Genomic DNA, 72,089 nt, shown 5'->3' with positions numbered 1-72,089 from the left:
AACCTGCCTGCTCTGATACCACTTTTTAGTCCCAACTATCACTAGATGGGTGCTGAAGACACCTCTATGTCGATGGTGAGTGAACTTTGCAACACGATCAATTAATCTAGATGTAACCAGTTTAGTTTGATCGTGTACCAGGTTAACTGGAATTAAGTATTAAAGTGACAGAATATTAATACATGCAATAATATAAATGACGAGCATATAAACTGGTGAGACAATATGTAGTTTTCAAGTGTATTTTATTTATTACTTTTTTAAATAAAATACAAGGTTGTTGCGGAACCAAGATAATACAAGAATGTAAATATCCTAACAACCCATGAATTACAATTGATCTAAACTTGGAAATTCTCCTAAACAATCGAAACACTTAGAGTTGTGAAATGTTTCTTTTTTTGCGATTGAGAGAATATTGCACAAGTTCACCAATATTGCAGAATATATGTATTTGCAAAGTTATTGAAACAGCTTGTGCAAGGACCTCTATTTATAGTCGAAGATTGAGCATGGGGATCTCAACTTCGATGTACAAATATGGTTGACAGCACACAAAAGTATTGTTTAAATAATCCTTTGTGTGTGTTAAATAAAGTAAGACAAAAGGTTACTTTATTCAACCACTCTACATCTTTGTATCTTTATCCAAAGACAATATCATTGTTCGGTTAAAAGGATGTAGAGTAAAAAGGTCCTCCTCGTAATCAGTGTAAAGCTTTGTAAGAGCATTTACACTGGAGGATTCTCCAGTTGATTGATCTGGTAGATTGTCAACTGGGTTTCGCTGCCATTGTCAATCTCTATCTTCCATTTGTTGTCTTTGACTTCAACTGGAAGGTCTTCAGATTCTAGTCGTCTGATCTCAACTGGAGGAAGTCATCAGTTGCTAAACCTGTACAATGCAACTGGACTTCTAATATTTCGGACAATTCCTCATGCTCTCCAGATGTCACTGGAGAGCTCCAGTTTAGTTAAAACTGGACCTAACAGTAATTGTTTGATTTGTAGACCCAAAAGTAATTCATTTCCCAATCATGCTCATTTCAAAATGATTGACCATTAGAGATGAAAATTTCGACAAAAAGTTTGACTGGTTGACCCAAAATAATGTCATCAACATATATTTGGACAAGTAAAACATGTTTACCTTGCTTACGAATAAACAGGGTAGGGTCAATAGTACCTTTGGTAAAGCCTCCTTTGAGTAAGAAAGTAGATAAGGAATCATACCATGCTTGAGGTGCCTGCTTCAAACCATAGAGAGCCTTGTCTAACCTGTAGACATGGTTTGGCTTCTTAGGATCAACAAACCTTCAGGTTGCTCCACGTAAACTTCTTCTTTGAGTTCTCCATTCAAGAATGATGTCTTCACATCCATTTGAAACACTGTGAAGTTTCTGAATGCGGCATAAGCTAAGAATATACGAATGGCCTCCATTCTTGCAACAGGAGCGAAAGTTTCGTCGAAATCCACACCAGGTTGTTGGCAGTAACCCTTTGCAACCAATCTAGCTTTGTTCCTTACTACAACTCCATTTTCATCCTTCTTGTTCTTGAAAATCCACTTGGTGCGAATTGGTTCTTCTTGCCTTGGATTTGGAACCAATCTCCATACTTTCAGTCTCTCAAACTGAGCTAATTCATCTTGCATTGCTTTAACCCACTCTGGATCACAAAGAGCTTCAGAGACGGTTTTGGGTTCAATGTTACTCAGTGAAAGTGCAACAGGACACTCATTGACTGTAGTACGGGTAGAAACACCAGCTTGTGGATCTCCGATGATTTGTTTAGTAGGATGATCGTTGCGCATACGTGACCACTTGTTGTCATGAGGAAGAGGATTTTGTTGATGAAGATCAACATTATCATCATTAAATCCAGAGTTCTGTTGAGCAATGGAATCATAGCTTGGAAGAACTCTTTCCTCAAAATTTGGATGATCAAAATCCAGTGGTACATACACATTTGGAGTATTTGATGGATTTGTTGTTTGGGTGATTTGAGAAGGTTGTTCTTGATCATTCTTTTGAGAATAAATATCACTTGAAGATGATTCTTCTTGCTCTGTAGAATTTGAAGATGATTCATTATTGGTGTCTGGAACTGATTCATTTGTTTGAATGGGGGTATTGTTCGGAATTGGTTCATTGATGACTTGAGGTTCCTTTTCTTGAATCGGTTTTGAGTTGTAGAATTCTTCGAAAAGAATATCTAGTTCTTCACTTGTTGGAGTTGTATATTTCTTGAATTTTGAAGCTAAGGTAGACGTCCTTGAGGAAGCACTTGAAGTACTTGGATCACTAATTGTTGGTAGCAAACTTTCTTGTTCAAATATCATGCCAGACATCTCATCAAACCAAACATTCATGGTTTCTTGAATCGTGTTTGTTCGACGATTGAAGATGCGATATGCAATCGATGTCTTTGAGTAACCAACAAAATAACCTTCGTCACCTTTCCTTTCAAACTTTCCAACATTTTCCCGATCATTCAAGGTATAACAGACACACCCAAAAATATGGAAGTAATTGATGTTGGGTTTGCGTTTGTTAATAACCTCATAAGGAGTCTTCTCATGACGCTGATTAATGATGGACCGATTTTGAGTATGACATGCAGTGTCAATAGCTTCAGCCCACATGTTTGATGGTAACTTGGAATAAGCAAGCATTGTTCTTGCTGCTTCCACCAGCGTACGGTTTCTCCTTTCAACAACACCATTTTGTTGCGGGGTACGAACAGCAGAGAATTGGTGAGTAATGCCTTTTGATTTGCAAAATTCATTGAATATGGCATTTTTGAACTCAGTACCATTATCTGAACGGATATAACGGACTGGAAGTTGAAGATTCACTTGAGTGGAAGTGATGAAATCGATCAGAATTTGAGTTGTTTCATCTTTTGAAGCAAGAAACTTGACCCAAGTGTATCTAGAATACTCATCAATGATAACCAGAATATATCTCTTCCCGTTTCTTCTTTGTACTTTCATAGGCCCACAAAGATCCATGTGAAGCAAATGAAGAGGTGCCAAAGTGTGTGGAGTTTTCTTTGGTTTATGAGAAGTTCTTTTGATCTTCCCAACTGCACAAGAAGGACAGACATTCTCACTTTCATATTTGTAGTCAGGCAAACCTTCAACAAGTTGCTTATTGACTAAAGCATTGATGGTTTGATAATTCAAGTGAGAAAGCCTTCTATGCCATAACCAAGAATTTTCGAAGTAGCTTTTGAAACAAGACAGATATTATCAGTTGGTTGGTTATCATCAAGATTGTCTTCACGATCTCCGCATAGGATATCAACTCCATCTAGAGTTTGGACTTTGCACAGAGATTGTCGAAAAGTACTTGAAGATTGTTGTCACAGAACTGTCCAACACTGAACAAGTTATGACTTAGGCCTTCAACATAATGAACTTTCTTGATGACAATTCCGTTTCTTTCAATCTCTCCATAACCTAGAATTGGAGCAAAATTGTTGTTTCCGAAACGAACAGTTCCCATGAATCTTTCAACAAAATTCTTGAGCAATGATTTATTGCCAGTCATGTGTTTTGAACACCCGGAATCGAGTATCCATACACAGATGGTTATTTCCTGCAAACAAAATTTAACCGACTTTAGGTACCCACTTAAAGACGGGTCGTTTGTGGTTAGTTAATACAGGCAGGGGGTATAACTTAGGAGATGCATTCAAACATGCTTTCATGTCAACATACTTGTTAACAAGCACATTATCAACAAGCACATTTGGATTAAACAATCGAATATTAATGCATGAATCAAAGTAACATGTTAACAGCATTCAAACCATGCATATGAAAACAAGAATTAACATTGTTTACAACATCACAAGGCCTAGCCTTGGCACCATTAACATTGTTTAACACAGAGGACTTAAAAGATAAATTGTTTGACTCAACAGAAACATGCTTCTTCTTTCTACCATCTTTTCTTCTTCGCCTTTTCTTCTTTTTATAAACATTAGTGATCTTAGGTACTAATGACTTAGCTACCCATTTAGACTCACTAATCAAGCTCTTTCCACCTGTTGGATTGGCATTAAGAAGATTAGAATGAGAGTTTTGAAGCATTTTTATCTTTTTAGACTCTTTTGGAGGTGCGGAAACTTCTTGTTTCTTAGGGTTTATCATGAGAAAACCAGCCATATCTATCTCTATACCTAGTTGCACCATTTGAAGCATCCATAGTTAGCAAAACTGAGCTAGACTTAGACACTTTAGAATTTAAACTAGAATGAGAGCTAGACAAAGAAACATTTGAATTGATTTCCAGAAGTTTCACTTTGTTGTATTTTATTTTGGGATTGGTCTCATCTTGTTTGGTTTTAACATGCTTTTCTGGGGTAGTACAATTTGTTTTTAACTTATTGAATCTTGGTTTGGTGACAGTCTTTGGTTCAGTCTTGATGGGTTTGGAAGTAACCCGTTATGAAGTTGGAGCTTTGAAAAACGATTTTGGAGATTCCTCTTTTGATTCAAGTTTGATTTTGGTAGATTCAATCTTTTTCTCCCTCCATGAATTTATCAAAATCAGATTTGTTGAATGTTGAAATCGGAGAGAATTTTGAAAAATCAGGAGTTTTGTTTTCCAACTTCACACTATTGGTTGTCTCAGGAATAAAATCAACTTGAACTGATGCTTCCTTGGTTTCACAAGAAAATTGAGTAGAAGTATCAACACCTATACTAGCACAAGGCTTAGGGTGAACAACTAACTCTTCAGGAAACTCACAAGTGAAAAACCTAACGTAGTACCATATCAAAACTAAACTATGCGCAAGGTCGTCATTTGATAAAATCAGATTGCACATAATCATCAGCTATTTCAGTAGCAGTATTTCGACATGAATACTCAAAAGAATCAGTCAAGGTTTGGGTGGAGGAACCAGTAGATGAAACACAAGCAGTCTGAGTTGAATGGTCTACTAAAAGACTGAAATCAGTTTGTGTAGAAACATTCACACAAACTTTTGTTGATATCAACAATAATTGATTCATTCTTTGAATTCGGACTTTGAGACTTTAGATTATTGATAAAGTTTTGTTGAGATTCCACCTTTTGTTGTAAACCTTCTATTTGTTTTTCCAAAATTGTGGATGGAACATACACTTTAGTTGGTTTAGGTGTGGAAACGACAGATTCTTCGTTTTGAAAATTAGATGCAATCTCTTCTAATTCAAAAATTGAAGACTTTTTCATTTCGTAAGAAGTGTTGATGGCATCATAGTTAACCAAAAATTTATTGTTTTGAATTTTCTCAACTTCATCAGTCTCAAATTCGTCATCCAATGGACGTATGAATTGTTGAACCATACCAAGTCTCAAAAACTTTTCATCATACAAGGGTTCGATCTTTTATTTGGCTTTTTGCAATGGAGTGATATTCTCAAATCCCAACCCAAGAAGAAGTTCTGATCTATCAATCTTTGACTTATTGAAATAGGCAGTGAAATCCAAAAGAGGGTTTTGTTCAACTTTGTACAACTTTTCTTGATAGAAAAGTATATTCTTTTTATGTTCCTCAATTTGTTTTCCAAGATTTTCAATCTCAATGCCTTTTAAAAAACAGTTATGATTTAAATTAGAAACTTTTCTTTCAAGTTCAATTGTTTTTGGTGTAGCTTCTTGAAGCTTTTTATTCAGAATATCAACATCCATTTGTCTCGCATTTGCACGAAGCCATTCATTGGTCTTTTGAACCTCAAGATCTTGATTGGCCTTTTCAAGATCAAGAATGGTCTTTTCTAATTATGACACTTTTCCAATAACTTAGAGTCAGGAGACGCATTCATTTCACATTCTTTGACCAACATTTGTTCTTTATAGTTTTGAAATTCTTGTTTCATAGCATCATACTCAAAAAGAAGTTTAGAATTTTCTTCAAGAAGTTTTGTGTATTCCCTTTTTGAAAATACAATGCTATTTTTCAATTTCTTGTTTTTGTTGGCTAAAGAAGTGTAATGATTTGTCAAGTTTGATAAGGCAATTCTACAAGACTCTTTATCCTTAATTGATGAAAAAGTAGAGTCGAGATTTACCTCATCATCGGGATATTCCTCGTCAGTGTTGTCAGCCTCCAGCATCTTATCTTTGCTCAACCTTGCAATGAAACATACATTGGCAGACAGATCTTCATCTTCATCATCAGTAAGCAAGAGCCACTTGTCATCTTCAGCAATCAAGGCTTGACCGGCTTCAACTTGCTTTGCCAGAAGCATCTTCTGCTTGTAGTATGCATAATCCTTTTTGCGAGGCAGTTTGCAATCCACAGCAAAATGACCAGGAAATCCACAGTTGTAACACTTTTTGTCAGATGTCTTCTCTTTCTCCATGATTTGTTTCTCATTTTCTGCTTTCTTGTCTCTTTTCTTAGAGACAGTTGTTTCACCTTGTTCAAAACTCTTGTGATGATATTGTTCCTTCTTTGGAAATGCACTTGTTGATGAAGTTCGAAGATTGTTGTTAGTTGGCCTCGCTTTGAAATATTTCTTCTTAAAATGCTTGGTAACAGCGGCAAGAGCTTGGTAGAATTCATCAGGAACACCATCTCTTGGAGCCAAGTAATCTTCTCCTTCCTCATCAGATGAAGAAACAATAGTCATTTGTCTTTTAAGAGCCTTAGAAACCTTTCGTTCAACAACCAATGCCAAAGGATCAGTAGATACAACTTCTGGCACTTTGTTGAATGAATTTTTGCTTAGAACTTTGCTCTCATTCAACTTGAAAGATTCATAAAGAGTATGAATGGTGAATTTGGTCAGATCTTGATGTTGCTTGATTTGGGTTCCATAATCTTCCCATTCAGGACCAAGTGCTTTGATAAACTTGATGTTCAACTCAATCTCATCTTTCTTGACCTTGTTCTTTCTCAGTTCATTGATCACGTTGCAAAATCTGTAGTAGACGGACTCAAGAGATTTATTTGGAGATTTCTGAAAATTGTCAAATTCGGTTAAGACATTTGTCAGTCGAATTGTTGAAGTTACATCAGATGCTTCCATTTGTCTAGCAACTTCATCCCAAATCTCCTTTGCTGTGTCGTAAGAATCAACTGAGCCATAGATCTCATCAGGAAGTGCTTGGTACAAGCATGACCTAGCTCTGTTGTCAGCAGCAGTACGATCTCTTTGTTCGGTGTTCAAAAGATCAGGAGTCAAAATAGTACGAGTAGTAGGATGACGATGCATAGCCAGTTCATTGATGATTGAGTCCTTAAGCATGTGACCATTTGTCTGACGTTCAATGTAATCCATGAACCTTTTCTTCCAAAGTCCATAATTACCACGATAAAGAACTGGTGGTCTTGTATCAGTACCCAGAGACAATGCTTCACGAGTAGTCATTTGAAATTGATTTGAATTGAGAATTGAATTGATTTTGAAGAAATTAGGAAACAATGAAACGATCTAATTGTGGAATGAAATGAAACGATCTGAATTGAAATGAAAATGAAACGATTTGATTTGGAGTAAGAATGAAAGGATCTGACTTTGAATGAAAATGAAACGATCTAAATTGAATGAAGAATGAATCGCTTTAATTTGGAGTAAGACTGAAACGATCTAATCTGGGATTAAAATGAAACGATCTGTTTTGAATTAAGAATGAAATGATCTAAATTGAATGATTTTCTGAAGAAGGAAAAATTCTAAGTATTCTGAAATGATTTAGGCAGAGTTTTGGTATGAAATGGAATGAAATGAATTGAGCAAAACCAATCACGAAGATCAGTTACCCAAAAGTAGTATGATTTCCAACCACAACTCTTCAGAAATTACTCAAACCAGAAAAAATTCAAGTAAAACTTGAAACGATCTAAAAGAGATCGTTCTGGTTTCTATGAAGACTAAAACGATCTAAAAGAGATCGTTTTGGTTTCTCTTCAGAATTTCTCAATAACTTGTATTTTTCAAGAATTGAATTGACCAAAACCAATCCAAAGGATCAGTTAGCCACAATCAACTCTTATCTTCAACAACCACACTTGTCAAAACGATCAAAATTTGAATCGTTTTACAAGCCACAAACTGAAATGTATGTACCAAGGACAGAAAAACTAAAAACGATCTAAATGAGATCGTTTTGCTTCCCACAGTCGTCTTCAACCTCTGAACATGAACAACTCCATTGACGATATTTAAAACTTCAATATCTTTTGATTTTCTTAGAATTGGATCATGAAACCACTTGCAAATAGTTTGTTTTCACATCAGCAATGATCCGATTAACAAAACTTAGTTTATAACACAACAGAATCAAATCCCAAATTTTAGCGCCAAAAAACTCAAAATTTGAACTTTTGATCCAGATTGAATTAGAACATGAAACTTGAGAGGATTATGTTATTAACTATGAGGAATCGAACGGTGAACAAACATATGTGATTTTATGTGATTTGAGAGGTTAATTTTTGGATTTTCAGTGAGAAAAAAATGACGAACAGAAACAGAAAACAAACAGAATTAAAGGTGATTTTTGATGAAATATGATTGAATTCAGTTATGGATCGAGATTAAAATGATGTTTGCTCTGATACCAAATGTAATCAACACGATTTTATCAACCGAATTCACATCAACAATGGTGTTTGGTTAGTGTGTGTGTTCTTGGTGTTTGTGTGTGTATTGAGAGAGAATTGGAATCAAGAGTGTGATATGCAGGTGTAATGGTATGAAGAATGTGTTGTTAATCTGCCAAAGTTATAATTTCTAAGAAATTGAGGGCTATTTATAGTCTAAACTATCTAACTATGCTAATTAACACTATTAGCCCCTCAACCTTAGAAATTATCAACTCATAACTTAACAACAAGTAAGTCCATAACTTAAAATACAATGTATCACTATTTTTTTTTGGATTTCTAACATCTTGTCAGAAGTATACATCCGAAAAAGCAATACACACTTATGTATGTACCCGAGACATTCTATATAACAACCAAATATAGATAATTACAATGCTAGATCTTTCATAACATTTAAAGACCATACTCTACATACAGAGCAAGCATTCCCAGCCATAAATCTAAATATGTTTCCCATAATAACATTGTATACATTTAAGTTAAGATTATAAGGAAACTTTGGTACTTTGTGCCTATCGATACATCATATAATGGAGTCACTGAAATAAGCAATGTTAAAGTACAGTTAAGTTGGCTTAAAAGCTAAAGTATCATCACGTCTAATCGTCTTTACACAGTGACCTTACTCTTTTTTATTATTTTCTTTTTCTTTTCTGGTTTTTCTCATTTTTATTTTGTTTTTATGACTCTATATGACACACAATACAACACGACACATTTTACAAAGTTCCTGTCGAAAATCGACTAAGTATAATTTGTTCAAAATAGTTGAAGCTCAGTGAAGAAAGCTTGCTCAGGATTCTGAAGTCATTCAGAATATAGCTCACTGAAGCTTCACTTCAGATTCAGAATCAACCAACACTGAAGACGTTCAGACGGAAGTCAAAGACTGAAGACTGAGGAAGAAGATCATCTCAGAAGCAGAGCTCAGAGAAGATCTTATCTGAAGTTGAATCTGAAAAAACTCAGTGAAAAAGTACTTACAACACTTTTTCACTGATTACGAGGAAAGTCTTTTTGCAGCTTTAACTACCTTTACCCGGTTAATTACTATCAACCTGGGATTGGGAAAGTTTTAGCAAAAAGGTTGGGAATAAAGTATGTCAAGTCACATCAAGAAACTTACATACTTTACCTTAAACAAGCAAGTTATGGATCTGTCACACAAATCCATCCAACCACATTTAGTACGGCATATTGCCATGTCATCAGGACATGTTTGCCTATAAATGTAAGACTTCTCACAATTGCAATATTGCTTGGAACTTTGGCAATTGCAACGTGTGATATTACTCTAAGTATTCTTACGAGTAATTCCTCGTTACATAGATCATTTGTATTTCTGGGTTGTTTAGATACTTTCACAAGTGTGATTATCTTTGTTCCGCAACAACTCTTGTATTTTGTTTATAAGCAATAAATAAAATACATTGAAAAATACATCTTGACTCATTGCTATAATACTTGATTATATTTAGTAATTTATATAGTTTCAAGCAATCATACTTTATTACTCTTATCCTTTATCTGGATCGTAATTCTAACTAGTCCTATCTAGTTTCGATTTACTTGCCAGTCGGGTTACTTGATATAACTTGTGATTATCATTGTCTAACCTTATATGTTGTTATATCTTGATCTCGTGTACATCTTGTTAGGTGGACTTACACTTAGTGAACAGATCAGCTAAATTAAAGTCACCTTCTGATAGAATAAAGATTTTAAACACATGACTTTAATTTATCTTTAGCACAAAGTTCTAAATAAATAAAACTTAGGTCAATTGTGCTTAACAGGAGTAGATATGGTGGATAAAGTGTCCTTCTTTATGAGAGTATAAAAGGAATTTCTAACCGTAATTTTCTGAGACTGTGAACAAGCATTTACTTGTTGTAATATATTCCAAGGCCTCTCCTAAGATTGACTTCCACTCATGTCTCTTTCCTTAATAACACCGGTTTCTTCATCCCTGTGATTAAACTACTGCAATTCTGGAACAGACAAACATATCTAATAACACAAAGTTATAACAAGATAAAATATGTACAATAGATCATCATCTAGAAATGATCTTCTATAGTAAATTATCTATGACAAACTTTAGAAAACATAACAAATAATAAGACTAATTAGAACATGTTTTCTTGAAGCAATGATCTTCAGTTTTACGGAGTTTTCTCTTTCGTTCATCTAACCGATCTTCAAAGTCCTTCATAGTTTGTTCATGAGATCTGCATATCTCTTCTTATTCAGGAGTTAACACAAGAGGTACAATTCTAGGATGAGCAGGTGTTTGTGCACCAAATCGCGCTAAGGTTAGAAAAGCGGGTTTGAAGGGTTTTGGACTATTCGTTGGCGATTCCCATATGGTAGAGTGTAAGCCTCTTTACGCCAATCAAAGCCAGAGTGTAATGTGTGTGTTTTTTCCTCCCGTATGCCTTTGTGAAGGTCTTATGTCCCTTTTTATAGTAGAAGAATCGTTGATAGGAAGGAGAGTCCCTAGGAGGATGGAAACTTCCTTGTAGATAGGTTTTCCCATGATTAAAGGAATAGATTTAACTTCCCAAATTAGTTGGAACTGATCGTCCTCATTTTAGGGAAGAAGAGATTTAGGCAATCTCTTCTTTATTTGGGTATTATTTCTAGCTGGGCGCCTTCCCCACGCAGGTTCCTCCATAACGCTGCGGGTTAGCACTTGTCCGTTTGGTACGCCTTTCGTAGCGTAATATGGATACGCCATCAAGCCCCCCAGTCCAAGGGGATGATTTTTACCAAATAAACATTCCCTTGGACTATATTTGAAATATACTTTATCATGAAAGGACATGTTGTAGTTAATGGGAACCAAAAAGTCGCTGCACGTATCCCTAGGTGTATAATCGACGATTGGGACTTTTTCTCTTTTGTGCCAAAATAGTTGGCTGCGCAGAAATACTTATTGCTTCAATTGAACTTCTGCCTTCAGTCTTTTCGCTGTTCCCTCCCCATAGGTCACTGTTTCTACTTTTTTGTTCATAGACCTCCATCTTGTTTTATTTTCTTCAAAAATCTCTGTCTTCGTTTTTCTCTCAAGACTTAAGAGCCATGTCAAAGAGAAAGATTACCGACGTCGATGATAACTCTGTCTTGGATAAAGGGAAGGGTCCTGCTGCTTTTCCTCCCATCTCCTTTTCTGGTGATTCTTCTCGAAAATTCATGGAGGAGGAACTCTTATTTGATAACATGAGTGAACGAAAAGATCTCTTGGTCCGTGGTATGTGTCGAGAATATGAGTATTCTCAGGATATGTTGAGGGAGTCCCAGCTTGTCATCACTAGTTTATTTGACCGGGTTGCCTACTTGTAGAAGCGCTTATCTGAGCAAGATGTGGAGATGAAGGTGTTGCATGCAGGTTTGAAGAGGCGTCATGATGCGCTTTTGGAAATGGATCCGGACAATGTTGAACTTCGCCGGGAGGTAAAAGTTTTTGTGAAAGAAGTAATTCCCCATATTTTTGAAACTCTTGCTTTAGGGCCAGAGGCTATTGCTTTGGTTGATGCCGTTGTGAATGCTTCAAAGAAGAAGGGGATGACTTTTGCTCAGCATTCCGATCAGTCTCCTGAATATCTCCAGGCTAAACAGGTGTTTGACCAAGCTATCTCAAAACTGGCGAATTACCAGAGTAACTATGTTCATGATCTCACCCACCTGCACAATACTGGGGCACACAGTTTCCTAGTCGTGAAACCCCGGTTTGATTAACTATATGTATGTTATGAAATAAATATTTTAAGACTTAATTTTGGTATGTACCTTTTAATCTGTTTTGATTTCAAACAATGGTACTTATATGTATGTTTAACAGATGGTTTAATTTCTTGTTTTGCTTATGGTATGTTTTTATATAACCGTATTCTGTGTTTTTAGAAACATCATTGTATAGCAAATTTTGCTATTTTTGGCTTGAGAACCATTTTTTAGAAGTAGTTAAAACTTGGTTCTCTTACATAATTACGTGTATAAGGTTAGCTTATTCAGGCGTCCCTGTTGGCTTGTTCCCTTTTTACGAGGGTAGCGACCCCCCCAAGGCAAATATCACCTTGACGCTTTCGCCCCAGCCGTACGGGACTTTCTACGGTTTTTCATTTATATATATATATACATGGCCATTTTTTATATATTTTGTTTCCACTTTCCCATAGGATTTTATGCTTAAATGAGGCACTTGGCCCAATGTATGTATGATCAGAATTGTTTACAGACATTTTTATTTCGTACTACATATATTTTGAAAAAGGAAGGAATTTTAACAGTAGAATTTACGCAAATTTGAGCCATTCCATGTTCTGTCAACCGGAGCTCCTTCGGGCGTTTCCAGCTCGTATGCTCCTTTTCCAAATGCTCTCTTACCCTGTATGGACCCTCCCAAGTAGGTCCCATATTGCCAGTGTATTCTTTTTCGCTCGTGCTATTCAACCGCAACACGTAGTCACCGACTTTGAATGTTGTTGGGTTTACCCTTTTGTTGTAATACCCTTCAATCTTCTTTTTAAACGCAACTTCTCTGATGGCGATGATTTCTTGTCGTTTTTCCAGCAAGTCCAGATCTATCCTTAGTTCGTCTTCGTTCCCTTCGGTGTTTACATCCTGTGGGTAGAGACTTGGAATTCCGTTGGGACGACAGCCTCCGTTCCGAATGCTAGACTGAAAGGGGTTTCTCCGTTGCTTCGCTTTGGCGTTGTCCTGTTGGCCCATAGGACTAGTGGTAGTTCGTCTATCCATCCCTTGTGGTTTCGCCCTAAGCGTTTCTCCATTCCCTTGATTATTTCTCTGTTGGTTACCTCCACCTGCCCGTTCCCTTGGGGGTGGTAAACGGATGTGAAGGATTGTTGAATTTGCAATTGCTTGCAGAATTCTGTGAAGACACCTTTGGCAAATTGTGGGCCATTATCCGAGACGATTGTATGAGGTATTCCAAACCTGCATATGATGTGCTCCCATACAAACTTCTTCATTTGGTCTCCGTTTGTCGTGGCCAGCGGCTTTGCCTCCACCCACTTGGTGAAGTAATCGATGGCGACAACCAGGAATTTTTTCTTGTTTTGGGCTTCGGGAAGTGGTCCCACAATGTCGATACCCCATTGTATGAAGGGCCATGCCGACGTTACGGAGGTCATATCATTCTTAGGTTGTCTCGGGACATTGGCACGTATCTGGCATGACTCGCAGTTTTTCAATAATGCTGTAGAGTCCTGATGCATTGTCGGCCAAAAATATCCTAGCCTCATAGCCTTCGTTGCGACGGATCTTGCTCCCGCATGTGCTCCACAGATTCCTTCATGTATCTCTCGGATGATCATTTCTACTTGGTTTGGACCTACGCATCGGAGCCATGGCGTGACGAAGCCTTTCTTGTACAGCTTTTTATCTTGGATTTTATATTGCGGGGCTTTTACTCTTATCTTTCGGGCTTCATCCTTGTCTGCGAGGAGTATCTCGCTTACTAGATACTCGTAAATGGGGGTCATCCAATTTTTGTTCTCTTCCTCCACAAGGTCAGAGACTTGTTTTTCTTCGATCGATCTTTCCTTGAGGACTTCTACCAGTACTTGTTTCCCTAGGTGTCCGAATGTGAGTGAAGCTAGCTTGCTCAGGGCGTCTGCTCTTTTGTTTTGGTTTCTTCGAATGTGCTCTATTTCGAAGTGACTGAAACATTCCATCAGCTCCCGCACCTTTTGTAGGTATAGTTTTGTGGTAATTTGCTTGGCTTTGTAGTCCCCTTTTACTTGATTTGCGACCAATTGGGAATCGACATATACCTGTAGGTTGCGGATCTTCATATCTCTGGCAATCTGAAGCCCTGCTAGCAATGCTTCGTACTCGGCTTCGTTATTTGTTACTTCAAACTCAAATCTCAGAGCATAGGTAAATTCTTTGCCTTCGGGACTGATTAGCATCAGACCGGCTTCACAACCATCGGAGCTTGCGGCTCCGTCGGTGTACAACTTCCATACATCATTTTTGACGTTCCCCAACACCTCGAGTGACACAGAGTGTGTCATCAAGTTTTCGCCTTCGTGGACGTCGCTGATGAAATCAGCCAATACTTGCCCCTTAATTGCATTCCTGACTCTGAACTCAATGTCGTGCTCCCCCAATTCGATGGCCCACTTGGCCACCCATCCCGACTTTTCTGGCTTAAGCAATATCTACCTTATTGGCTTATCAGATAATACAACGATGGGATGCGCTTGAAAGTACCTTCGCAACCTACGTGCCGCTTGGACAAGGGCCAAGGTCAGCTTTTCTAACTCGGGATAGTTGGCTTCTGCGCCTTGCAGGACTCTACTCACGAAGTAAATGGGTATCTGTTGTTTTTCCCTTTCTGCCACAAGCACAGCGCTAACGCATTCAAGTGAGGCGGCCAGATACACGTAGAGTATTTCTTTTGGCTTTGGGGCTGTTAGCGTTGGCAGGTCTGCAATATATTTTCTCATCTGTTCCAAAGCTCTCCCCGCCTCCTCTGTCCATGTGAAATCCTTATTTTGAGACATCCTTTCAATACTTTGAAAAAGGGTAATTGCTTGTCAGCTCCGCGTGAGAGGAAGCGGCTAAGGGCGGCAAGCTTTCCGTTCAGGCTTTGGGCTTCTTTGATTGTCCTTGGTGCTAAAATTTGCTTTAACTTATTTATCTTGGAAGGATTTGCGTGGATGCCTTTGTTACTTACATAGTATCCTAAAAACTTGCCTTCATCCACACCAAACGAACACTTTTTGGGATTGAGTTTCATGTTGATTTTCCTGAGGTTCCCGAAGGTTTCCAGGATATCTTCAATGAGTCCTTTTTCATCCCTGCTTTTGATAACCATGTCGTCGACATATGTTTCTAGATTCCTTCCTATCTGTGTAGCGAAGGCCTTGTCGACTAACCTTTGGTACGTAGCTCCTTCATTCTTGAGGCCGAAGGACATCTTTCAATAACAATAGGTTCCCTTACTGGTGTAGAAGGCTGTCTTGTCTTCATCTTCTTCCGCCATTTGTATCTGGCGGTATCCTTTGTATGCATCCAAAAAACACTTTTGCTTATGCTCTGCTAATGATTCTACTTTCCAGTCGATTTCCGGGAGGGGGTAACAGTCTTTTGGGCATGCCTTATTGATATTTGTAAAGTCAACACACATCCTCCACCCTCCGTCTCCTTTTTTGACCATTACCGGGTTAGCGATCCAAATAGGGTAGACGGACTCCCTTATTATCCCAGCTTTGAGTAGTTCGTCTACCTCCTTCCTAGCAGCCTCATCTCTATCGGCGGAAAGGCTGCGTTTCTTCTGGTGAACAAGCTCTATATGCTTGTGTTCCTTCAGGCGATGCTCCGTGACGAAGGGCTTTCCTTCCAATGTTAGGGTCCTTGGAACCCCCGTCATATCTGAATAGTCCCATGCGAAGCATCTACATTGGCCTGTAACAGTTTTTTAAGTTTGTGCTTGCACCCTTCTGAAAGTTGAACACCTATAGGGATCGTTTGTTCGGAAAAGTTTGGATTAATTACCAACTTTGTTGCGTCCTCTTCTTCTTGCGTTTTTATGGAGGTAGGGGGGACGTCGTCATCCACCCTTTTCACATCATTGATTTGTTTTGTTGGTTCGTAAGAGGAGTGGATCGATCCTATCCCTGTTTCAGATTGGAATTTAATGACCCTATGGATGACAGAGTGGACCATTTTCATCCTTTGCATCGCAGGTCTTCCCAAAATTATATTGTAGGGGGATGGAGATCGTACTATCGAGAGATCCAACGTCTCCGTTCGCTCGTGTATCCCATCTGTGATGGTCACGTCTAGATCGACTTCTCCCAACGGCCATGCGTGCTCTCCGGAAAAACCTACCAATGGTCCCCGGGGATCCGTCCTTCGGGCTCGTATGGACTCTGGCATTTTGAGGAAGCAGTGTTCGAAGATAACGTCACACTCACTTCCACCGTCCAGATATACCCTCCGGACGTCAACGTTGAATACAGTGGCTTGGATGATGAGCGGATCGCTCGAAGGTTCACTTTCTCCCAATAATGGGAAATAAAAACCTTCTGGTGTCGTTTTGGCCACAGTCAAATCGCTGATTCTTGCTTGTTGAATGGCCAGAGCAGACCTCCTTTCTCTCGTCATCCTGTCTTTTTTCTTTACCATTTTTTTACAGATTAAGATGCACAGAACGGTATATTTATGGGTTTTTCTAGTTCAACAGAGTGGTCCCACGGATGGTGCCAATGATTGTGCACCAAATCGCGCTAAGGTTAGAAAAAGGGGTTTGAAGGGTTTTGGACTATTCGTTGGCGATTCCCATATGGTAGAGTGTAAGCCTCTTTACGCCAATCAAAGCCAGAGTGTAATGTGTGTGTTTTCTCCTCCCGTATGCCTATGTGAAGGTCTTATGTCCCTTTTTATAGTAGAAGAATCGTTGATAGGAAGGAGAGTCCATAGGAGGATTGAAACTTCCTTGTAGATAGGTTTTCCCATGATTAAAGGAATAGATTTAACTTCCCAAATTAGTTGGAACTGATCGTCCTCATTTTAGGGAAGAAGAGATTTAGGCAATCTCTTCTTTATTTGGGTATTATTTCCAGCTGGGCGCCTTCCCCACGCAGGTTCCTCCGTAACGCTGCGGGTTAGCACTTGTCCGTTTGGTAGACCTTTCGTAGCGTAATATGGATACGCCATCAGCAGGCTTGCGATCCTCTTTGCTAACCTCAACACTCCATACTTTATCAATCAAAACCCGAGGAAAACAGTCTTTTGAAAATTCTCTCTCGGTAAAAACCTGATCACCACCCTTTAGTGTATAATGTGTAAGATAGACTTTTTCCTTTTCTAAGTCCTTCTCTGACATCCGTACATTTGGTAAAGAGTCTTGATCCTGTTTTTCAACAAAATTAACATTGGCAATTAAAACACTTCCTTTAATAACACGTCAAACCCCGGAAATATTTTCGCCTTTGGAATAAACAAAACAGATATATGATCCTTTGATAGGAGTAAACTCTGTCAGTAGACCGTTGTCTTCCATAATGTGCCTGGAGCTTCCGCTATTGACAAACCATAAACCTTCTGGTCTTCCTTAGCAGCTCCTGCACATTCACAAACATGTTAGTTTCTCAAGGGACCCCTAGCCTTGTTGGCTTTAGGTCTTTCATTTTCCTCATCACAAACCATATCAGCAGGGAACCATGCCTTCACAGCTTTAGGTTTATCATTTTCATTAAGCACGAGGTCAGTCCAGTAGCCTTCTTGGGACATGATTGCTTTGTGTAAGATCCTAGACATCAGTCCTTCCTTAGGTTGACTTGAAGATCTTACATTTAGTCCAGCTAACCAATTCAGTTTCTCAAGAGCTTCCTTTCGGCTATAAATATACTCAAAAGATCTTGCATATTTATTCATATTACAGATCTTTTCCTCGACAAACCGAATCTTATCTATTCTGGACTCAAGTAGAACACCTGTTCCTACTACATCTAGTTCTGAGAAGATACTGTCACTACCGAAAAGAGTGAAATAGATAACTTGAACAGAGTCCTTTTCAAAGTGAGTATTAATATATCTGGAACTGACCGCATCATTTAAACAGACCTTTGTGAAGTCAATTTCCCTTTTAAGCGCTATATTTTTATCTGACAGATCTTTGTTATGCTTACATATGGATATGAGAGGTGCAAGGACAGACTTACCTGCTGCTCTGATGCTTCAAGATTAGCTATAAAATTCACAAGCTTTTCTGTGTTCAGATCATCAGGTATCTCAATCTTCACATCTTCATTTACTTTCTTATCTTCCATAAGAGCATAATCATCAGTTAATGTATCTACTAAACTCACATTGTCAATTTTGATCTTCCCATTGATGACTTTCGCAATTCCATAAATATTGCCACCCTTGGGACCAACAAAACTGACATAAGAACCTCTAACAGGAGTGAATTCAGTCCACAATCTCTTGTCTCCTGTCATATGTCTTGAACATCCACTATCGACAAACCACATCCCTGTAGTTTTCCTTAGTGATTCTGGTTGTCAATGAATTCCAAGTGTGCCATGAACCCTGTCTCAGCAGCACTATTATTTGCTCTTACTGGTTCTGATGTTTCCGGTTCCTCTTCTACCTTCTGATGAAAACTATCATGATCATCCGTGCTGGCATACAATGTATAGTCGAATGAATTATTAACAAGATCGTTCATTCCTCCATCAAAGTCTTGAATTTCTGCCATGAATGCATGATTCTGATCATCGGCACAAGTCGAACCCCAATTATATGTATCATCAGACTGAACCACCAATGTTCTTGAGTTATCAACTTCTCCTGAGCTGCGCTTCCTAGTATTAATATATGGACGCCCAGAATTCTGACCAGCAATAGAACCACTTTGATTGAAGTTCTGACGACCCGTAGCTGAATTGTTGACACGTCTTGGCCTCTGACACTCTCGTGCAAAATGTCCAAAGCCATTACAATTGAAACACTTCACCTTGGTTTTGTCAAACCCTACCTTGCCGTCAATCACCTTCCTTCCAGTTCTATCAGTGAAATGTTGAACTCTCAATGTTAACATAGCCAATTGCTAGTTCATGTCCATTTCTTCGAGATCATCTGGATCAACTTGCTTGTAATCCTCCCTAACCAGTTCGGGATCAGTCAGTTTTCCTCCAATTAGCTTTTCATGAGCCGACACAAAAGAAACGAGCATGCCCACATGTCCCTCTGCAGATCTATGCTCATCGGCATACCTGTTAAACCCGAGCTAGGTGAACTACTATTCTGATTACCATTGTGCAAAACAATCCATGATTCCGGAGAGCTTACATACATCAAGTTGTTGTCAGAATCCATCGTCCTTTTCATTTTCTCATCATCTCCACCGTAGAAGGCTGTAATCCCTCCACTTAAAGATTTTGAGGAAGGAATGCTTGTCTTGCTATGATAGAGTTCAGGACGCTGAACAAAATCACTGCTGCCTGCTTCCTTCGACTTTCTTTTCATATCTTGGCTTCTCAGCTTTCGAATAATCTGTTCTAGAGTCCACTTACTGAAGTCGGGATTTTGTTGGATGGAAGTGATAAATCCTTCCCATTTGATAGGAAGTGCCTCCAACAACTTCCCGATTACGTCTTCTGGATCCAGATTGTACCCAAAGTAGGCAAGCTCAACCAGGAGATGACTGTAACGAACCAGTGTCTCATCAAGAGTTTCATCTTTGAAGCTAGTGAACACATAATACTGCTTCTTCAACAAGTCTTTCCTACTATTCTTGAGATCGTCGTCACCTTCAAAATGCTCTTTGAGTACATCCCATAAGCCTTTTGCTGTATCATAATTTTCAAACAGATGCATAACTTGCCCTTGGAGAGCCATTCGAAGCGAGCCCAATGCCTTGCTTTCGGCTTCATAGTCTTTCTTCTTATCAACGTCCATTTGCTCATATGAAGCAAGCCTAGCAATGCTCGAACCTAGAGTTTCACCTGGTACTGTTGGAGGAGTATAGCCATTTGTAATACACATCCACATCCTTACATCGATCAACCTGCAGTATGACTCGAATCTTCCCTTCCGATTGAAGTATCTGTCAAGGCTTATCAACTTTGGTGGTGAGTTGGCCTTTCCGATTTCATGATCCATCAGAATCATTTGATTTAGCAACGCCTGATAATTTGCGGGTAACTATGACGTCATTTTCTTAAAGCTAGTAAAGTTCAGGAACTGCTTAAAAATAAACAAGGTCGTAAAGTTCACGAGGTCCAAGAATACGAGGTCGCAATTAGAACTCGAGGTCGTAATTGAACTCTAAGGTTGTAATTGAGCTCACGAGGTCGCAAACGATATACGAGGTCGCAATTGAACTGGCGAGGTCGTAATTAGCTGCCTAAGTCGAAATACAAGTTGGATGAGGTAATACAAGCCCGCGAGGTTGTAAACGATGTTGGTCCGATGATTCTCTTGAATTCGATACCCTAAAAGTCAAAAACACACTTTCGACGGCTGCAAACACCAAGATATACCTCAAACAAGATTTCCGGTCATAAACTCGTGAAAGAATCACGTCTAAACGACCGTAAATCAATGTTGTCTATCACCAACAAACTATAACCTTCCGGTATGAAACCAAGAGGCTCTGATACCACTTGTAAGTCCCTTTGACGCGAATCGTTAATAGTTTGATCCCGTTATCCAGAGGTGCGGAATCCCTCTCTTTAACGTGGTGATTCACAATGAAAGCCTCTAGATCACCTGCACAAATATGCTTGATAATTCGACAAATGTTCGACACTAATCTTCATTAGGGTTCTGGTATTTATAGGAAACACCTAAAAGGCTTTAGCATGTCCGGGTCGTATTTCAGAGCCCAACTCGACTCAATTACGACCTCGTAATTGTTCTCTAGCCTCGTATTTGGCCGTGCAATTACGGGGTCGTATTCCTATAACCACCTCGTAATTGACCCTGCAATTATGAGGTCGTATTTAACACTTAGCAAAATATTATTACACGTTCAATACTCAAATTTAATCTAGTATTCTATGCATAATACAAAGTTCATTAATGACAATCACATGACAAATAAATATTACAATATAAGCCCAAACAATCTAGACTGCTATTGACATAGACGTGCACTTACATATACATACCTTGCCAATACCTAGAGAGCATACCAGTACCGTGATCTGACCTTGCATTAGATGTACTAGGGGTGTGGAGGGTTAGCCGCTGGTACACCCTGTATACATATACCACTAGTGTAATGGATATAGGTGTTAGATTCAGACCGCACTTTAGCCGTTGAATTTGATCGATGCATATAATTTACCGGACATGTGGAGGGTTAGCCGCTGGTACACCCTGTATACATACAGGAACGGTGGGTTGGATGTAGAGGTCAGATTCGACTTGCCCGTTTGTTGTGATTAATGAATGTTTAATTGGGATATTACCTTGTACTGCATGACTGGCATTGATGATATTGTTTAACATGAAATTCTGATACTTAAATTCTTAAGCTTGTGTGACGTTATGAATGCATAAATGTCTAGAATTGTAAAAAGTTAACACGAGTGTGTTTGAGAGTGCGTAAATGATGTCACGAACGACTATTTCCTTGATTAAACGCCGATAACGTTATTTCCTATTATAGGAAAATGGTGCGAACTAGAGCAAATGCTAACGCCGAAACTCAAGAAGGCCAAGGTGGCCGAGGTGGCGGCCGTGGTGGTCATGGTGGTAGAGGTGGTCGTGGAGGTTGTGGTGGCCGAGGTGGTCGTGGAGAACATGTGGAGGTTCAAGAGCCGAATGGAACCCTAGCTGAGCAGCTTACGACACTATTGCCGACTCTTGCTTCTCAAGTGGCAGTCGTACTGGGAGTTAACATTGGAAATGGAGAACAACGAGCCAGAAATGAAGCTGAAGTGGAAAGACAAGAAGCGGTGGTTCAAGAAGCAGAGCAAGTCAGAGATGAGGTCGTTATTGTTGCTAAGCGCGAAGCGATTGTTAGGGAGAATGGCAATACGAGATATCGCCAAGGATGTACCTACAAAGATTTCCTCAACTGCAAAGCTATTGATTTTGATGGGAAGGGTGGAGCAACTGCTTATCTCCAGTGGATAGAGAAGATGGAGGCTGTAATTGCTATGAGTCACTGCACTTATGATCAGAGAGTTACTTATGTTGCTGGATGTTTTGTGTTTGATGCTTTGTCATGGTAGAACAATGAGATCTGCGTCAGAGGAGGAAGAAATGAAGCCTTGGCTATGCCTTGGAAGAAGTTTAAGGATCTGATGCAGGCAGAGTTTTTCCCTGTCCACGAGTTACAGAAATTGCAGACTGAGTTCCTTCAGCTTACGATGGTTGGAGCAGACCATGCTGGTTACACTAGTAGATTCTATGAATTATCTAGATTGATTCCCCACCTGGTAGATCCTGAGCCAAAATGGATTGAGAAGTATATTGCTGGGTTAGAACCACCTGTTCGTGTGCAAGTGGTGACTGCAGAACCTACCACCATTCGAGATGTTGTGAGCAAGGCAAGAAGTCTGACTGAAGAACTAATAAGAAGTGATATTCTATGTAGGAAAGGAAGCAAGAGAAGGGAGTTGGTGGAGACGAGTAAGAGGAGGGAATTTAGAGGAGACAAAAGACCAAGAATGGGAATAGTGTATGTAGCGAATGAGATAGGCCAGAAGGGTTATGTTAGCCTAGCACCCTTTATGTGGCAAGTGTAATCTGCACCGTCTGGCGACTTCACCATGTAAAACTTGTTTCAACTGTCAAAAGTTTGGCCACCTTTCAAGAGATTGTAGAGCACCACAAGTTCAAGCAGCACCATTGAATATTGTACCATTGAATGTCATCCCACCTAATGCCAGAAACCTTCAAGGCAACCGAGGGGCTTGTTATGAGTGTGGGAGCACTGATCACTACCGTAACCTATGTCCTCGACATAACCGTCAGCCAGCCCCAATAGCAGTGAACCCTAACCAGCTTCAGATTGTCGGTCCACCTCCACTAAGAGCAAACCAAGGACAACAAGCCAGAGGTCGGGTCTTTGCCTTAAATGCTATGGAAGCCGCTAATGATCCTAACGTTGTTACTGGTACATTTCTTCTAAATGATCATGATGCTACTTATTTGATTCTGGAGCCAACTATAGTTTTGTGTCTACTAACTTTTTGTGTAACTTAAATGTGCCAACATGTTACTTGCATACTTATTATGAGATAGAGGTACCTAGTGGCCAGCTGGCTAGATTAGATCGTGTATTGCCTAAATGTATTCTTACTCTTGAGGGCTATTCGTTTTACATTGACTTGATTCCGTTTGGAATGCGTAGCTTTGACGTCATCGTTGGGATGGATTGGTTGTCCCGTGTTGATGCATATATTGTTTGTCGCGCAAAAAATCTTAGAATACCTATGAGTGATGGGCATGTACTAGAGATTCATGGTGAGCGAACCGAAACCATCGACCGACATCTTATGAGTGCTACCGAAAAAGTAGTCAAGCTAGCTGATATTCCTATCGGGTGTGATTTCTCCGATGTTTTTCCCGATGATGTGGTGGGATTACCCCCACCTAGACAAGTCGAGTTTAGCATTGATGTTGTATCTAACGCTATGCCAGTAGCTAAGTCACCGTACCGTTTGGCTCTTTCCGAAATGCAAGAACTAGCGACACAATTGAAAGAATTACAAGATAAAGGATTCATCCGACCGAGTTCTTCGCCTTGGGGCGCACCTATATTATTTGTTAAAAAGAAGGACAGGTCCTTTCGCATGTGCATTGGTTATCGCGAGTTGAACAAGCTAACGATCAAGAATCGATATCCATTACCGCGCATTGACGAGCTATTCGATCAGTTGCAAGGCGCTAAGTACTTCTCGAAGATTGATCTTCGTTCGGGTTACCATCAGCTGAGAGTACGTGAAGAGGACATTCCAAAGACAGCTTTTAGAATGAGATATGGGCACTTTGAGTTTTTAGTGATGCCCTTTGGATTGACGAACGCGCCTGCTGTTTTCATGGATCTCATGAACCGTGTATGTAAGCCTTATTTAGATCAATTTATTATTGTATTCATCGATGACATCCTCATCTACTCAAAGACCAAGAAGGAGCACGAAGTACATTTGAGGCAAGCGTTAGAGCTTCTGAGAACTGAAAAGTTGTATGGAAAGTTTTCAAAATGTGAATTTTGGTTGGAAGAGGTGAAGTTTTTGGGTCCTGTAGTTAATAAGGATGGAATAAAGGTTGATCCCAGCAAGATAGAAGCAGTGGAACATTGGAGAAGGCCAGAGACACCAACAGAGATCAGACAGTTCCTTGGATTAGTTGGCTACTACCGACGATTCATCGAAAACTTCTCAAAGATCGCACAACCCTAACGTTGTTGACACACAAGGATAGAAGTTCTGATTGGGGCGAGAAACAAGAAGAAGCTTTCAGACTACTGGAGGAGAAGTTATGTAATGCGCCGATCTTAAGTCTTCCTGACGGATCTGATGACTTTATTGTTTATTGTGACGCGTCGGGACAAGGATTAGGGTGTGTATTGATGCAGAGAGGAAAGGTTATTGCATATGCTTCTCGACAGCTGAAGATCCATGAGAAGAATTACATGACTCACGATTTGGAGTTTGGAGCTATCGTTTTCGCGCTGAAGTGTTGGAGACATTACCTATATGGGACGAAGAGTGTGATATACACAGATCATAAGAGCCTTCAACATATTTTTAATCAGAAAGATCTTAACATGCGACAGAGACGATGGTTGGAATTTTTAGCGATTATGACTGCGAGATCCCTTATCATCCAGGGAAGGCAAACGTGGTAGCTGATGCCTTGAGTAGGAAGGAAAGAGTCAGACCAAGACGAATTAGAGTTATGAGCATTACCGTACACAACAGTCTGAAGGATAGATTGATTGGGGCACAAGTACAAGCAAACAAGAAGGAAAATATTGATAGAGAAGGGTTGGGAGGTATGACAGAAAAATTCAATCAAAGAGAAGATGGAGGACGGTATTTATGCGACCGATTGTGGGTGTGTATGGTGGATTAAGAAAGCTAATAATGGATGAAGCGCATCAAACGAGATATTCTATTCACCCAGGGATAGATTAGATGTATCAAGACTTGCGAGATCTCTTTTGGTGGCCAGGAATGAAAAACGATGTGGCAGTTTATGTGAGCAAGTGTTTAACGTGTCTGAAGGTTAACAGGTCAAACGAAGTCAAACAAAGGACCAAAGGGACGTCCCTTGTGCTGACGTCATCGGCATGAAGGATTACCCTCATGCTGACGTCAACACAAGATCGATTGGTTAATTGTCATTTAGGCTTAATTACGTCGATTAAAGCCTAAGCCCATATGAACCAAAACCCTACTAGTATAAATACAAACCTAATCTACGAAATTAGGTAATTAATTTTGTTCATTAGTTGATATAATCACGAATTAAGGTGACTTGCTACTCGTGTGACCTCCTACACGAACCACAAGCTTCATGCATCTCCTTAGGTTGTTAACTACTTGTTAATTGACAAAAGGCAATAGCAATCTAGTTATCTAAAGAGGATTCCGCACTCTTGACATAACGAATCGCGTCTTATTACGATCCATGCAACCATAGGACCTTACAAGTGGTATCAGAGCCCTAAGGTTAATTACCAGAAGGTGTAAGATTGTTTGATTCGCTATTGATTGCAAATTCGTTTCAAAATTCGTGTTAAAAAGCATTTTCGTGCTCTTCTTTGCGTGATTTCGTGCTTACGTCAGCACGAGGTGAACTTTGTGTTCATGCTTACATCGTCAGATTGACTTTGTGTCATCCTCGTGTCACGTCTGGACAAACTGCTCTTCGTGCCTAAGTTCGTGAAAAGTGTCCTTCGTGCTTCACTTCGTGTCACGTGCACTTTGTGTGACCTCGTGTGATTTCGTATCGCACGAACTACTTGTTATTCGTTTGATTTAAAAATTCAAAATGACTACTGTACCGGCTGCTGCGAACTCTCCTAATGCTCTAGTTATCAGTCAGATGATCATGCACGATCATGAAGTTGGTCGTGGGAACACACCTCCAAAGCTGTTCCGTATGGAGAACTATTGGATGTGGAAAAGACGATTTGAGGACTACATTCGTCTAACTGATATTGATATGTGGATTGTGATAACTCAAGGTTTTGATTGGCCTACTTATGAGAAGAATGGAGTAATCGGTAGATATACATATATCAATATGCCTATTAAAGAAAGGAAGAGGTATGTTGTTTAGGGAAAGGCTTTATCTACTCTTACTATGGCCTTACCTCAGGAAAGTGTACACTTCTTTAAAATGTACTCTACTTCAAAGGACTTATGGGACGCCCTCGAAAGATATTGTGAGGGTGATACAACTTTGAAGAAGAAACGTATCAAACTTCAGAAATCCCAATATGAAGCCTTCAATGGACTAAAAGGAGAATCTCTTGATGAGATTATTACTCGATTTAGTCATTTGACCACTGATTTGTCATATTTTGAGGTTGTCTATCCTCAGACTGAGTTAGTTGATAAGTTTCTGGACTCACTACCTAAATCGTGGACTGATTATGTTCATCATCTACAAGATGATAATGAATATAGTTCATGGGATTTTGAGACGGTAGTATCCAAACTTAAGAACAGAGATATGAAGAGAAGAATTAAGGATACCCACTCAGATTTTTCTTAATATCCATCTCTATATCATGCCAATTCTGTTCATTTGGCAAGTATTAGCCCAGGAAACAATGCATTTTTAAGTGGTGCTGAAGCTACACCAATAATGGATGCAGAGGGAATTGCAGGTTATGTTGCTTATGACAATGCAAATACGAATGTCTAGAGCTATGCACAATCTTTCCATTCTATGCCAATGAGTATGAGTTCTGCAAAAAGGTAGAATAAGTGTTTACTCAGCTTTTTGTATTGCTCATGAAGCATTTATCGGAGGAAAGGTCACTGATCCTGCTTTAATTGATGAGGATTACAATCAAATAGATCCTAATGATTTAGAAGAAATGGATCTACAATGGCAGCTAGCTATGCTTACCATCAAGGTTAGGAGATTCACTCAGAGAACAGGAAGATTTGTAGGAAATGGCACTAACGGTTTTGACAAATCCAAGGTGAAGTGTTATAATTGCGATGGATTTGGTCATTTTGCTAGAGAGTATCAATGACCTAAGAGAAATGATAATACCGTTGCTGGTAGACAAAACTACAATCAAGGCGGTATTACTCCTTCAAACAGTCAGAAAACTCAAGCTATGATAACATTACCTGCTTCTCCACAACAAGCAAGTACTCCTCATCTTATGGAGTCAAAGGCAGTTGTTGTTCAAAATCCAGATGGTACTTATGAATGGGATACACAAACAGAAGATACCTCGAATCATGCTTACATGGTTGAAGTTTATGATGAGATAGCTGCGACGATTGATTACACCGTGTACTCAAGTGAAGAGAATGCATCTGAGATAGTAAAGCAGAATGTGCGAAAAGTTGCTGAGACTGTGAGATCTGAGAGTGAACCTATGTCTGTGGTAAAAGAATCTGAAGAAAATATGGAGTCATCTAAGCCAGTAGATGATAATGTTGAGGAGAGCATTGAAAATCAAATGAAGAATTTTGTGATACCTGAAGGTATGACAACTGAAGATTTCATTGCATACACGGCAGATTGCAGGGCTGCAGATCAAAAGGTATCATGTTCTTTATTTTCAATTGTCGATGTCTGTAAAATGGTGTCAGACTTGAAACTTGAGGTGTTAACGCTTAAAGAAAATTTAACTAGTTTAACTACTGAAAATGCTATTCTTAAAAAGGAAACTAAAGAGTCTGATTTATTTCTACAACAAGATTGCAAAAAAAAGAAAAAGAAGTTGAACTAGATTTTGATCCTAATGAAGTAGTATACTATACCTTGAAAGACTGTGATACATTGTTTTATGATAGAGAAGTATCTATAACTAGGATTCAGTCTAAATCTAGAATTGGTAAAGTTTGGTGTGTAGAAAATAAAGAATGGTTAGCTGAACAAATTCCATATAAGGATATACATTATGCTCCTTTTAAACCAGCAAGAAATATGGAAGAAGCAATACAAACGCTTGATACCATAGATAAAATGAAGGAGTACGGTATTCCATTCCCTGAAATAGAATATGGTCAATCTAGAAAACAACAAGCAAAAAAGTGTTATACTTGTCGTGAGAAAGGTCATATAGCTATTGAATGTCCAAATAGGAAGGTCAAGAATCCTAAGAATGACAGTCAAGTCAAGTCAAAGGATGTTGATGATATTCCTAATACTAAAAGGAAGGGTAAACTAGTTGAACAAGTAACTTCACCACAATGTATGAGTGCATATAAAAGGAATTATTATGAGGGGTATGCAAAAAGACATCCTGATAATAAAAATGCACATAATTATGTTAAGTTACTTAAATCTTTGTCATATGGTGAGTCTGTTGTGATAGATCAAGGGATTAATTTCAATACCTTCACAGAGTACTACTTCTAGTAGTGGAAGTCCGAGTCGTTCCAGTACACCTCAAAGGAGTAATTCACCTAGGAATAAGATGGCTCAACAGAACCGATCACCCCCTTCTAGAATTAATAGTTCGTCTAAATTCTATGATCGATTAGGGAGTCAACCTAGATATGGTATAAATTCACCAAGGAATTCTCCTCCTAAGGATCGTTTCAGTTCACCTAAGAAACAGTCTATGACACCATCTTCATCCAAGGCTCCATTACAGAGCGATGGATATTGGACCGAATTAATCATTAGAGATGAATTCGGCAAACCTAAACCTTAGAAGGTTTGGGTTCCTTTTAGAAACTAACCATCTTTTTGTCTGATGTGCAGGGAGAACCAAGGAAGCCTATCAGTCTTTGGTATGTTGATAGTGGATGCTCTCGGCACATGACAGGGGACAAGAAAGTGTTGTCCAACTATGAAGATGTAAATGGTTCGTATGTTAGTTTCGCTGGTCCCAAGGGCGGCAATATCTCGGGCCAAGGTGATGTTGTGAAAGGGAATAAAATTACATTTCAGTTATCCAAGTTGTTGATTGATTTAACTAGGGTATTGATGTAAAACCCCGGGATATACCTCTCAAAAATGGCGATTTTGGCAATTTTGGTTCATCTTTTCCTGCTCTAATTTTGTTCAATCTACCTGTTTATTGTGAGTATGTGTAATCATAGTATATCCTTTGGTGATCTAGTTGCATGTATTTCATGGTTTTTCAGTTGGATTCGACGTTTAATTAGGGTTTTCTCTTTCTTATCGCTTAAACCCTAATCCTCTTTCTATCTAACCCCAATTTGTTTCTTGTCCCCCTGATTGATTACTAGGCTCTTGATCGCGGCTACTTGGTGTAGTTTAGCTAGATCCCTTGGAGTTTGTTAATTGATTAAGGTGTTCAAGTTACACGTTAGGGTTTTTTAGGGTTAAGTTCTTTCGTCATTAGCTATTCTTGTGCTTCATTTAGTTTATTTGTTTCGTTCTACTTTGTTCTTGTTGGCTGCATGGTTATTTAAGTTATGGAGGGGATGAATGAAGGGAAGGGTAACCCCTACTACTCGTTCGATTATGAAAAACACTAATGTTAAAAAGGGTTCGTCGGATCCTAGCAAGGATCCAGTTGGGAAAGAACCTTTGAAAGCTAGTACTCCATCACCACGTGGTAGCTCTAATGCCAATAAAGTTACTCCTGGTGAGAAAGAAGGTACAGGTGGGGAAAAGCAAGTGTCTGTTAAAAACCCTGGTGGTGATAATTTTAATGCAAACTCGAGTGGATATAAGAGTACTAGATACCAAAGTTCAGGGATTTTACTGTTCCACTAGCAGGTATCCGTAGTGAAACAGGAACAACGAATGCAGAAGAGGGTGATAAATTACTTAAGGAAATTGCAAATCTAGTATCATCCTAGGATGATACACCAAATTCAGTTAAGGTTGATTGTCCAGAATTTAGCACTATTGAGACCGATGCTATGCAAATTCCTATTAAAAAAGTGACTTTTGCTGATAAAGTACAAGGTGAAAATGGGAGTAGCAGTAGTGTGAAACGAAAAATTAACCTTAGGAAAGTTAGTTCCACATCCAACGTAGAAGGTGTTGATGTCTTCTTACCAAAGGAATCAGTTCAACAGGTTTGTGCTCGATATGATAATACTTTGTATGGCTATTTCTTGGGTAAGAGAATTGCATACCCGGTGGTTGAAAACTTTGTAAGAAATGCATGGGTAAAACATGGACTATCTCGAATTATGATGAATGCAAATGAGTTTTATTTCTTCAAGTTTAAGTCAAAAGCTGGTATGGATTACGTACTTGAAAATGGTCCTTGGCTGATTAGAAGGTCGCCTATTGTTCTCAATGTTTGGAACCCAAATGTTAATCTTACAAAATCTGATATGAAAACTATTCCTGTTTGGGTCAAACTGCATGATGTTCCAATGGTAGCGTATACTGAAGTTCGTCTTAGTATGCTTATCTCCAAGGTAGGGGACCCTAAACAACTTGATACGTACACTACTGATATGTGTATTGAGGCATGGGGGCGAAACAGCTATGCTAGATCCTTGGTGGAATTGAATGCGGAAGAACTCTTGGAGAAAATTGTAGTAGCTATACCTAAGCTGGAGGAGGATGGATTCACGAATACTGAAATTAAGGTGGAATATGAGTGGAAACCTCGAAGATGCTCAACGTGCAAGATATTTGGACATGTGGATGCTTCATATCCAAAGGTTGTTAAGTCTAGCTCGAAAGCTAAGGCTGTAGATGATGATGGATTTCAGACTGTAACGAATAGGAAAAAAGCAAGAAACCAGGGTTTTCTAGTTGGAAAGCAAAAACAGAAGCCAATTTTTGAATATAGACCAGTTGCAAAACCAAAAACAACAGCTGAGACAAACTCCTCTAAAAGTCCTGTTAACACCCAAAATGCATTTGACCCTTTAAACGATTATGGTAAAGGGTCCAATGAACCTATTTCTATAGAAACAAGTCAAGAGGAGAAGGTTGAATTGGAAAGAAGGATGCAAGCAGAGCGTATTGATAGTGATTCGGATGCTGAGAGTGTTGAAAATGTTTATGTTGAGCCGATCGAAGTCAATAATCTGCACTATTCAAAAACACCAACTGAGGGGGCAAGCAGTCCCGTTCATGAGAGTGATAATGGGTAGTATTGCTTCTTGGAACATAAAGGGGATTGAACCGCCCTCTGAAGCAAAAGGAGGTTCGACATGTACTACAAGAAAATCACTTAAATATTTGTGCTATTATGGAATCCCATGTAGATGTTAGCAAGCTGTTTGGATATTTGTAAAAAGATTTGTCGTACTTGGAACTGGACGTAAAACGGGGGGCTATGCAACAAAGGAACTCGCATAATTTTGGGGTGGGATACTGATCTTGTTGATATTATGGTGATTGCACAAACGGATCAGGTGATGCATACTCAAGTTACCTTTAAGGTGGATCGAAAATCCATGTTCTGTTCATTTGTGTATGCTGATAATTACTATCAGCGTAGACGGGCACTTTGCCATGATCTTTGTAAACATAAAGTGTTTGTTCATGATCATCCATGGGTTATCCTTGGTGATTTCAATTCCTCACTGAACTTGGAAGATAACTTACTTGGATCCTCCACTATTACCACTGGTATGCGGGATTTCAAAGCTTGTGTTGAAGAAATTGAGATGTTGGATATCAATAGCTCTAGTCTACATTTCACATGGAATCAAAAACCAAAAAAGGGCAAAAAGTGTTTGGTATATGAGAGATAGAAGAAAAAGAAGTGGAAGAAGAGATAGTCGATGAAGACATTGTGGGTGAGGCTTTAATTGAATTTGCTGAAGGAGAGACAGACACAGAAGCGATTAAAGACAACATTGTTTTGAGTGTACCTGAATTTGTAGAGACTCAAGACCAAAGACATGAAGTAACTACTGATGAACCAGTGTTTAAAGAATTTGCTGATCTTGATTACTTTACAACTGGTCCTTCATGTAGAAGTGAAGTTGAAGAGTCAACTAATCCGTCTGTGTCAACTCCTAAGAAATATTCTTTCAATGATTTTGAAGGGTTTGATGAGCTAAGAAAAACTCTTGAAGCTATTTATGAAGACTTCAAGAAGTCTACTTTCAAGCAAGTGTTAAGAGAAGCAATCATCTCTGAAGAAGAACCACTTCCTGACTATTTCCCTACAGAACTGACTGAAGAACAATGGAACTTCGTGAATAGGGGTACTTCCTAAGAGATCAAACAAGAATGGTTGCAGTTGGCATTAAGCTAGAGCAAGCTGCAATAAAGTCAAGAATTTTGGAAGAGAAAGCATTTCCGATCTTCTAAGGAGCTACTAAGGTTGTCAAAGTAGAAAGACCAGAAATTGCTGCTATATATAAGTTTAAGGATCCAAAGCAAGTTGAAGAATACATATCTCTCCTTAAACTTACAGATAGCTACAATCCAAATATTCTTGAAGATCAAAGGAAGTTCAGGATCGTGGTGCTTATCAGAGTGATTTTGATAAGGAAAACTCACATCTCTATACCTTGTTTTCATGTAAAGAAAAAAAATGGCTTGATCTACAGATTCAATGAAGCTCACTTCAAACTTTTGCCTGTTGATGACATAACTTTTCTCTACAACCACTACGCCAATGCCATTCAAACATATCGTGAGGATTTTATTGCTTTTGATGCAGTGAAGAGATACATGTCCAGTGTTGTTCAACATGCATCATTAGAAGATTTTCAGATCAGATTTGAGTTGGTTAAGAGGATGATTAATGTTCCTTATCTAGATTAAAGTCTTTATATAGAAGATATAGAAAGGCTTAATATTGGTCATGTTCTTGAGAAACCAACACTTGGAGTAATTTTTCTTAACAGCAAAAAGAAGAAGATATTTATTAAAATGTGTGACCTTGCTTCTTACTCTAATGGAACCTTGGAATTTTGCAAGAATGTGTTGCTATGCTTAGCTGAAGACGAAGAATCTGGTCAAAAGCAAGCACTACTTGATAAGGTAATCAGCAAGATTGATAAGAGACTGGGTTTAATAGAGAGTATCAGAATGATAAGGGAAGCAAAGAATGTTAAGAAGTCCAAGTATGTTGTTCGATGAAAAGGAGGATGTTGGATCAAGTATGAACCTAGTAATGTTTTGGGACCATACAATCTTCCTCCAAAAGACTATGAAGCAAACATGGTGGTCCCCAAAGATAAACTAGAGGGTGACAACTGGTTCTGGCATCCAAACAAGAACAGACCAAATACTCGAGCTTAAAGACTTTTGATTCTCGGATATGTTTTGACAAATCACTACTAAGAGGGAGATTGTTAGAAATATTATTTGTAGTAGTTGATTTGTAATTGATCATATTTTGTACATGTTTGTAATTTTCATAAGTATGAAAGGGGGCCTAATGTAAATTGTATAGAGGTATATAAACCCCCCCATAGCTGATTATTGTAACCTTTTACACATTTCAAGAAATCTAATCTTTCCACACGTTCCAACTCTATCTCTCTCTCTCACGATACACACACTTTCTCCATGAACACACACTAAAACAAACACTTAAGCTCAAATTATCATCATTACACATACACATCTTTTCTTCGAGTGCAACTTTTCTACTAGAGTATGGTACCTGGTGCGTGACATGGCAGGAATGGGTAATCTCTCTCATTATTGCGATGATATTGTTGCAGCATTGATTCCAGATTCAAAGGGCAAATTGACTCAGAGTATTGTTGGGAGACTTGTACTAGCTGCAACTGCCTACTACATCTGGCAAGAAAGGAACAATCGGATCTTTGGAAATCACATGAAACCCCCTGATAAGTTAAAAGATATGATCGTGGAGACTATTAGACTACGACTGGCTGCATTCAGATTTAAAGGAAGCTACAAAGCAAGGTGCCTACTTGAAAAATGGCAGCTCCCAACGAGTGTTTTATGGATGGTGGTGATAATTCTTTTACCACATGATATGTGCAATGCACTGTCTATGTGCAACAGCCTTCTTTGTTGATGTAGTTTGTCACACCCCAAAATGGCGGGATGTGATATAATAGGATCCTAACACAAATTGCAGTTAAACGATCTCCAAATGAGACGTTTTAGAAAATATTATAGAAACAAACCATTGTTAACCATAGTGGTATGAGTTCACAAGACTTCTAGGGAGATTTTTAAAACATAATAAGTTTAACAAGATATAATGCCGAGAAAATCTCCGTAAAACTACTTCAAGTTATGCAAATTGTGACTCCCACATTGTGCATCTAGCAATTACTTCATAGAGCTCAATTACCTGAGAATACACGCATAAAATACGTCAACATAATGTTGGTGAGCTCATAGGTTTATACCAAAATAACCGTGGATCACAAGATTTATATAAATGATAATGTACGCGTACAATATCACGAAAATTTAGTAAAATAACCATGTAATGCTCATGCCTTGAATCGATACCTTAACAATAATAAGTTTACCCCTCTTGTAGTGCTTATGCCAATTACACTACGCTCATATTTAAATATTATATATCCGTTGTGCCATAGCGCGACTATGCCGGATAGGGGTGTCAACCCAGATAGTACTATTGCGGTTTCTCAATTTAAGTTCTCAAGGGATTTTAAATAAGGCAACCATATAAGTACACAAGCATACATAAAAAGACTTGTGATCATAAATGTGTATTCTCATCCCAAAAAGATTTAAAAAGTGATCTATGAAAACTCACCTTAGCCGAAGAGTTAATTTAATATGATGGCAAAACGAGCAACTAGTCCGAGAGAGTAATATGCCCTATAAAAAAAAAATTTAGGTTCAAACGTTCTTTAAATTCATTATTTTTAACCAAGTCATTCTTGGTTACCAAACTGAAATGGCCAGGTAGGTCGATCGGGTGGTAGGATCCTTTCGATACATAACCCTTGGTACATGCACTTTCGGAAAATCCAGTACCCAACACCGATATAAAGTGACCCGCCTAGACACCATCCCACTTTTTTAAGTTTTATTATGAATACTGTTATATGGTTGTGCATTTTTAATTAGAGTATACATATTAGTTATTTTTAAAGTTCATTTATCAATACAGTGTATATATATATAATCAGTTTAGAAAGTTTTGCAAAATAATTGAGTCAGTGCAAAAGATGATATAGTAACCTCATAAATTTTTATTAGTCTAGCCCATCTCACTTGGTGATATAGTCTCATTAAGTTGTACAATATTTTTATGAATGATCTAATTAAGGTATAATATAAGTTTATTCATCTTTTAAGATTTATTTAAAGGCATTAGTATTAAAGCTTATTTAGTGCAAAAAGCTGATTTTGTTTATATGCTTTCTGATTAATAGAATTTGTAGCTCTACTCCATCCCATGTATGTGTCTTATCATGTACTGATCATTTCAAAGAGAAAACGTTATTGATGGTTTTATAAGAGCACCTAAACGTTTGTTTAATCAGAATGTTCCATTCTTATGTTTTTAGTTTTTAGAATTCTTGACCTGTCCGCAAAGTCATCATAACAATATTATGTTGGATTATTTTAGTTACATATATACTAGTTTTTCATGTTATGTTTTATATACGTTCCTAACGACATGTTTTAAAAATTTTGAGGCGTAGCGAGATATTGAACAAGGTTTAGGAGCTTACAAAGAGGGAAGAAGACTTTTAGACTGTAGAGAGGTTTGACAAGAGATCGAGTAGCTTGAGATAGCGTAATCCTTACGAGAGTCGAAACCTACAATTTAAGAGGGAAACGAAACATGTATGGGTGACATGGCGTAACCAATGCGTGAACTTAATGGACGAGAATGTGTTTGTTACCAACACTATGTTAGAATCGTGAGGTCGAAAGAGAGATCAACGAGACGAAACGAAATGCGAGTCTCTAGCTTCTTTGCTGATTGTGTGCTTCAAGAAAAGAAACAAAGCAATCTGTGAGACTCTTGTAAGACACTTGTGAGGTTGTCGAGTAATAAGGATATAAAAATTTCGAGACTTACATTCTTGATGACGAGTTCGTTGAATGGGACTAAGAAGATGAACCGGAAAGATGAAATAACTCTTAAGCCTTTATTCCTACTGTTTGATCGAAACAATAAGAGGAGAATGGAACGAAACGGGTTTGTTGCTATGATGTTTAGTCGAAGCGTAATTAAACAAGAATGCAGAGAGGTGTTTTACCCGAAATAGAGCCCAACGATAAAGATGAACGTAGTATTATCTTGTATGTCATGATGATATATATCTACATTGTATTTGTTGTTAGCTTCAGTAATTGTCGTGAAAGAAACTGGGGGTTTTAGTATGAATATGTTTTTCTTTTATGCCATAATGAAATGTAAATTAATGTTGGTGGTTGTGACTTGTTTACTGCCGAGAAGAGAGTGTGATTAAGAGAAGATTTAGGTATGTTGGTGTGGTGAGAAAGGATGCAATTGGTGTTCTATTTATAGTCAAAAATCCATGTAAATTGATCTTATTATTTTTGAACTTGCTAGTTGAAGGCTTGGTTAGATTAGTTAAGAAAGTTATAAGCTAAATCCTTTGGTTCATCTTCAGGTAGGTATCTTGACCTAGTTGATTTATTTAAGTTCTTAGGGAGATTGTGTAAGGTTTTGTCTCCTAATCCAACAACGGTGGTCATTCACTAGATATCATAGGATTTAGTGTTTATTTAGGATCTTGATGTAGCCTATGGTTGATTGGATCAGAAAGGGAGGAAATGGAATGTGTCTTTGTTTATTTGCAAATGAAATTGATGAGGAAAATGACCCTTGGGATCGATTTACTTAAGTTAGTAGATTACACAAACTACATATTATTATTTGTTTTGTTGGCAAGTCTTTCGATGCTTATTATGTTACTAAATTAATCTTGTACAACAATTTGTGTTGTTGTGAAATCAAAAATGAACCTTATCTTAAAGCATGTTTTGGCATGAGAGTTTATTGGTTAAGGGCTTTATACTAAACCATCTAGTCATTTTTCATGTTGGGTGATATGAGGAAAGACCATGTCTTAGCTTTTTAACTTAAGTAGTAACTAGTCATGGTATAAAAATTTGATCCAATTATTTGACAAGGCCATTATGGCCAATTTTTCTTGTCATAAAAAGAAAGGGATTTAAAATCTTTGTTCAAGATATTTATAGATTTCATGCAAGTTGTCATATATTCACTCATGCACACAAGTCCTATGAATAACCAAATTAGAAGGGTCATGGTGTCTAAATATTTTATATAAGACCTTGGGCATATACGACATATTTGAATTTGCTCGCCACTAATTAAAAAACATTCTTGCTAAGGTAATATAGATTTATCAAATAAAGCTTCACATATCCTTCATTATTTAATCATGCCTTAACTTAACTATATCATGAATTAAAAGAAAATTAGCTCTAAAAATCTTAATTTTAACCACTAGGATTAAAGCATAATTTTTGCAAATGTCACATAGTTGGTGTCTTAGAGTTTTGTTACTTTGATTGCTTTTATAGCTAATTTAACTTATACGGTATGTCGTATAAGAAACTAATGTGGTATCTCAACCACATTAGTTGTTATGTACTCATATTATTGTTTTTGGTATAAAAGTTTAAGCTGGGTATCCCTTTACCCAAAAAAATGTTTCAACCTCAACTTTACAATCACCAACATTAAGTGTAACCGTTGTTGGATTATCATCAATACTTTTCTCTTGAATCACCTATGATGGACTAGGAGTTTTATTAGTGGAAGACCCACCACCTAGTTTTTCATCCTCAACCCTTCTTTTTATTCTCAACAAAATTACTTTAAAAAAACTGTAAAATTCTGGCTGAGAGGATGGAAAACAGAATAACAGATTGGAGGAACAAATCTCTCTCTTTTGCAGGTAGACTTCAACTCGTTAAATCTGTTTTGGCTTCACAACATGTGTATTGGGCTTTAGTATTTATTTTACCTAGTAGAATTGTAAAGGATTTAGAGAAAACAATGAGAGGTTTCTTATGGTACCAAGGTCCAATGAAGAAGGGAAAGGCTAAAATCTCATGGAAGGATATTTGTGTCCCCAAGTATGAAGGGGTCTTAGTATGTGTAGGATTGGTGAAGTCAGCAAAATTCTTATGTCGTCTATTATATGGAGTATTCTTACAAAAAGGAATTCGATTTGGGTCGATTGGATATATCAATATAGGCTAAAAGGTCGTAGCTTCTGGGAAGTCCCGATGGGAGCTAACATAAGTTGGGGGCGGAGGAAGTTACTTCAACTAAGAGACCTGATTCGCCCCCATGTATTGTTGCATATTGGAGATGGTTGCAGTAATTTTGCTCGTTATGACACTTGGGATGCACATGGGCTTCCTTCTCCATTACTAGCAAAGTTGCTGATATTGTCTCTTATGGCGCTTGGGAATGGCCTACCGCTTAGTTTGATTTATTCCATACTCATCAACATATACTCGCCTAATCATCATCATAATAGAGGGGATATTACTACTTGGAAGGATGGTAATAAGTCACTAGGTTTCTCATCTTCTGCTGTTTGGGAAACAATAGGAACTAAAGTCGAAGAGGTTGATTAGTTCCATATGGTTTGGTTTCCTCGATGCATAACTAGACACACATTCCATGTATGGCTGATCCAAAGGGAGAAATTGAAAACCCACGATAAGCTAAAAAGCTGGGATGTGGGAAGTGCTACTAATCTGAACTTACATTATTGTTCTCTTTGCAAAAAAGGTCCGACCTCTCATTTACACTTTGAATGCCTTCGGAAGTTTGCCTGCTTATTGACATTGCTTGATAACTACATCTTAATTCGAATTGGAGTGATATCACCAATTGGCTCATCCCAGTTTCGAAGTCGAAAAAGATTAATAGTGTAATTGGGAAGCTTTGTGTTGCGACTATAGTATATTAGAATATGAACACATAAATAAACATATAATCACGAGTAAACGCAACGGAAGAAATCGAAACATATATGCAATCAATTTAATTCTAGAATTTTTGTTGCACACATGGGCATTAGACGTCCAACTCCAGTGAGAAAACACCTTACTACAAATACTATCAAGCTTTGAAACAGACACATGTAATTCGAGAATAACACAGACAGATAATTTATTCTCATTGATTAATAGTATAACCCAAGGAATTTTTATTAAGGGTATAACCCAAGGAACTTTTATGAAACAATTTCATACACAAACAACGACTGTTTTGACCACTTTCACGTATAAAATATTTAGAAGTAGTAAACATTCTTTATAAATTAAGCCAAAAATTACAAAATAAGTAGACAAATATAGTCTATTGTATAAAAATCTGGAGGATTTAAATAATTAGTTTTAAACACTTAGCCAACATTTTATAAAAAGAAAGTATAAATAAAAAAATTTGAAGGTAAACTTATAAGTTGTATAATGGGCTAAAAACACACTAAAGACCACAATGGGCTAACCTGGCCCAAATAATGAACCAGTTGGACCATAAATCAGTAGGCTCACTTGGCCCAATAACCCATATAGCCAAATAACCAATATGACCCATCAAGCATATAGCCCAAATAAGGTTAAGCCTAACAACTAATTTAAGCCCAAAACATTTAGAAGTCCATGACACTTAGGCCCAATTGGTAATGTCCTATAACACTTCAATGAATTTCACAACCCGAGTAATCATACGACATATCGAGAAATATATGAGTTAAGAGATAAGTGTAATCAAAGTAACACAAAAGATAATTAAGTCGGATGAACGTAACTTATTACGTTAACCAACTATGAAGTGATATCACATAAGTGAATTCGTACAAAATTTAGCTACACATCCAATAATGAATAAGGAAAACATAACTTAACATGGCATTCCTATATGATAATCTAAGATAGGACCTTATTCGCATTAGTTTTGCGTAGGAATGGTCTTGGCTTTGAAATGCGAATAAGGAGCGTAAGTGATATATGATCAAGGAAGCGATAGATGGGAAGTACCCATTTTAAAAATGTGGATATAATGTGTGGCATATCAAGTGAGTCATAGCCCTTTTCAAACTCTTTTATGTGTTTTACTTACGGGGTGAAAAGCATGAATAATTAAAAATTGATTTCTTTATATGAAATGATACTTTGAAAGAATGATTATGATATGAGCATTATATTTTATATTCAACATGTTATATGTTATATGATGAGTTAGAGTACTGTCAGACTGTTTCGCCGATACACTACTATTAACTCTTCGAGAGGCCTGTAGTTTGAGAGTTGCGCAACTAGGATTTGTCCCCTCTCCCACTAAAATAGGTAGCGGTGGGATGTTTGGTTTGTCTTGGTGGCGATCTTCATTTCCAGTCCGACCTTGTGGTGCTCTAACTACTATATAATTGGTCGTTTCCATGGCACGACCTTTCTGTTATTAATATTGCACGTGATTGACAACATGTGCTTATCATTAAAATCTCTTTGGTATTTTCTATCTTATATTTTTGTTAGGACATAACCGGTCTTAGTAGTGGCTCAAGAATAATCTCATCAAATTATGTCATGATAGTCTTACCATTGACCAAGTTTTATGGATATTATTGGTGACCGCATGGTTTGGGTGTGATATATGATTAATGGTTTGATATATTTTTCTCTCACGATGATTTTGGAAAGTGGGAACTTTATAGTTACCATGGATAAAAATATGGTATTTGGAAAACTTGATAGTTCGATATGCGAAATCATCGGTCATGTGGTTTGGGTATATAGATATGTAATAATATGTTTTCAAAGTTTTGAAATGGATATGTAACGAGATTTTCATGGAAACCTATGCACTCACAAACTACGTTTTTGTAGTTGACACTTTTTCTTCATGCTTTTCAGGATTTTCCATAAGCCTTGAAGAATTATATGCATCATGATTGTTTGCATTGCAGTTTAAAGTCAAAGATCAAACCTTGTGATAGGCAGTGGAATCCGCCTTGATCATTGTAGTATATCATCTCATGTATTTGTTATTTGTTTCGTGGACTTAATATCCAAGTATGGTGGACGCATTGTGATGCATAAGTCACGCAAAAACTAAGCACAACGGAATTCAATAACAACAATAATACTATTTTTGGTATTTTCTGGATTTTAATAGAAACAAGACAACAAACACAAGACAAATAAGCTAAAAAGCCATAACAGAATCCACCACCAACATTCGTAAAGGCCTAGCCACCGGAATCAACTGTTAAGGAAACACTCCAACCCACCACTATGTTTGATAAAGGTCGAGCCACAACAAACACAAATTAAGGAATCAAAGATTTTAAGATCTCACCACTATATTTGATAAAGGACGAACCACCACAAATATAGATAAAGGGATCACTCCAAACCACCAAGATCAAAGATCCATAAAGGTAAATGAAGATTTTGGATAAGAAATAAGTCTCATTTTACAATGAGTAATAAAGCCCCTATATATAGCTACATAATCAATTTCTTAAGAATTAACGAAATACAATAATAAAATAATAAAAGGTTGTCACGTGCAAAGGACAACCACTAACTTATTTGCCAATAGGAAATGGACAGGCAAAGCTTCTAGAAAGATTCCTTTTGCAAGAGGACCCACAAGCCGTTAGAAATAAGATGGCCACTTACTCCTTTCTTGTCATTACCTTCGACAGTTGTCATTCCTTCTTTTATTGGGCCCCACAGACACATGACTGAACAAACTTTATTTAGGAGAGTGGAACTTGACATCTGGACTTCCACTGGAGACTTAAATTTGGAGCATCCATCAGATTGGAGTTGGTCACTGGAGTGCTTCAGTGGAGAACTTCACTGGTGGATCACTACTGGCTATATCTGGAGACACTTGCCACTGGAGAAGTGTTACAACTGGTGATTGGACTGGTTCAGTAAATACTTGTCTGAAATGGGTTACAACTGGCAGAATCAACATTGCTTGTTTTGGTGGCAGTATCTCGCTAGTTCTCTCTAGTTCACTTGGTTTCTCCAGTTCAGTGAATCTGGACATTTCTGAATCAATCTCCCCTTCTGAAAAAGGACTTGTCCTCAAGTCCTCGAGGTACTCATCCTCCAGATAAGGCATCAGGTCTCCAACATTAAATGTACTTGAAACTGATGTATCTCCAGATAGCTCAACCTTGTATGCATTATCTCCATATTTCTCCAGAATCTTGAATGGTCCTTCAGCTCTGGCATTAACTTGTTTCTCCTTTTGGTTAGAAATCTTTCTTTCCTCTGATACACCCAAACTAAATCTCCTAGAGCAAAACTGGACTGTTTCTTTTGCTTCTTTGCTCTCGCCTTGTAATCTGTATTAGTTTTTATCAATTCTGGCCTGTACTTGCTGATGAATTTTCTTGATCTCTTTGGCTCTGGCCTCAGCTTCAAGACTTGCCTTCGGTTCAATCAAAAATGAAATTAAATCTATGGGAGTCAGTGGATTGACACCATAACAAATTTCGAATAGGGATTTACTGGTGGAATAATTTGGATCTCTGTTGAAAGCGGCTTCCTGAAACATTTTAGTACAAGTTGTTTCCTTTTCTCTTAACGATACATCCATAGGATCAACATCAATAGCCTTCTGAATATCATCAAGTTTACTCCTTAACACACTGACCCGTTTATGCAAGTTACCTTGTTTAAACAGAAGAGCCCAAAGAGAAGATTTTAGAGCTTTTAGCTTCTTAGGTGTAACAACCGTCTTAGAAATGTTCTTATTAAGTTCTTAAAAATGTACATTTGCCATTAGAACGGCCAGACAGTTCAATTTATCTAAGTTCTTGACGTGCTTTAGATCTCAATTATGTGCTTATATGAAGGTCAATTTGATCTTAAATCTTGATTGATATGACGAGTTCATAATTATGTACAATGAAATATTAAAGTTCGGTTCATAAACGTTCATGTTCATTAAAGTTCTAGTTCAAAATGTTCGCAAATGGTCCTTGCATTTATTGGGTTCATTAAATATGAGAAATGTATATATAGAAAATATGGAAAACTAAAGAGAGAAGTCACAACACTATTCATTCTCTTCTTCTCTCTACTTTCTCACACTAAAACACCTTGCAGCCACATTTTTCACCCATAAATTCATCCTTTGATTTTGGATTGTTAAATCGAAATCACTTGTACTTCTAGCATCCTTGTGATAATCACTTGTACTCATTAAATGTGTTCTTGATGTGCCACACCTTATTTATGTTATAGATGATCTTGAAATCATTAAAAGTGTTAATGGTTAGTGTTTATGTGCATATATGTACAAGTTCTATGTTCTAACTTGTCCCGGATTCGATCTGGATCTTTTTGCAATGTCCTTGTTCATGTTTCAGCCGTGTTTGGCACTTGGAACGATCTTGGTGGGACGATCTTGGGCCCAAGATCGTCCTGGCCAGCCTTGGTTCATAGTTCATTGTTTGATCGATCTTGTGTGGTGTTGGGGTGTTGTTGGCACGTTCAATGGGTAACCGATCCTTTGGATTTGTTTTGCTCAAACAACTTGTTCTTGAAATGACCTTGAGACTTGTTCATGTTCATTGGATCCTTGAAACGATCTTGAAGTTCAATCCTTAAGACGATCTTGACCTTAGGTGAACCTAAGACAATCTTGAAGGACGACCTTGACCTAGAAGCACCTAAAACGATCTTGTCATGACAAATGGGACGATCTGGAGAGTCCAGTGAAACGATCTTGGCCTCAAAACCCTAAGACGACCTTGTGCTTTCCTTAAAACATCTTGTACTTGTTCTTTAACATACCACACTTGATCCTTAAACACCACATCAGTTCTTAACATCATTATTACTTGATTAAACACATCAAAGGCTGTTCAATAACACCAAAGCTAGGTCATGGTTCGATCTAAGACGACGTACAAAGTGCAAACCCTAATTAAGCGCAAATAAAACATGTTCTATCTGTATTATCAAAGTACGAGTTCTATGATCAATTAAAATGAGTTCTAAAGACAAAAAGTTCATCATTTAAGACATGTCCAACTCATTAACACGATAAGTACTTAATTGTGAGTTCAAAGACGTCCAGTTCGAGTCCAGTTCATGTACTTAAAGTTCATTTAAAACTCTTTTGAGTCAAAACGTTCAAAGATCTTCAAAGGACCAAATCATCAGTTCACCAAGGACATTCCAGTGATCGAATAATCACATGAACTAATATACGTACTTAATTATGATCTATGATATGTACTTAGGCATTCATCAAGACGTGCTTGGATTGTGATAGATATAACTATCTATCTCTGTACTTGTTCTCTGTGTTAGTTCTCCGTGCTTGTACCAGACCACTGTGAGTTCACTAATCCCCCTTTCGTACATTTGTTCAAAGTTCTTTATCGGGGACTGAAAAGCATGAAAACTATTTTCGTACTTGTACATATGTTCGTGAACTATTTTATGTACTATATTATGAGATTGATCTTGAACTACTTATGAAATGATTCTTAAACTGTTTGAAGGAGTATTTAAGTCTTGAATGGGCAGGATCTTAAATACATTTATACTACTTTACTTGACCTTTATTTTGTTCTAGTTCGTACATGTACTTGTTCAGTTCTTGTTCACTGCTATCAATTCATATCCCACAGTTCAGGGAATGGACCGTAGGTAATTATGGACAGCGTTGTTTAGGGTAGGCCCACCCTCATTCTCCACAGTTCAGGAGGATGCATATTACTTGTTCTTGTTCATGTCATTGTTCTGACATAGATCTTACTTGACGTACTTGAGCTATATGGGCATATTATTACAGCAAGGTTCAGTTCTGGCCAATCGGTTTAGCAGTGACACTTATAACTAAAAGTTTATTATATGTTCTTGCTCTGTTCATACTATTATAAAGTACTTATGTTCAAAGTGCAGTTCTTGACTAGTTCTTATTATCATAAAGTACATATACTCAACATGCAGATCTTGATCTAGTCCTTATTAGTACAAAGTACATTGGTTTGACGTACAAAACTTATGATCTTGTTCTTATTATACATATATACGTATATGTAATCTAAAAGTACATTATGTGAATCTCACCAACTACTTTTGTAGTTGACCTTTTGAACTTACATACTTTTCAGGCTAGGTTCATAGTTCTTTAGCATAGGAGTCTTCCCTTCTAAGCTCATACTTTTGGCGATTGTTCGAGCGTACAAGTTCGGGAGCTATGAAGATCTTCCTTGCTACATCGGTTCAAGTTCTGTTCTTAAAAGACAATTGTTCTGTCTTCCAGATATTGACTATTCTAAGTTCATTTATGTTCTGTAATAACAATCGTATTTCTATTACTTATTAATGTTAATGGCTGTGTTGGAACTTGTATTGTGTGCAATTATGCTTATCTGTGCATTCCGTATATTCCGCTTTAGCAGGGTGTTACATTAGGCACTCAAAACTGATTGACTCCATCCACATGGGTACCCCATATTTTCTTAACAATATCATGAAGTTCCTTTTTATGAACCGAGAATTTAGCAAATTTTAAAGGTTGATGGGTAGCTCTCACATTCCTTGATAGCTTCAAAATACATGGGGAATGATCAGAAACCCTGTATGGTTGAAACAAGGCGCACACAATAGGAAAGATATCAGTAAAATGGATACTGCCCATAATACGATCAATTTTCTTCAACATACCCACTCCTTTTTTCGGCTTCTGAGTCCGAGTATAATGCAATCCTGCACTATTTATATCAAACACTTCCAATGAGTCTACACATTCTCTAAAATCTCTCATACCAGTACTTACAGTAGACACACCAGATAAGTTATCATCCAGATTAAGGGATGGGTTAAAATCCCTCAATATGACTCATGTCCTATACTCAACAAACAACTTATGCTTACATAGACTTTTCCACAGGTCCCTTCTTTTCATATAATAATTGTCTGCATACACAATAGAACAAAAAAGAGCTATATTATCACGAGGGTAGTTAAGATGGATATGCATAACCTGTTCCGTTTGATCTAAGATCATAACATCCCACAATGTCAGCATTCCAACCTAAAATAATACGAGTCCTTTACTACACATACTTCCATTTGAAGTCCAATCCCAAGATCTAAACACCTTTTTACACACATTATATAGTTCAGATACATCCACATGCGACTCTAAAATAAAACATACATTTAGAGCACTTTCCTTCACAACTTGTCGAACCTCACTTTGTTTTAGGGGTCGGTTCAAACCCCTTATATTCCACGAGGCTAAACTACCCATTGGAAACATCAGACCCAAGAGTGCTTGCCCCTTTAGATGTTCCACCCTTTTTTGCTCCACTCGACATGAAAGCAGCAGTCTCATTGTCAATAACCTCAATCACCTCCTCCCCTTCAGAATCAACAGTGACATTAAAAGTATTATTAACCTGACTTGGATTCGGGCGTATTTTAGTCTCACCTCCAAAAGCATCCTCATCAATCTGCACACCAAAGGTGTTATTCATTTTAATATCATCTAGAGATAAATTGTCTTTAGTACCTGAGGTACTTGGAGCATCTGATTTCAGTTTCGGATTAGTCACAGGTCTATACTCCACCCTCATTTTCTGCTTGTTAACAGGGAAACCCGGCTTATTCTTCTTTCTTTTCACCTCTGTAAACACATCCTCATCCACCTTAGCTTGCTTTTTTATAGCCATAGGAACATGCTTTGGTCAGTTAACTGTCTAATGTCCAAAGACACAACAGTTAGCACATCTTAGAGGCCTCCATTCATATTCAACCCTCATTGTTTCATTAACATAGTTGTCACCCTCCAGAGCTGGAACAACAATCGTTAACTCCTCTTTAAAATCCTTTTTAGCTGGAATTTCAATCATAGCTCTCGCATAACTACTCCTACCCCAAGATTCAGTACACATGGTTTGGGTATATGAATCAAGCATTACGACTGAGAGAAAATAGTTAAAGTTGTTTAGCGATTATGACTGCGAGATCCGTTATTATCCAGGGAAGGCAAACGTGGTAATTGATGCTTTGAGTAGGAAGGAAAGAGTCAGACCAAGACAGATTATAGCTATGAGCATTACCGTACACAACAGTCTGAAGGATAGAGTGATTGAGGCACAAGTAGAAGCAAACAAGAAGGAAAATAATGATAGAAAGGGGCTGGGAGGTATGGCAGAACAATTCGATCAAAGAGAAGTTGGAGGATGGTATTTTTGTGACCGATTGTGGATACTTGTGTATGGTGGATTAAGAAAGCTAAAATGGAAGAAGCGCATCAAACAAGATATTCTATTTACCCAGGGATAGATAAGATGTATCAAGACTTGCGAGATCTATTTTGGTGGCCAGGAATGAAAAACGCTGTGGCGGTTTATGTGAGCAAGTGTTTAACGTGTCTGAAGGTTAAACCAGAACACAAGAAACCAGGAGGATTGCTAAGACAACCAGAGATTCCCGAATGGAACTGGGAAAGTATTACCATGGACTTCATCACCAAGTTACCTAGGACCAGTAGTGGTAAGGATGCAATATGGGTTGAGGTAGATCGACTGACCAAGTCAGCTCATTTTATACCCATTCAAGAAGATTATAAGATGGAAGAGTATGAACGATTATACATGAAAGAGATTATAGCCGAACATGGCGTTCCAGTATTGATCATATGTGACAGAGATTGCCGATTTACGTCAGGGTTTTGGAAGTCAATGCAACAAGCTATGAGAACGCACATAGATATCAGCATAGCCTATCATCCTCAGACAGACGGATAAAGTGAAAGGACGATACAAACTTTAAAGGACATGTTGAAAGCATGTGTTATTGACTTTGAGGGAAGTTGGCATACTCACCTCCCACTAGTAGAGTTCTCATATAACAATAGTTAGCATTCGACTATTGGGTGTCCGCCTTTTGAGGCTTTGTATGGAAGAAAGTGTCGATCTTCACTTGTATGGCACGAAGTGGGAGACATGCAACTAATAGGGGTAGAAATCATTGTGGAAACTACAGAATGGATTGCACAAATCAAGGAGAACCTTATAAAGGCTAGAGACAAAACAAAGAAATATGCTAACAAACGAAGGAAACCTTTAGAGTTTCAGGTTGGTGATCGAGTGATGCTTAAGGTGTCGCCTTGGAAGGGCATAGTTAGATTCATCAAGAGAGGGAAACTAGCACCAAGATTTATTGGACCGTTTAAGATTACAGAGAGAATTGGTGTTGTTGCCTACCATTTGAGACTCCCCCAAGAGCTTAGTAATGTACACGATGTGTTCCACATGTCAAACCTTAAAAAGTGTTTAGCTGATGAGACGACATACGTTCCTTTGAACGAAATACGAGTAGACAAACAACCTAAGTTTCAAAGAAGAACCTGTTGAGATTATGGAATGAGAGGTCAAAAAGCTCAAAAGACATAAGTATACTATTGTGAAGGTTCATTGGAACTTCCGTAGAGGCCCAGAGTTTACTTGGGAACGAGAAGATCAAATGAATCTTAAGTATCCGCACTTGTTTGTCTAACTCGATACATGAAGCTTAGTAAGTAAACTTGAAACTTAGAGTGAAACTTGATGCTTGAAACTTAATATGTGATTGATGCTTAATGCGTAACTTGATGCTTGAAACTTAATATGTGATTGATGCTTAATGCGTAACTTGATGCTTGAAACTTAATATGTGATTTGATGCTTGAAACTTAATGCGTGACATGATACTTGTAGCTTAATGAGTAGACTTGAGACTTGGAAACTTAGCGTGTAGCTTGACGCTTGGAAACTTGGTGTGTGGCTAGAACTTGAAACATAATGCATGATTTTAATTTCGGGACGAAATTCCTTAAAGTAGGGGAGACTGTAACACCCATGAGTCGACCATGAAAAATTCTGAGTCAAATTTAAAATTTTAAATACGAGAATACGACCTCGTAAAGTTAGTCGGCATTGTAATTGTAAAACAAACTCGTATTTATGTATCGACCTCGTATTTTTGGTATCGACATCGTATTTGTGATACGACATCGTAATTCTGTATCGGCCTCGTATTTTTGATTTGGCCTCGTATTCATGTCCGACATGGCAATCACGTATCTGGCATCATATTTTTGTGTTAGCAAGGAAGCACCTCTATTTTACCCTACATATAAATACTCATATTCTTTCACAAACTCTCATTCCATCAACTTAGCCTCCAAGAAAAACACACACAAACCCTTATTACCTCCCTTTTGCTACCCCAAATTGCTACCTCACTTTACAAACCCACTTTTACTACATCACCATTACTACCCAATTTTACATCAAGTTTTATAAAAATCAAACCTTATTTTGTTTAAACTTAGCTTTAACAACAGTGTTTTTGTGTCCTAAGCATCTCTACAAACTCATATTTTACAAATTCAAGGTATAAAATCAAAACCCACTTAATGCTCTTCTTTTTGGTATTTTCGGTTTTTTTTTATAATACACGCACCACACACGCCAAGTATCAAACTTTTTACGTCCAAAACGTTTAGAAACATATATTATAACTTTTTTCAAAGTTACGTGTGATTTTATTAACAAAATCTTGAGATATAAGAACTTTTGTACACTTTTTTTAAACTTTGTTCAAATGGGTTTCCGAGTTTAAGTCCGTTTTTCGAGTTTCCAACTTTAGGATTGTTTTCCCATCATGTGAGGGAGTCTAAAAGTACAATCTGATGCTAAAACACCTTTCAGATCGATATAAACGATTAAGGTCTTCTAGAATAAATTTTGGGGAAGAACAACCCAGTTTTCGACCCCGTCAATTTGCGACCTCGCAAATCCAAATTTTGTCTTTTAGTGAAATACTACCCAGATTTACCAGCGTCTCAATTTTAGCCTCTCAATTTCAATTTTGTCCTTTAGTGGAAATAAGACCCCAAATTCAATTTAAGACCCCGAATTTCAATCGAGACCTTGAATTTCGATTACTACTTCGATTTAGTCAACTTTGGTCAACTTTAGTCGGTTTAGCCAACTTAGTCAAACTCGTAATTTGGTCAACTTTGGTCAAACTCGTAAAATCTGGTCAAAGTAAAACTAGTACGCTTTTGGACAACTTGGTCAACACTTGGCGACACGTTATGAACGCGTTTACCTATGTTAAATGAATACTTAATTGTGATAATTTGTAACAGATTGACTGCGTACCGGTTACTTGCTTTCTGATATCTTTTATAGCTTGATCTTGTTGCTAGCAGTCAGGTGAGTTTCGTAGCCCCTCTTTTAATATGTTTTGGGGTGGAAGGATACTCGTGCCTTTGTGTCTATCATCATTTATGGCAATTTAACTGTACAGTATGATGTGCATTGTGATACTTGATACTTGATACTTATGTTGGAGTTTGAGATGCTTGATACTTGATACTTATAGTGGAGTTGGAGGCACCAGATACTTGATACTTGATACTTATGTTGGAGTTTGAGATGCTTGATACTTGATACTTATGGTGGAGTTGGAGGCACCAGAAACTTGATACTTGATACTTGCATATTAGGCCTGGTATACCGTAAGTGCTGGTGGCATAGAGATACTTGATTCTTGCTATCATAAGTAAGTTGATAGCCATATTGCTGTGTGGATCTTGATGATATTTCGACCTGGCACCACACTTGATACTTGTTTACGAAACCTACAAACCCACCAACCATTGTGTTAACGCTTTTGAGTATCCTTTCAGGTGAACATGTGAACAACATTAGAGGCGGCTAAGGAGCATAGCATGGTGACCTGTAGCAGACTAGACTAGGGATTTGGAGCTGCATATCTTATGTTTTTATTATGTTTGCTATATGTTTAGACTATGGCACTATGCCAATGCGTTCACCTGCGTGGGAGTTTATCTATGTTTTAATTGAATCTTGATTTTATGTTGGATATATATATTTGAACTCTATGAAATGTGTGTTAATTAAGTATTCATGTAGCTACTCTATGTAATATCCATGATACGTGTACTATGAGTCACATCCCGAGTTTTCCGCTTAAGTTGGGGTATGACAGATTGGTATCAGAGCTGTGGTTATAGAGAATTAGGTGGTTTTGCCTAGACTATAACCTATGAACCTCACGTAGCATGCATAATAGAAATTATGTGTGCATCTTGTTCAAGTAAACCTTATGTGATTTTTTATGTGATGTATGATTTGATGATTCATATATATTTAGTTGTATGATCTTGTGCATTTAGTACCATGCTACTTAGCCACTTAGGAATCAAGGAATGTTTTGCTATATGTGGGAGTTCGTAGGTGTGCTTGTGCCGGTCGAAATTGTGACTCGAACTTGAGGAGGAGATGTTGGAGATTGTTGGTTATTATTATTCTTATGTGCCCAGCGAAATTAAGCGTTGTTAGCGACAAAGTATGGCGATATATCATCACAGAAAAGCCTGATCAACTTTTCGCGTGTAGTATATGTGCCTATGGAGTTGTTAGCAACATTGATCGTGCCCCGATGGTTAGAGTGTAGTAGCAACCCTGGGCTGCTTAATGGGTGTTGGTTGGGTGGAGGGTTAGCCGCTGGTATACCCTGTATACATACCTTGCTAATACCTAGCGAGCATACCAGTACCGTGATCCGACCTTGCATTAGATGTACTAGGAGTGTGGAGGTTTAGCCGCTGGTACACCCTGTATACATACACCACTAGTGCAGCGGTATATTCGGACCGCACTTTAGCTGTTGAAATTTGATCGATGCATTTAATTTACCGGACATGTGAAGGTTAGCCGCTGGTACACCTTGTATACATACATGAATGGTGGGTTGGATGTAGAGGTCAAATTCGACTTGCCCGTTTGTTGAGATTAATGAATGTTTAACCGTGATATTACCTTGTACTGCATGATTGACATTGATGATATTGTTTAAATTGTAATTGTGATAGTTGAATTCTTGAGCTTGCATGAAGTTAAGAATGCATGAATGTCTAGAATTGTAAAAAGCTAACACGAGTGTGTAAATGATGTCATGAACGACTATTTCCTTGATCTAACGTCGATAACGTCTTTTCCTAATATAGGAAAAATGGTGCGAACTAGAGCAAATGCTAACGCCGAAACTCAAGAAGGCCTAGGTGGCCGAGGTGGTGGTCGTGGTGGTAGAGGTGGTCATGGCGGCCATCGTGGCCGAGGTGGTTGTGGAGAACATGTGGAGGTTCAAGAGCTGAATGGAACCCTAGCTGAGCAGCTTACGACACTATTACCGACTCTTGCGGCTCAAGTGGCAGCCGTAATGGGAGTAAACATTGGAAATGGAGAACAACGAGCCAGAAATGAAGCTGAAGTGGAAAGACAAGAAGTGGTGGTTCAAGAGGCAGAGCAAGTCAGAGATGAGGTCGTTGTTGTTGCTTAGCGTGAAGCGATTGTTAGGGAGAATGGCAACACGAGATATCACCAAAGATGTACCTACAAAGATTTCCTCATCAGCAAGGCTATTGATTTTGATGGGAAGGGTGGACCAACTGCTTATCTCCAGTGGATGGAGAAGATGGAGGTTGTAATTGCTATGAGTTACTGCACTTATGATCAAAGAATTACTTATGTTGTTGGATGTTTTCTGTCTGATGCTTTGTCATGGTGGAACAATGAGATACGCGTCAGAGGAGGAAGAGATGCAGCCTTGGCTATGCCTTGGAAAAAGTTCAAGGATATGATGCAAGCAGAGTTTTGCCCAGTCCATGAGTTACAGAAATTGCAGACTGAGTTCCTTCAGCTTACGATGGTTGGAGTAGACCATGCTGGCTATACTAGTAGATTCTATGAGCTATCTAGATTGATTCCCCACCTGGTGGATCCTGAGCCAAATGGATTGAGAAGTATATTGCTGGGTTAGAACCACATGTTTGTGTGCAAGTGGTAACTGCTGGACCTACCACCATTCGAGATGTTGTGAGCAAGGCAGGAAGTTGGACTGAAGAACTATTAAGAAGTGGTATTCTAAGTGAGGGAGGAAGCAAGAAAATGGAGTTGGTGGAGACGAGTAAGAGAAGGGAATTCAGAGGAGACAAAAGAGCAAGAGTGGGAAGAGTGTATGCAACGACTGAGATGGGCTAGAAGGGTTATGTTGGCCAGCACCCTCTATGTGGCAAGTGTAATCTACATCATCTGGCGACTTCACCATGTAAAACTTGTTTCAACTGTCAAAAGTTTGGCCATCGATTGTAGAGCACCATGAGTTCAAGCAGCACCACTGAATATTGTACCATTGAATGTCATCCCACCTAATGCCAGAAACCCTCAAGGCAACCGAGGGGCTTGTTATGAGTGTGGGAGCACTGACCACTACCGTAACCTATGTCCTCGACTTAACCGCCAGCCAGCCCCAGCAGCAGTGAACCCTAACCAGCTTCAGATTGCCGGTCCACCTCCACCAAGAGCAAACCAAGAACAACAAGCCAGAGGTCGGGTCTTTACCTTAAATGTTGTGGAAGCTGCTAATAATCCTAACGTTGTTACTGGTACATTTCTTGTAAACGATCATGATGCTACTTTGTTATTCGATTCTGGAGCCGACTATAGTTTCGTGCCTATAACTTTTTGTGTAACTTAAATGTGCCAACATGTTACTTGCATACTTATTATGAGATAGAGGTAGTTAGTGGTCAACTGGCTAGACCAGATCGTGTAGTGCCTAAATGTATTCTTACTCTTGAGGGCTATTCGTTTTACATTGACTTGATTCCGTTTGGAATGGGTTGCTTTGACGTTATCGTTGGGATGGATTGGTTGTCCCGTGTTGATATACCTATTGTTTGTCACACAAAAATTCTTAGAATACCTATAGGTGATGGGAATGTACTAGAGATTCATGGTGAGTGAACAGAAACCATCGACCAACATCTTTTGAGTGCTACCGAAAAAGTAGTCAAGCTAGCTGATATTCCTATCGTGCGTGATTTCTCCGATGCTTTTCCCAATGATGTGGTGGGATTACCCCCACCAAGACAAGTCGAGTTTCGCATTGATCTTGTATCTAACGCTATGCCAGTAGCTAAGGCTTCGTACCGTTTGGCTCCTTCCGAAATGCAAGAACGAGTGACATAATTGCAAGAATTACAAGATACAGGATTCATCCGACCGAGTTCTTTGCATTGGGGCGCACCGATATTATTTGTTAAAAAGAAGGACGGGTCCTTTCGCATGTGCATTGATTATCGCGAGTTGAACAAGCTAACGATCAAGAATCGATATCCATTGCCACGCATTGACGAGCTATTCAATCAGTTGCAAGGCGCTAAGTACTTTTCGAAGATTGATCATCGTTCGGGTTACCATCAGCTGAGAGTACGTGAAGAAGACATTCCAAAGACAACTTTTAAAAGGAGATATGGGCACTTCGAGTTTTTAGTGAACTCCTCATCTACTCAAAGATGACATCCTCATCTACTCAAAGAACAAGAAAGAGCACGAAGTACATTTGAGGTAAGTGTTAGAGCTTCTGAGAACTGAACAGTTGTGCAGAAAGTTTTCAAAATGTGAATTTTGGTTGGAAGAGGTGAACTTTTTGGGTCATGTAGTTAATAAGGATGGAATAAAGGTTGATCCCAACAAGATAGAAGCAGTGGAGCATTGGAGAAGGCCAGAGACACCTACAGAGATCAGACAGTTCCTTGGATTAGCAGGCTACTACCGACGATTCATCGAAAACTTCTCAAAAGATCGCACAACCCCTAACGTTGTTAACACACATGGATAGAAGTTTTGATTGGGGCGAGAAACAAGAAGAAGCTTTCAGACTAGTGAAGGAGAAGTTATGTAATGCTTCACTGTCAAAACATAGCCTTGAATGTGATTAATCAAATGGTAATGAAGCTAAGGATTGATTTGGTGATTAAGTACATGACTAGATCGTTTGAAGTTTAAGTATGATAAGTTATAGGTGCAAGATCGTATCATAAGCTGGCTCAAGATCGTCCCACTTGCTTGATCAAGATCATTTCATGGTTGCATAGGTTCAAGATCGTTTCATGATCACTCATGCTCAAGATCGTTTCAGTAGGCAAGGCTCAAGATCGTTTTAAGGGATTGGTTCAAGATCGTCTTGGTTACCTAGACCAAGATCGTTTCAAGGTTTAAAGAACACGAACAAGAACAATGGTACAAGGTTCATTCTAGTTCAAGAACAAGTGTTTGAGCGAAACCGATCCAAAGAATTAGTAACCCAGTAAGTGTACCAACAACATCACAACACAACACACAATCAAACGAGCATGCATAAGTACAAGATAGGCTGCCCTAGGACGATCTAGACTTCAAGATCGTCCTAGCAGAATCGTTCTAGGCATAAGAAGAGGTACGAGCTTGACAATAAGGTCTAGATCGATTTCAGGACTCGTTTGGACATAGCACTAGCACATATACACACAATAACATTATCTATAAACACCATTACTAGTTTTCAAGATCAAATATCACATGAACAAGTTGTGACTTCAAGAACAAGTTGTACCTTCACTTTCAAAAATGGGTTTTGTAGATCTAAGCATGTTATGACCCAAATTTGTTCACACAAATGTTGTTAAACACATTTAGACACAAGCCCATTAACCATTAACACATTTTTTGTTCAAAAATTGGACCAAATCATCAAGCACATGAACTTGAAAAAGTACACTTTTAATTTGATCAAAAACTCATCAAATGTTGTTGTTACCTGAGAAATGATTCAAGAAGTGTGTTTTGATTATCAAAAGGATGCTAAAAGTACAAACAATTTTGATTAAATGTATCAAAATCAAAAGATGCTCTTGTGTGTGTCTTATGGTGGCTGAGTGTGTGTTTTAGTGAGAGAGTGGTGAGATGGAGAAGATGAAGAGAATGGGGGTTTCTCTCTCTAACTCTCTATTTATAGTTTTCCAATATTAAATGAACTTAATAAGTGCAAGGACTATTTGCGAACATCTTGAACTAGAACTTTTATGAACACGAACGTTTACGAACCGAACATTAATATTTCATCGTATTTTAAGCATAAACTTGTCATATAATCAAGATTTAAGATCAAATTGACCTTCATATAAGCATATATTTTGGTCTAAAGCACGTCAAGAACTTAAATAAATTGAACTGTCTAGCCGTTCTAATGGCGAAAGTACGATTCAAAGAACTTATTTAGAACATTTCTAAGACGGTTGTTACAACACGACTCACGATTTGGAGTTAGGAGCTATCGTTTTCGCGCTGAAGTGTTGGAGACATTACGTATATGGGACAAAGAGTGTGATATACACAGATCATAAGAGCCTTCAACATATTTTTAATCAGAAAGATCTTAATATGCGTCAGAGACGATGGTTAGAGTTGTTTAGCGATTATGACTGCGAGATCCGTTATCATCCAGGGAAGGCAAACGTGGTAGCCGATGCTTTGAGTAGGAAGGAAAGAGTCAGACCAAGACGGATTAGAGCTATGAGCATTACCGTACACAACAGTATGAAGGATAGAGTGATTAGGGCACAAGTAGAAGCAAACAAGGAGAAAAAAATTGATAGAAAAGGGTATGGCAGAACAATTCGATCAAAGAGAAGATGGAGGACGGTATTTTTGTGACCGATTTGTGTATGGTGGATTAAGAAAGCTAATAATGGATAAAGCGCATCAAACGAGATATTCTATTCACCCAGGGATAGATAAGATGTATCAAGACTTGCAAAATCTATTTTGGTGGCCAGGAATGAAAAACGCTGTGGCGGTTTATATGAGCAAGTGTTTAACGTGTCTGAAGGTTAAACCAGAACACAAGAAACCAGGAGGATTGCTAAGACAACCAGAGATTCCCGAATGGAAGTGGGAAAGTATTACCATGGACTTCATCACTAAGTTACCTAGAACCAGTAGTGGTAAGGATGCAATATGGGTTGAGGTAGATTGACTGACCAAGTCAACTCATTTTATACCCATTCAAGAAGATTATAAGACGGAAGAGTATGAACAATTGTACATGAAAGAGATTATAGCCGAACATGGCGTTCCAGTATTGATCATATGTGACAGAGATAGCCGATTTACGTCAGGGTTTTGGAAGTCAATGCAACAAGCTATGAGAACGCACATGGATATCAGCATAGCCTATCATCCTCAGACAGACGGAAAGAGTGAAAGGACGATACAAACTTTAAAGGACATGTTGCGAGCATGTGTTATTGACTTTGAGGGAAGTTGGCATACTCACCTCCCACTAGTAGAGTTCTCGTATAACAATAGTTATCATTCGACTATTGGGTGTCCGCCTTTTGAGGCTTTGTATGGAAGAAAGTGTCGATCTTCACTTGTATGGCACGAAGTGGGAGACATGCAACTGATAGGGGTAGAAATCATTGTGGAAACTACAGAATGGATTGCACAAATCAAGGAGAACCTTATAAAGGCTAGAGACAAAAAAAAGAAATATGCTAACAAACGAAGGAAACCTTTAGAGTTTCAGGTTGGTGATCGTGTGATGCTTAAGGTGTCGCCTTGGAAGGGCATAGTTAGATTCATCAAGAGAGGGAAACTAGCACCAATATTTATTGGACCGTTTGAGATTACAGAGAGAATTGGTGTTGTTGCCTACCATTTGAGACTCCCCCAAGAGCTTAGTAATGTACACGATGTGTTCCACGTGTCAAACCTTAAAAAGTGTTTAGCTGATGAGACGACAACCTAAGTTTCAAAGAAGAACATGTTGAGATTGGGGAACGAGAGGTCAAAAAGCTCAAAAGACATAAGTATACTATTGTGAAAGTTCGTTGGAACTTCCGTAGAGGCCCAGAGTTTACTTGGGAACGAGAAGATCAAATGAAGCTTAAGTATCCACACTTGTTTGTCTAACTCGATACATGAAGCTTAGTAAGTAAACTTGAAACTTAGAGTGAAACTTGATGCTTGAAACTTAATATGTGATTGATGCTTAATGCGTAACTTGATGCTTGAAACTTAATATGTGATTGATGCTTAATGCGTAACTTGATGCTTGAAACTTAATATGTGATTTGATGCTTTTTGTGTGATTTGATGCTTGAAACTTAATGTGTGACATGATACTTGTAGCTTAATGATAATTCGTGATTTGAATTTCTGGACGAAATCCCTTAAAGTAGGGGACACTGTAACACCCATGAGTCGACCATGAAAAATTCTGAGTCAAATTTAAAATTTCAAATACGAGAATACGACCTCGTAAAGTTAGTCGGCATTGTAATTGTAAAACGAACTCGTATTCATGTATCGACCTCGTATTTTTGGTATCGACATCGTAGTTGTGATACGACCTCGTAATTCTGTATCGGCCTCGTGTTTTTGATTTGGCCTAGTATTCATGTCCGACATGGCAATCACGTATCTGGCATCGTTTTTTTGTGTTAGCAAGGAAGCACCTCTATTTTACCCTACATATAAATACTCATATTCTTTCACAAACTCTCATTCCATCAACTTAGCCTCCAAGAAAAACACACACGAACCCTTATTACCTCTCTTTTGCTACCCCAAATTGCTACCTCACTTTACAAACCCACTTTTACTACCTCACCATTATCACCCCATTTTACATCAAGTTTTATAAAAATCAAGCCTTATTTTGTTTAAATTTAGCTTTAACAACAGTGTTTTTGTGTCCTAAGCATCTCTACAAACTCATATTTTACATATTTAAGGTATAAAATCAAAACCCACTTAATGCTCTTCTTTTTGGTATTTTCGGTTTTTTTTTTATAATACACACACCACACACGCCAAGTATCGAACTTTTTACGTCCAAAACGTTTAGAAACATATATTAGAACTTTTTTCAAAGTTACGTGTGATTTCATTAACAAAATCTTGAGATATAAGAATATTTGTACACTTTTTATAAATTTTGTTAAAATGGGTTTTCGAGTTTAAGTCCGCTTTTCGAGTTTCCGACTTTAGGATTGTTTTCCCATCATATTAGGGAGTCTAAAATTACAATCTGATGTTAAAAATACCTTTCAGATCGAAATAAACGATTAGGGTTTTCTAGAATAAATTTTACGGAAAAACAGCTTAGTTTGCGACCCCGTCAATTTGCGACCTCGCATTTCCAATTACGACCTCGCAATTTCAATTTAGCCTCACATTTTCAAATTAGCCTCGCATTTCGAATTTAGCCTCGCATTTCCAATTGCGACCTCGCATTTCTAACCTCGCAAACTAGCATCGCAAATCCAATTTTTGTCTTTTAGTGAAATACTACTCCAGATTTACTAGCCTCTCAATTTTAGCCTCTTATTTTAGCCTCTCAATTTCAATTTTGTCCTTTAGTGGAAATAAGACGCCATATTTAATTTAAGACCTCGAATTTCAATCGAGACCTCGAATTTCGATTACTACCTCGATTTAGCCAACTTTGGTCAACTTTAGTCGGTTTAGTCAACTTTAGTCGATTTGGTCATCTTAGTCAAACTCGTAAAAATTGGTCAAAGTCAAACTAGTACGCTTTTGGACAACTTGGTCAACACTTGCCGACACGTTATGAACATGTTTACTTACTAGGTGAAACTCGTGCGTTGCACCGGTCTATTTTATTTATTACGTAATTCATCGTAAATAAAATGCAATAAACAATATTGTTATAACGAAAAGTACATAATTATATATAATACCAACTTTAGTCCTGCAATATTAATATTTTATTTAACCCCTAAATAAATAATTTATTATTATAGAATTAGCTATATTATGATATTCTGAAATACTCTAGTAATTTAACATAAAATTCTTCTGACTTATTTCACTTATGATTTTCAAAGTATACATCTATTTTAAGTGAATAGTTCGTACATGAAAAATCAAATTTCTTTAATATTAATAAGACTTATATATATATATATATATAACTTATTATGTTTTTGTATAGCAATTTTCATGTTATGTATTTTAATTCAAATATATGTTATAAATGTAAAACCTTTATTTAGATACATAAAGTATTTAATAAAATGATAGAGAAACATGACATTAAAAAGAAGTAATGTGCTTATTTTAATGGTTGAAAGATTTATGTTTTTACTTAACACATTAAAGAAAAATAGAAACAAAGAGAATATATTGATACAAGTCAAATGGTTAAAATGTTTTAGATAATAGACGATCATGAAATATTTAACACATTATTTAGATATACATTGACACATTAATGGTAAAATGAATTAAAAAAATGTTAATTAAAGTTCAAAGCTTTTATTTAAGGTGTATAAAAAATTATAACTTTCGCATCTCCTTAAGTTTATAGAAGTGTATAGCTATTATATATACCTTAACTACAAACGCTATGACTATTTAGTAGTACCTAAAAGTTTATAAAGAATAGAATATAATGAGGTTATGAATGCATGAATTGTTATTATTTTGGGCTTGATTTCTTTTTATTGTATTGTTTCACCTCAGATCTTTGGTTTCATTTGAATGCTCCTTGCTTTGAACATTAACTACAATAGAAATACGTTATGTAGTAAGGACAAATGCCAAAAATTTTCGGTTGATGTCATTCAACGTCCTTGATAGATATGTAGAAGAAGAAATTATTATGTCAGTACGTTATAATGTTGATTTTTTATTTTAATTCTATTTACATTCATTGTTATATTGATTTTTTAATAGTGAGTGAAGTATATTTTTCAGGTAATAATATAATAAGGGTAATTTTTTAAGGTTTACGATTATCATTATATATGTGATTAGTTAAATATAGTTAGTCGTGTATTACGCAGGTCATTAATCAATTTAAAAAGAGATATATGTTTTAGCAACACCTATATTGAACATTAAGATGAAAATAACCAAATAAAGAAGTCCATAACCCATTATGTACAACACAATGATTTTTTTTTCTTTAGTGTCAAATGAAATTTAGTATTAGGAAGTAAAAATATCAATGTGGATATAATATAGTACTAAGTTTTAATTTTAAGGTCGTCTTAATAGTAAACAGTTTTATCATACATATGATAAGTCTAATAATTGGACATTAGTCTCACTAAATATTAAGTAATACATTTTGACTAATGTTAACAGGTGAACCTATTTTAGAATCAAACAATGGTGGGTTAGGCCAAACACCTTAATAATAATCATAAAATATTGACTGTACACCTCTTGGTTAAAATTAGATCCATTTTCATCTTCACATATCAAATCCGAACTCAAATAAAATGTCTCCTTGTCGTCAAATTTTTGACATGACATTTTTGCTAAGTATTAAATTTTAAAATACTAACTAATCTTTATTAAGATGGAGATGAAAGAAAAACCTGACATATTAAATTATCTTATTTAATTAAAAATATACTAAATCTATCATTATGAAATTCAATATTAAAAATAAATATAAAAAATATTAAACCTGACATATTAAACTATCTTATGAAATTCAATATTAAAAATACATATAATTAAAAGATAATAATTTTACATGATAAAAGGAAATGATAGAGTTGATGAATTACACTCGAAAATAGCAACCAATCTCTACATTAAAGAAAAGACAACCGCTAGGACATAAATATTTTATAAAAATAACTAATTTCTCATCCTCACATTACTCTTTCTTAAAGTTTAGTGTTATTTTTTCATTTATTTATGATGTCATAAACATTTTCCTTTTAAAAAAAATTCAAATTTTCTTTTCTTATTTATGATGTCTTTTTTTCTAAAGAATTAATTTTTATTTTTTGAAAACTCTACTGATTTATATATGATCTTAAACTTTTCATTATCTAAATAGTTTTATCATAACATATTTTAGATTATCCTATGCAGGTTAATAAGCCAATTATAATTATTTGAAACGTATGGTAATTTATTCTGAGGTTATGAGTAATATATTTATGTTTGTTGTTTACGCATACTTAAGTATATTTGATACAAAAACTTGAAGGTAGTTATATTCATTTTGTTTATAAAAACTAAAAATTGTTTTAGTTAATCATCACATAGATATTTAGGAACATGCTCAATCAATTTCGTGGCAGCTTCAGTGTCGAAAATATGTTTTCACAAAACTTTTATTAATATGTCCGAGTTGAACTGGGGTTATTTAGCTAGTATCCTTTTAAAGTATAGCAATTTTAATGCAAAAATAAATTTAATGTGACAAATATTTTTCTAAAACTGATAACAATTTATTAAGATTAAAATTTGACAGTTACATGCAAAAAGGATTAATTATCCGTAAATTGAGATTTATGAGTTTCTAAAAAAAATCAAAATAATACTACTAAACATTATAAGGATTCCATAACATTTCAGTTTTATTAAATTATCTTCAAAAATTATACTTGCAAATTATAAACAATAAGTTTTAAAAAAAAAAATTTCAAACTTAGGCGGACAACTTTATAGTTATAAGGTATATTATCACGTTCTAATTCAATCATTAAAATTTAGGTAATTCATTTTTATCGATTTTGAAAAAAAATCAAGATTTCAAAAGACGTAGCAGCTTCGAGATCGAACTACGAAATTTTATGATATCATTATGAATGTTAAGATGAAAATCATTAATAAATATGAACACTAAAAACGATCATAATAAATATCAGTTTTATCGTTATATGCGAAATCAATAACTACATACTATTTCTAATTGATATTGAACAATAATAAAAAAAAATGTTTTTAGACTAATAACATGTTTGCATGTAAAAGAAATTTAAGCAAAATAAACATTTTATTTAAAAATCATATGGATTAAATGTGTACGTATTTACGCATAACTAACATCAAATATCTTTTAATATAATAAAAGATAGTTTATTTAATAACTTATCGACCAATCACAACTATCGATTTTTTAAAGTTGACTTTTATTTTCACTTTTGATTTTAATAACACTTTTTTATATTTTATCGCTAATTTATACTTTTTAATCAATAAATTTGATATAATATATATAGAAAATAACGAATATATATCCAGAAAAACATTAATTAATATATATTCAATAAAATAATCTCCATAAAATGTCCACAATATATATCCAATAAAACATTTAAATTAACATGATTTACAATTTAGCAAAATGAATAATTAATATTCCATAATATGTTTTTTATTTCCTTTTGTACAACTTCTGAAATTAAATAGATATCTATTTTGAAATAGCCAATAAGTAATCAAATAAGTGATGGTTGAATGGTTGAGCACACTTCCCTTCTTCCTGACGGTCGTGAGTTTGACTCTACATACGCACATGATTTTTAAATAGTTTTAAAACCATTAATTAAAAATTTTTCATTTAAATACTTATGTGGAGATTGATTGATTTTTAAATAGTTTTAAAACCATTAATTAAAAAATTTTCATTTAAATACTTATGTGGTAGGAAAACGCACATGATTTTTAAATAGTTTTAAAACCATTAATTAAAAAATTTTCATTTAAATACTTATGTGGAAATTGATTTATTTTTAAATAGTTTTAAAACCATTAATTAAAAAATTTTCATTTAAATACTTATGTGGAAATTGATTGATGATGTGTTGCAAACATGGTCGCTGACATGTCACTCGGATGAACCTGGTGTCGCCACGTAGGAAAACGCTGAGGTGGCACGCTCAGAGAGTGCCAGGTGAGCACTTTCTGGTAGCCTTTTATATAGATATAGATATTGAATGAATACTTAATTGTGATAACTTGTAACAGATTGACTGCGTACCGGTTACTTGCTTTCTGATATCTTTTGTAGCTTGATCTTGTTGCTAGCAGTCAGGTGAGTTTCGTAGCCCCTCTTTTAATATGTTTTGGGGTGGAAGGATACTCGTGCCTTTGTGTCTATCATCATTTATAGCTATGTGACTGTACTGTATGATATGCATTGTGATACTTGATACTTGACACTTCATACTTGATACTTATGTTGGAGTTTGAGATGCTTGATACTTGATAGTTATGGTGGAGTTGGAGACACCAGATACTAGATACTTGATACTTATGTTGGAGTTCGAGATGCTAGATACTTGATACTTATGTTGGAGTTCGAGATGCTTGATACTTATGGTGGAGTTGGAGGCACGAGATACTTAATACTTGCACCTTAGGCCTGGTATACCGTAAGTGCTGGTGGCATAGAGATACTTGATTCTTGCTATCATAAGTAAGTTGATAGCCATATTGCTGTGTGGATCTTGATGATATTTCGACCTGGCACCACACTTGATACTTGTTTACGAAACCTACAAACCCACCAACCATTGTGTTAACGCTTTTGAGTATCCTTTCAGGTGAACATGTGAACAACATTAGAGGCGGCTAAGGAGCATAGCATGGTGACCTGTAGCAGACCAGACTAGGGATTTGGAGCTGCATATCTTATGTTTTTATTATGTTTGCTATATGTTTAGACTATGGCACTATGCCTATGTGTTCCCCTGCGTGGGAGTTTATCTATGTTTTAATTGAATCTTGATTTTATGTTGGATAATTATGTTTGAATTCTATGAAATTTGTGTTAATTAAGTATTCATGTGGCTACTCTACGTAATATGCATGACGCGTGTACTATGTGTCGCATCCCAAGTTTTCAGCCTTAGTCGGGGTGTGACACCTTCAACCAATTTGCCACACGAGTCATGGATATGAGATATATGTTTTTCAGGTGTTCTAGATTTCACAATGTAAGTGCACGTTTATGTCAATAGCAGTCTAGATTGTTTGGGCTTATATTGTAATATGTCTTTGTCATGTGATTGTCATTAATGAACTTTGTATTATGCATAGAATATTAGATTAAGTTTAAGTATTGAATGCGTAATAATATTCTGCTATGTGAAATACAACCTCGTATAATTGCAGGGCCAAATACGAGGTGGGACACAATTACGACCTCGTAAAGGTGTCGAGCTGGGCAGAAAATGCGAGGTCGACTCGCTGAAAGCCCAGATTATGTTTCCTATAAATACCAAACCCTAACAGAGTTTAGGGTTGAACGTTTGTCAAATTTTCAAGCATATTTGTGCAGGTTAATAGGTCAAAGGTTGTTCTGCTAGCCCGAAGAAGATTTGCGAGGTAGCAGGTGATCTAGGGGCTTTCTGTAGATGCAAATTCGTTGTGACAATCGCAACATAGACTTGATTATCATTTATGTTTTTAGGAACTTGTTTGTAATCATTGAAATAAGAACTTGTGTTGATATTTAGTGATTACGTTTGAACTTCAATATTATGTTTGTTTATGTTTTGTATTGTGTTTGTGTGTTATATATTGTTTTGCAGGTACAAGAACATAGAATCAAGGTTTATAAGTGTCGTAGTACACTTAAACGGTGATTGGATGTTATGTACGAGTCAAACAAAGTCAAACAAAGAACTAAAGGTCGTCCCTCGTGCTGACGTCATCAGCATGTAGGATGAACCTCGTGCTGACGTCAGCACGAGGCAGAACGATTAGTTATTGTTCGGGCCTAATTACACGATTAAGGCCTAAGCCCACACGAACCCAATATCAATTAGTATAAATACAAGACCTTATCTACGAAATTAGGTTAATGATTTACGAATTCTTGAGAGTTATTCACGAATTAACGATCTAAGGTTATTTGTTCCTTCGTGTGATCTCTTACACGAACCACAAGCCCTGTGCATCTCCTTGGGTTGGTTAATTGCTCATTAATCAACGAAAGGCAATAGTAATCTAGTTATCTCAAGAGGATTACGCACTCTTGACATAACGAAACACGTCTTATTACGATCCACGCAACAATAGGGCACCTTACAAGTGGTATCAGAATTTAATTACTTTGTGATTTCACTTATTTGCTTTTGCATTTCATTATTTATAAGGAACCCGTGATTTTCTATGAGACCCATGTAGCGAACATTCTGACAACCTATCCCAAGTTGGAAGCTTTAGGTAGGCTAGGCATACAAAGACACCCCGAGGACATACTTGTCCGAATCTCAAAGACCACATTAGCCCTTAATTTTCATTCATTTCATTTGCATAACAATATCACATTTACTTTCATGCTCATGATTGGTAGAGGTTTTTGCCTATACAATGAACAAATCTTATAGTAATGCTAGATCTTTCACAAAATTTAAAGACCAGATCAGTTCATTACTGAAAAGCAAGCATTCTCAGCCATATATCTGAATATGTTTCCCACAAGAACATTGTATAATTTAAGTTCAGATTAAGGAAACCTTGCTACTTTGTGTCTACCAATATATCCCAAATTGTAATCACTGAACTAAGCAATTATATTACGATTAAGCAGACTTAAAAGCTAAGTATCCTCACTTCTAATCATCTTACAACATTAACTTAAATCTCTCCCATATTTTTGTCATTTTGTCATTTTTCACATTTTTATGGTTTTTTTATGACACTAAGAACTCTTTTTGTATTTTTATGACTCTAGTTATTTACAGACATAAACAAAATTAGTTCTTTGAGAGATTTAATATGAATCAGCATTTTTCATCCCATTGAGAAGAATTAGCTTCTCAAATCGAGTCTTATCAAATGCTTTGGTATATAGATCAGCTAAATTATCATCGGTTATAACCTTTTCCAAATGAATTAATTTCTTTTGGGCACAATCACGCAAGAAATGATGCCTAATATCAATATGCTTGGTGACCTTATGCATGACAGAGTTATTTGTAATGTCTATTGCTGACTTATTTTCTATTCTAATAGGAGTATCAAGAAAATCCATACCGTAGTCACGAAGTTGTTGCTGAATCCACAATACCTGGGAACAACAACTACCAGCAGCCATATACTCTGCCTCACATGAAGACGGAGCAACACATGTCTGCTTCTTGCATTGCCACGATACTAATCTCCCTCCTAACAACTGACAACCTCCAGTCGTAGACTTTCTGTCATTGTTACAACTGCCAAAATCCGAATCAGTATATGCAACAAAATCAAACTTTCCTCCCATTGGATACCATAGACCAAGCCCTTGGTTTCCCTTAAGATAACGTAAAATACGTTTTGCTGCAGTCAAATGTGACTCTTTCGGATTAGCCTAAAATCTAGCGCAAAGACAAACAGCGAACATAATATCTGGACGCGAAGCAGTCAGATACATCAATGAGCCAATAATAGCACGATAATAAGTTGCATCCACAAGTTCATCTTTCGGATCAAGCACACCTAAACCATGATTTTGCTGAATAGGAGTACCATATGTCTTGGACTCTAGCATTTGAAACCTCTCCAAGATGTCATCGACATACTTAGACTGGTGAATAAAGAATCCATCTTTCCGTTGATCTACTTGTAGTCCGAGGAAAAATTGTAATTCCCCCATAGCACTCATTTCAAAGACATTTTTCATGCTCACTTCAAACTCTTTGCACATCTTTATATTGGATGAACCAAAAATGATATCATCCACGTAAACTTGTACAATTAGATAATCTCGCTTCTTCCACTTGATAAACAATGTGCTGTCTATCGATCCTCTTGTAAAGCCATTTGTCAACAAGTGCGTTGACAACTTTTCATACCACACTCTGGGTGCTTGATGCAATCCATAAAGAGCCTTATCCAGTCGATATGCTCTTCTTGGATAATTCGGATCTTCAAACCCCGGTGGTTGGTAAACATATACTTCTTCTTTAATTTCTCCGTACAAGAAGGCACTCTTAACGTCTAACGGATACACCTTTATACCTTTGAAACTTGCAAAAGCTAAAAATAACCTTATAGCTTCAATCCTAGCAACTAGTGCAAAAGTTTCGTTATACTCATATCCTTCTCGTTGTGCAAACCCCTGAACAACCAAACGTGCTTTATTTCTAGTAACGATCCCTTTGTCATCTCGTTTACATTTATATACCCAACGAGTTCCGATTGGTTCTTTACCACTAGGCACATCTACTAACTCCCAAACTCCAACTTTTTCAAATTGAGCTAATTCTTCTTGCATAGCTTCAACCCAACATGGATCTTGAAGTGCTGCCTTAACATTCTTAGGTTCTACTTGTGAAATGAAACCAGAATACAAACACTCAGTTATCAATCCAGTGTCTTTTACTTCACAAAACAAACTAGTTAAATCCTTATTCAACTGATTTCTAGTTCGAACAGGTTCTATAGCATTTCCAAGAATATTTTCAACTGGGTGATCCTTTTAATTCAATATTGAGGAACCGAATCAACATTCAAACTTTCTCCTAAATTTGTTCTAATCTGAAACTTAGGAGAGTTGAATTCATCTTCCGATTCTTCAGAAATAGGATCATCATCAGGCAGTGTAACCTTCGATGGAGTAGGTTGTGTAGTGTTTGCGGGTTCATTATTGTCTGAATCTGGTGTCTTATCCTTGTCCTTACCACTTTCATCAACATCGGTAGTAGACTGAACGTTGATTGGAGTAGTATCGACATTCCGAGTAGGCAGAGATATTGAAGTATTATCCATGTGATCTCTTAAAATAATCACATCGTCAACTGTCTCAGGATCTGAATAAGAATCAGGACCATGTAGTGAACTAAACACACTATCATAATCGAAGTTTTTGCCACTTCCAGAATGTATAGTGGGCTTATGACTGACAATCTTGACATTTGTTCCCAAATCAACTTTGCCGGTCTGTTTGTTGTAAACCCGTCGAATTGATGTTCCCGGTTTATAACCCATGAGAAATCCCTCTTCAACCTTTGCATCAAACTTTGACTGAGGTAAATATTTCAAGAAAGTACACGGTACACCAAATGGTTCAACATTCTGTAAATTCGGTTTCTTCTTATGTAGAAGCTCATAACATGTCTTATTATGACGCTTAACTACAGTAACCCTATTTAAAATATGACAAGCTGTATTCACCGCTTCCGCCCAAAACATAGTTGGAAGCCCTGAATCTGCAAGCATAGTTCTGACTGTCTCGATTAGAGTCCTATTCTTCCTTTCAGCAACTCCATTCTGTTGTGGTTCATACGAGAACTGTATTGATGTTGAATTCCCTTTGACAAATAAAAGACATCCATCACATTATTCTTAAATTCAGTTCCGTTGTCGCTCCTGATTCTCTTAACACGAACTCCATAAATGTTTTCAGTTTCGACAAAGAAATTTATCAAAATCTACGGAGTTTCATCTTTCGATTTAAGAAAGAATACCTGTGAGAATCTCGAGTAATCATCAGTAACCACCAAACAGTAATACATCCCACCGATACTTCTTACATTTACTGGACCAAATAAATCCATTTGAAGTAACTCAAAAGGATTGGCAATAGAATTTTCTTGTTTCGGTTTATGTGCAGACTTTTGTTGTTTACCTTTCAGACAAGGTACACATTTGTCTTCCATTCCAAACCGCTTCATGGGAACGCCTTCAAGCAAACCATGTTTGACAATGTCATTCATCTTTCGGAAATTGATATGTCCCATTCTTCTATGCCATAGTAATGATTCAGATTCGTTTGCTTTTGATAACAAGCAAACAGACTCCTCTTGATTATCAACACCTAACACAAGGCCATAGATGTCTCTCTTCCTAGGAGCTTTCAGCAGGATCCAGTCTTCAGGAAATAATGCATTTCTAATTGGTGCAGAAGCTACACCAATAGTAGATGTTGATGGTATTGCCGGATATGTTGCTTATGACAATACAAATTCAAATGTTAAGAGCAATGCACAATCTTTCCATTCTATGCCAATGAGTATGAGTTCTACAGAGGGAAGAATGAGTATTTACTCAGCCTTTTGTAATGCTCATGAAGCATTTATTGGGGGAAAGGTTACTGATCCTGCAGTAATTGATGAGGATTACAATCAAATAGATCCTGATGATTTGGAAGAAATGGATCTACAATGGCAGCTTGCTATGCTTACTATTAAGGTCAGAAGATTCACTCAGAGAACTGGTAGACCTATAGGTAATGGCACTAAAGGTTTTGACAAATCCAAGGTGAAATGTTATAATTGCGATGGATTTGGTCATTTTGCAAGAGAGTGTCAAAGGCCTAAGAGGATTGATAATACTGTTGCTGGTCGTCAAAATTATAATCAAGGCGGTGTTACACCAAATAATCATAAGACGCAAGCAATGATTACATATCCTGTTACTCCATAGCAGCCAGTTTCGTCACCATTTTCGGAGTCAAAGGCTGTTGTTTAAAATTCAGATGGTACTTATCAATGGGATACACAATACGATGATACCTCGAATCATGCCTATATGGTAGAATTATATGATGAGGTAGCCGCAACGATTGATTATGCTGTGTACTCAAGTGAAGAAAGTGCATCTGGGACAGTACAGAAGAACATGTGTAATGTTGCTGAGACAGTAAGATTTGAGAGTGAACAAATGACTGCAGTAAAAGCATCTGAAGAAAAGAAAGAGTCATCAAATCCTGTTGATGACATTTCTATGCAGAGCATTGAAGAACAGATGAAGAACTTTGAGATACCTGAAGGTATGACAACTGAAGACTTCGTTGCATACATGGCAGATTGCAAGGCTGCAGATCAGAAGGTATCATGTTCTTTATCTTCTATAATTGATGTGTGTAGAATGGTGTCGGACTTAAAACTTCAGGTGTTTATTTTAAATAAGTCAGTTATTAACTTAACTAGTCAGAACAACATGTTTAAAAAGGAAAACGACTCTTTGTTTGCCAAAAATTCTGGTTTCGTAAAACAGGAAAGTCTTTATCAAGATAAGATTCGTGCATCTGATAAGCATATTCTTGCATTAAAAGAAAAACTAAAGGAGTCAGTTCTGATGGAAAAGGTAGGAAAAGAACAATATGCTCAACTAACTGAAGATTTTTCTAAAAGGGAGAAAGAATTAGTTGACGCAAAATTGGAGATAGTTAAGCTTAATACAAGACTAGATCAAATTAGGGGATCTGATTTAATACGATCAATGCAAATGCAAAAACCTGTACCACAGGATTCAAAAGATAAAAGTGGTTTGGGTATGAGTTATAATGAAGTTAGAGGTCCATTCAATGATAATTATACAGAATCTCTAACACAACTTACTGAAAAGATTGACAGTGGTGAAGTTGATCCAATAATTTCAGAAAAATAAAATGTTGATCCAAAGACCCCTAAAAGCTCAATTGATAAAGTTAAAGAGCTTAACAAGAAACATAAGTTTGAAAGTTCATTTGTTAAACCAGTAGATCCTAAGAATGGAGAGTATGATGCTAGTACTTCTGGGACTCAAGATAAAGGCAAAGCTGTGATGACCACTCCAGATGCAGATCCTGATGATCCAAATAACGATGATGGGAAATATTCCAATTCAGGTAACTCCGATTCTAATTCTGATAGAATAGAAAGGTAGATAGTGAATGATCCTCATAGTAATAAAGAAAAAGAAAATCTTAGCAAAGGAAAATCTACTCAGGATAGTGAGTCAACTAAGACTGATTCTACTACCAATGCCTCTACAGAGTCAGATTTGCACCCTTTAATTGTGCATAGACTAGAAAAGAGATTAGGATATGATCCACAAGCTCATATGAGAGCTAGAGCTGAGATTATGGATTATGATGATTATTATGATCCAGGATCACTTAGGGATCAAATGAAAGGACAGTCAGGGTTAACTCATACATCTTCAGAGTCAGAGTCAGATTCGGATTCAGATTCGGATTATGAACCTTAGTGCTATTGATTTTGTATTTTTTAATTAATGTGTGTACATTAGATTATTTGAGTTATAATAACAGTTTAGAGTGTTAATCAAAGTGTTATTCAGCTTAGAATAGTTATCAAAGAATTATTCTGTTCGGCTTAACATATTGACAGTGTAATTTTAAAATACTCGAGTAATGAAAAATAATGATTATAAGATAAATATGAATGTATGTGTTATATTATATTTATGATATAATATTATTGTTGTAAGTTAAAATAGATAAAGATTATAAGATAAATATTAATGTAATTATTACATTATATTTATGATATA

General features: G+C 37.1%; 2 protein-coding genes across 2 annotated transcripts; one reads left to right on the top strand and one right to left on the bottom strand.

The window, feature by feature from the left end:
* Positions 1–12,837: 12,837 nt before the first annotated feature.
* On the bottom strand, positions 12,838–15,089 carry LOC122604341. The gene is made up of 3 exons (XM_043777230.1): positions 14,867–15,089; positions 13,573–14,785; positions 12,838–13,507 (listed from the first exon to the last, which is right to left on the bottom strand). The coding sequence occupies exons 1-3, from the start codon at positions 15,087–15,089 to the stop codon at positions 12,838–12,840; spliced, it is 2,106 nt and encodes a 701-aa protein (XP_043633165.1).
* Positions 15,090–21,773: 6,684 nt separating this feature from the next.
* Positions 21,774–24,512, top strand: LOC122604340. The gene is made up of 4 exons (XM_043777229.1): positions 21,774–22,253; positions 22,338–22,820; positions 22,906–23,224; positions 23,353–24,512. Exons 1-4 carry the CDS (start codon positions 21,774–21,776, stop codon positions 24,510–24,512), a joined length of 2,442 nt encoding a protein of 813 aa, XP_043633164.1.
* The last annotated feature ends 47,577 nt before the right edge of the window (positions 24,513–72,089 follow it).

The sequence above is a fragment of the Erigeron canadensis genome, chromosome 6 (genome assembly GCF_010389155.1).
Source record: "Erigeron canadensis isolate Cc75 chromosome 6, C_canadensis_v1, whole genome shotgun sequence".
NCBI lineage: Eukaryota > Viridiplantae > Streptophyta > Magnoliopsida > Asterales > Asteraceae > Erigeron > Erigeron canadensis.
This window is presented reverse-complemented; position numbering and strand designations above follow the sequence as displayed.

Coding starts and splice junctions, on each gene's coding strand:
- LOC122604341 (XM_043777230.1), bottom strand. CDS start 15,089: ATGAGAAAATATATTGCAGACCTGCCAACGCTAACAGCCCCAAAGCCA. Junction 14,786..14,866: donor GGCCCTTGTCCAAGCGGCAC/GTAGGTTGCGAA, acceptor TGCTTAAGCCAG/AAAAGTCGGGATGGGTGGCC. Junction 13,508..13,572: donor TGGGAGCACATCATATGCAG/GTTTGGAATACC, acceptor GTGTCTTCACAG/AATTCTGCAAGCAATTGCAA.
- LOC122604340 (XM_043777229.1), top strand. CDS start 21,774: ATGGTGCGAACTAGAGCAAATGCTAACGCCGAAACTCAAGAAGGCCAA. Junction 22,254..22,337: donor GGATAGAGAAGATGGAGGCT/GTAATTGCTATG, acceptor TTGTCATGGTAG/AACAATGAGATCTGCGTCAG. Junction 23,225..23,352: donor TGATCCTAACGTTGTTACTG/GTACATTTCTTC, acceptor ATTATGAGATAG/AGGTACCTAGTGGCCAGCTG.